This window comes from Adiantum capillus-veneris, chromosome 8, assembly GCF_014529385.1.
Source record: "Adiantum capillus-veneris isolate H3 chromosome 8, ASM1452938v2, whole genome shotgun sequence".
In the NCBI taxonomy this organism is placed as follows: domain Eukaryota; kingdom Viridiplantae; phylum Streptophyta; class Polypodiopsida; order Polypodiales; family Pteridaceae; genus Adiantum; species Adiantum capillus-veneris.
In genome coordinates, this window is record NC_140938.1 from 160,775,007 (window position 1) to 160,847,095 (window position 72,089).

At 40.8% G+C, this 72,089-nt stretch overlaps 1 protein-coding gene across 1 annotated transcript; it reads right to left on the minus strand.

The window, feature by feature from the left end:
• Positions 1–21,751: 21,751 nt before the first annotated feature.
• LOC147453258 (uncharacterized) lies at positions 21,752–24,297 on the minus strand. Its single transcript, XM_086519362.1, has one exon. It carries the CDS (start codon positions 22,280–22,282, stop codon positions 21,752–21,754), a length of 531 nt encoding a protein of 176 aa, XP_086375488.1. The 5' UTR covers positions 22,283–24,297.
• Positions 24,298–72,089: the final 47,792 nt, after the last annotated feature.

Consider the following 72,089-nt stretch of genomic DNA (forward strand, 5'->3'; position numbering starts at 1 on the left):
AATTGCCATAGTAAGCTACCTCACCCTATCAAATCACTCAAACATTTTGGTTATCCCTACCATTTCACTGTACATAGGCGTGTGTGAGTTAGGGACTTTCTCCATATTTTCTTTAAAAACCTCAATTAGCTAGTCACTGGGCTAGTTGAGCCAAAAAAATAAAAAAATATAAGTATATTATGGCCCATTTGTGTGTAAATATTTTATTGTATATAGGGCCTAAATAAAAGGATTTTTCATAATTATTTTGGTATTTATTTAAATATTTATACTTAGGTGTGTGTTATTTATGCTATGTATATTGACTCATCATTACCATATTTTTTCTTACCATTTTTGCTGCATACTCTTTATTCCATATAAAAATAATTTCATGCAAGCTTCTCTTATTTTTGCTGTAACTCCATCCCAACAAAAATCCAAAAAAACTAGTTCTATTTATGTGTATATTTTTTCCCTATTGTGATTTTTTCCTTCCTACATCTATTCTCTTTTACTCTCATAAATTAGAACACCAAAAATATTCATCTTTTTATGGTAGACTTATAATGAGAGAGATTTATTTTTACCCCTTTATATTTTTTCCACCTATATTATTTATATTTGACTTGTACATATGTTTTTAGACCCCTCAATATTTTGATTTTCTTAGTTGTACTATTCACTTATATCATGATCTCAACAATATCTTCAATTATAGACCTACCAAATAAGGTCAAGGGTATGTGGCATGCATGCATGAACCATGGGAGGCTCACTCTTGGAGGTATTCAAAAGAATCATCCAAAGAAGGATCTCACAAGGACTTTGTGTAGTGGAAAAAGCAGTCGTTTTTGCTGAATCTTTAAAGATCGTATGCTCTGTGAGCTATGATTTTATTGGTGGACCCCAGTTTGCCCATGCTATGCAGCCACACTCCGTCTTCCACTTTATCATTTTCCTCTTTTACACACACTTCTCCACTCATCATCCCCACCTCTCTCACCACTCCTCTATGCACCCTACTCACCTTCTTCTCAACCTTGAATAATAAGAGAAACCATGGTGAACTCATGTCTCCTATACACACTTCCATTTCAAAATTGACCACCTAGTCTCATTTTTCCTCTTCCATATTTCTTTGGGCTCTATGGATACGGAATGTTGCTAACCCTAGTGATGGTGCAGAATTTCTAAAGAAGGAGAGATTCATAGCTGGACTCTTTCCTGATCTTAAGGTAAAGGTGGAGGCGCATGCACCTGCCACCTATGATACAGCTGAAATTAGAGCTTCCAAGAAGTATAGAAAACTCAAGTGCCTAAGGGGAGAGGGTCCGATAGAAGGTCTTAGACCCAAAGGTAAGTCACAAGCATCGACATCTAGGGAGCTTCCTGAGGTAACAGCTGAAGTAATCAAGAAGTTAAATGAATCTTTAAGTAGCCTGTCAATTCACCTTGCACAAGCTGTAGGTCCAAAAGGACAAGCAAGGAAGTCTGAAGAGCGAGATCCACGACCTAGGAGAGTCTTACAATGTAGGAATTGCGGAGAGTCTGGACATGGGATGTATAATTGTCCATGGCCCCGTGGGGAGCCAGGGAGATCTAACTTGAATTACCAAGTGATGAATGCAGGTGAAGGAACTAGTCAGCAACCACGGCTTCTACAAAGGCCAAATGGACCAAGACCACCTCCACAAGGAGTGGAAGGAGTTCACCTTTGCCAGACCCAAATGTGCATGTGGTAGAGGTGACAAACTAAAAATAGGTTGACATGGAAGCAAATGGCATTAAGCGTGGCCGAGGGAAAGGTAAGGAGAAAGAAGGAGTTACATCACAAAGTGACCATGGACGAGAAAAGAAGGCAAAGGAGACCAAGGAAGCTAAGAGGACTCGACGTCGTATCAACCTCCAAGACTTTCCTCTTGGACATGGAATGGCTCCATACAACCTGTTGGAAGACATGAGAGGTAAGGGTCTTGATATCTCATGGCCTCAGTGTCTTGCATTATGCCCACAAGCTAGGAGGGACTTAACAAAGGCAGTTAGCACTAGGAGAAAGGTAAAAGAGAGTGTGCCTGTTGTAAAAATTGCACATGCTGAAATGAATGAGGATATTACACCTGTACTAGATTGTTACATCAAAGAAAGATTGGTTAGGAAAGGTCTAGTGGATGGGGGTGCACAAATTTGCATCATGACAGAGGGACTCATGCAAAAACTAGGCATGCACATCCATGAGACACCTGAAATTAAAGTCAAGATGGCAAACAATAGCAAAGCTAGGTGTGTAGGCATTTGTAAAAATGTTTTTGTAGAGGCCTTTGGCATTAAGAAGGCAGTGTATTTCTATGTCATAACTACCAAAGGAAATGGTTACCCATTTATCCTAGGAAGACCCTGGCTAATGAAAATGCGAGCTTTGCAGGATTGGGAGAGTGGAAAGCTAATTTGCAGGAATGACAATCATAAGAAAGTTGTCTTTGACATGAAGGAGCAACGCCAAGAGGAGCTCCATGAAGAATCATCTCAAAGTGAGACGGAGGAAGGCCCGATAGCACTTCAGAAGGAGAAAGTAGCGGCAGCATTACTGAAGAGGAGTGTTCCATTGAAGTCATGGGGGTAAGGTTTAAGCCAAACAACCAAGAGACCTCTTGCCCAGGTTTGGAAGAGGTAGGTTCCCAAGAAAACCAAAAAGTGGAGATGAAAGAATGCTAGAAGGTATGTTATCTACAACACTTACAAAGGATGAAAGAGAGGAGCTCAAAGGTGTGTTAAGGAAATTTCCTAGGATTTTTGCTAAAGACTACACCGATGTGCATGGAGTAGATGTTATTCAACACAAAATTGAGTTGAAGCCAGAGGCCACACCTAAGGCTCAGAAACTACGAAGGCTAGGAGTCATCAAGGAGCAGGCTTTACTCAAGGAGGTAAGAAATCTTATAGTAGCAGGTTTCATTTATCCAGTGGAGAATTCATAGTGGGTCTCTCCCGTTGTTGTCACTCCTAAGAAAAATGGAAAGTGGAGGGTGTGTGTGGATTACCGTCCACTCAATGAGGCAACAAAAAGAGATCACTTTCCCCTCCCATTTCAAGATGAGATACTAAATGAGGTAGTTGGTCATGAGAAGTACACTGTGTGTGATGGCTACTCGGGTCACTTTCAAATAGGTATCGCATTGGAAGATCACTTGAAAACAACCTTCATCACTCCTTGGGGTTGCTATTCTTTTAGAGTCATGCCATTTGGACTGACAAATGCTCCTGCAACTTTCCAACGCTTCATGAACATGGTGTTTCAAGCATTCTTTGGAAAGTCCATTAGGGTTTTTATTGATGATTTTTGTGTTTATAGCTCAAAATCATTGCATCTACAAAGGGTAGAAGAAGGTTTAAAGAAGCTCTACGACATGGGAGGTCAACTCAACCCCGACAAGTGTCACATAGGTGAGGATGAAGTGATCTTGCTTGGTCACAAGGTTTCCTATAAAGGCATTGAGGTGGATCCTTAAAAGGCAAAGGCTCTTATTGAGCTTCCATCACCCAAGAAACTCAAAGAGGTCATCTCATTCATTCAAAAGGTGAAGTATATGTCACGCTTTATTCACTTAGCTTCGGAGTTGCTTCATCCTTTGCAAAATTTGACACAACAAGTAGAATTTGCATGGTCTTATGAGCTTGAAGAGTACTTTTGTAACATTAAAGTCATCCTGTCAAAGCTACCAACACTCATGCCTCCTTGTTGGGAGTACACATTCTTTGTTAGCTCTAGTGTTGGGAAAGAAACAATTGGAGCGGTTTTGCTACAACAAGATCCCCATAGTACCTGGATGCGACCCATCTACTTTGCTAGTAGGGTCATGAATGCTTTAGAGAGAGGCTACAAGGAGGCAGAACTCATGATGCTTTTTCTCATGTTTGTGGTGAGAAAGTTTAGATCCTACTTGCTACCAAAACCTTTTGTAATTCTCACTGCAGAAAATTTGTTTCCTTGGGTGTCATCTCAAATGAATCTTAGCACTAGGATCTCAAAGTGGATTATGGAATTGCAAGAGTTCCAATACTCTTTCAAGGTAGAAGATAGTGTACGTGCACAATTGGCAGGGATCCTTACTTATAGGGTACATGAGAAGGAGATAAAGGTGCCTGAAGTAAAGACCCTACCATTGCCACCACCTAAAAGTATTCCTAATGCTTTCACCTTGTTCTTTGATGGAGCTTTTCGACGAGTCATAGGAAAACCAAGGGGAGGCCTAGTATTGCTCAACCCAAGTGGAGAGGTGGTCATGAAAGAGAAGGTCAATCTACCAGGTTCAACTAGCAACAATGAAGCATAATACGACACACTACTTCATGGTTTAAAGATATGCATTGGCCAAGGTATAGGACGTCTCATGGTAAAAGGGGATGCACTTCTCATTGTGAAGCAAATTTTAGGCATTTGGGCATGCAAGAATGAAAGCTTAAGGACAAAATTTCATGCCATTCGTAGGATGTTTAATCAGTTTGAAGAAGTGCAACTATATCATATTCCTAGGAAACAAAATGAAGATGCCGATTTACTTACACAACAAGCAGTTACATGTGTTGAGAAAGAAGTGCAGGTCATCATGGTGGCAGAAACTATCAAGCAACCGAGATACCAGTGATTGGAGTCATTGACTCCCATTATTAGCTACATTTTGGAGGGTGAGTTTCCACAAGACTTCACAAAGGCTCAGAAGAGGAGACTCATGAAAAAGGCAAGCGCGTATCTCTTTCTAGAAGGATCCCTCTATCAAAGAGGGAAGGATCAAGTGTGCAAAAGAGTACCAACTATCAAGGAAATTCCAGCCAATCTAAAAGGTTTGCATGAAGAGGCATGTGGTGGTTATTTTGCCCAAGAGTTAACTGTGAAGAAGATTTTTCTTACGGGGCATGTTTGGCCAAGTCTGCATGTGGATGTCCAACATTGGTGTAAAAGTTGTCACAATTTTCAGGTAAATGGGAATAGAAGATTGGTTTATGGTCCAAGGCAAATCGTGCTTGCAAATGGACCCTTTGAAAAGTGGGGCATTGATGCTATGGGTCCTCTGTCTAGGACAAAAAATGGTAAACTTTACATTCTAGTGGCTGTAGATTATATGACTAGGTGGGCGGAAGCACAAAGTGTGGCAAAGGTAAATGAGAGGACAGTGAGCAAATTTTTCTACACTCACATTTGTTGTAGATTTGGCACACCTTTGGAGATTGCTTTTGATAATGGTCCAGGGTTTAGAAAGGGCTTGCTCACAGAAGTCTGTGAAGAACTTCACATTCTACATCATCATAGTACACCCTACTATCCCCAATCAAATCGTTTGGTAGAAAAAGCTAATGGTGTCATTGCAGGCATCATTAGAAAGATGGTGAGAAACAAGACAAAGTTGTGGGATGACTTCTTGGATGGTGCCTTGTGGGCGTATCGAACCACATACAGGGAAGCCACGGAGTTTACACCATTTCACTTGGTCTATGGTCAAGAGGCTTTACAACCAATTGAGCTCAACATTCCAACAATGCGACTTCATGGCAAAGCAGCACAAGATGATCAAGAAGCATGGATGGATCGACTTCTTACCTTAACTGAGCTTGAGTGGAAAAGAGAAGCAGCATACAAGTGCTACAAGAGGAAAGCCACACAGACGAAAGAAAAGCTTGACAAGAAACTGAAGGACAAAGGCATCAATGAAGGAGATCTTGTGCTAAGGTATGACAATCAACTCAATAATCGTTTTGATGCCAAGTTTGAAACTAGATGGCAGGGGCCATACATAGTCAAGAAGGCTTTCAATTCAAGTTACTATCAACTTATGGACTTGAATGAAAAAGAGCACTCCAGGAAGGTAAACGGGTATCGCTTGAAGCCTTATTTGAGTCACCTTCTACCAAAGGATCTACCAAAGATCTGTCAAAGGACAGCTATCTCATGTAAGTATTGCTACATGAAGCATAAGTGTAACTCCAGCCAAAATTCTGAGGGGCCAAACAATGAAGATCTCGTCAAGGACTCTGAAGCACTCTCTTTGGAAAAGATGCTCTATGATGATACATGAATATACCATCATCCTGGGGGAGGGCTAATGATAGCCGTTTTTTGGCTTTCCATAATTACCATAGTAAGCTACCTCACCCTATCAAATCACTCAAACATTTTGATTATCCCTACCATTTCACTGTACATAGGCGTGTGTGAGTTAGGGACTTTCTCCATATTTTCTTAAAAAACCTCAATTAGCTAGTCACTGGGCTAGTTGAGCCAAAAAAATAAAAAAATATAAGTATATTATGGCCCATTTGTGTGTAAATATTTTATTGTATATAGGGCCTAAATAAAAGGATTTTCATAATTATTTTGGTATTTATTTAAATATTTTTAATTAGGTGTGTGTTATTTATGCTATGTATATTGACTCATCATTACCATATTTTTTCTTACCATTTTGCATACTCTTTATTCCATATAAAAATAATTTCATGCAAGCTTCTCTTATTTTTGGTGTAACTCCATCCCAACAAAAATCCAAAAAAACTAGTTCTATTTATGTGTATATTTTTTCACTATTGTGATTTTTTCCTTCCTACATCTATCCTCTTTTACTCTCATAAATTAGAACACCAAAAATATTCATCTTTTTATGGTAGACTTATAATGAGAGAGATTTATTTTTACCCCTTTATATTTTTTCCACCTATATTATTTATATTTGACTTGTACATATGTTTTTAGACCCCTCAATATTTTGATTTTCTTAGTTGTACTATTCACTTATATCATGATCTCAACAATATCTTCAATTATAGACCTACCAAATAAGGTCAAGGGTATGTGGCATGCATGCATGCACCATGGGGGCTCGCTCTTGGAGGTATTCAAAAGAATCATCCAAAGAAGGACCTCACAAGGACTTTGTGCAGTGGAAAAAACAGTCGGTTTTGCTGAATTGTTAAAGATCACATGCTCCCTGAATTTGAAAAGGTGATACAAACAAAAGTTGTAGCTTGTGGGTTGAACTTTTACGTCAAATGCTTTCATATTTTTTTGAGCTACGATCTGTGAGCTATGATTTTATTGGTGGACCCCAGTTTGCCCATGCTATGCAGCCACACTCCCTCTTCCGCTTTATCATTTTCTTCTTTCACACACACTTCTCCACTTATCATCCCCACCTCTCTCACCACTCCTCTCTGCACCCTACTCACCTTCTTCTCAACCTTGAAGAATAAGAGAAACCATGGTGAACTCATGTCTCCTACACACACTTCCATTCCAAAATTGACCACCTAGTCTCATTTTTCCTCTTCCATATTACCCATATCTATCGAGAAAACCACAAAATTCAGCCTCTATTCTTGAAAGACAACATCATTGGTGATTGATTACTCATGTTCACTTACCTTGGCTCCCAAATAAGGTCAAGAGTGGAGAAAAAATGTACCGTCAAAGCTAGTGGACCATCAACAAGCGTCAAAATTGACCCTACTCAAGACACTTGGAGCATCAACATTGTAAGAAATCCATATTTTCTTACCTATTAAGAGTTTTTTCTTCCTTATTTGTATCCTACTTGGATACTCCCATTGTAAATATCCAATTCCATTTGTAAATCAATAAAAATACTAACTCTACTAATTTAGTAACACTAACCTACTATGAAAAGTCCTATCACCTCCACTTCTCTCCTCTCTCTCTTCTTCATCTATCCACACCAACTTCTTGATAATTCCCAGCAAAATAAATTAGATAAGTGCTGAAAATCTAACCCAACCATGGTTAGAGGAGTAACCCTAGCCCTCAAAATTGCTATAAAAGGAGGGTGTAGCTAGCACAAAAAGGGGGGAGTGATAACCAAGAGCACTATGCTATAGTGCTCTTACTATGAAAAGTCCTATCACCTCCACTTCTCTCCTCTCTCTCTTCTTCATCTATCCACACCAACTTCTTGATAATTCCCAGCAAAATAAATTAGATAAGTGCTGAAAATCTAACCCAACCATGGTTAGAAGAGTAACCCTAGCCCTCAAAATTGCTATAAAAGGAGGGTGTAGCTAGCACAAAAAGGGGGGAGTGATAACCAAGAGCACTATGCTATAGTTTGAGAAGCCAAGCTCAACCTCTCTAGAAGGATCTCTTGAGTAGAATCTCATTGTCTTATGCATATGCATGTGATGTATTAGGAGTGATTAGCAAGGGAACTCTATGCCATTGTAATAGAGAGTGATCATTCAATTGAGAGATGAAAATCTATCATTTCTCCTACTAGTGTAAGCCCAACATTTGCTGAATAAAGGAAGGTGAATTTGGACTAAGCTTGGATACTTTGTATCTCTTCCAACGTGAAGTAATGGACAACAATGATGTGTAAGTGTCTTGGTGTTTTTTTAAAGTTCTTGATAACTTGTCTCTGGGTGTTGTCATCAATTTAGCCATAAATCCCACATACTATAAGAGGGCGACAGGGTGGAGAGAACTCCCCTGGCCTTAAGACAATGATTGGGGTGACTTTTCTTGTGATGTGTTGTGGTGTAATTTATTCAAGCTATGTTGAACAAATACTAATCTCACTTTGATTGGTCATGAAAGATTTGTAAGAAGGTATTAATGCAACAAGAATCCCCTCCCTCTTCTCTCTCTTTCTCACATATATAATTGTGTTTGCTTGATCACTACCGATACATTTCAAAGCGACCCGAGCACTATCTCTCTCTCTCTCTCTCTCTCTCTCTCTCTCTCTCTCTCTCTCTCTCTCTCTCTCTCTCTCTCTCTCTCTCTCTCTCTCTCTCTCTCTCTCTCTCTCTCTCTCTCTCTCTCTCTACATGTCCTAGTTCGCATCCAAAACTAGGTGGTGCCCCAAATTTGTGTAGGGTTAGGTTGTGGGTTTGTGTGTGTGTTTGTTGTTCTTTCCAACCCCAACCCAATTGAGTAGCTCGGGATCCTAGAAGGGTGCTTAGAGGCCACTCTTCTTGTTGCCCACCCCGGACCGCCTCATTAGGATAAGGATAAGACCCAACTATTGGCATTCTTTGGGTGATTGTTTTCAAGATATACCCAGGGAAGTACACATCGACATCAATGGACAAGCAAGAATCCTGTCATTACGGATGTTTAGGGTGTCATTTTTGTACTACATGTTTTCAGTGCGACACTCAAGTTGATTTTTTAATAATCTTAAACTCACACCAGCTGCTCTCGACCACGGAGTATAGACGCAGCAATCATTTGTGATAGCATGGCTGTCTATAAGAGCTCGGCAGTTCACTTGTGTGGATTTCTTGCTCTCTCTATAGCACTACGGCGTGTCTATGGACATATAGTTTTGGGATAAGACCCGGCGGGTGATTGTTACATCACCCCATAGGCATTAAGGATCACAGTTTAATCTGCATTGAGGATCACAGTTGCTCTCTCCCAGCTATACTTTCAAGGAAATAATTCCGCAATCTACCGGACGGACACACTTTTCATGTTGTTTCCAATCATTCTGCACACGGTCGACTATATTGGTTACCGTTATCTGCTAGTTGAGCAGTTTCTACAAAGAGTCTTCCCAAGGGGTTTGACTACGTAGATTCTAATCCATGGGCTTGTATTGCAAAGGCAACACCCAGAGTTTCCACTGCAATGCTGTTTGTTTTTTCAGGTAGGGGACGTGCTCCTCTCCATTTGAATACGGGTAAGTGAACATTACGTTCAAATCTCCAGGTATGCATCTATTGATTTGGTGTTATGCCATTTTTAGTATGCTTTGCTTGGTTTTTCAAGACGTATAAGTACGCTTGAATGTTACAGAGTGATGCCAAGGGCATGTCGGCACAAAGTATTTTGGACCAAGTATCCAATCTATTTTTCTGCCTTCTGCTGTTACGAACCTACTTGTAGGGTTCAATTTGGCACATGTTGTCACATGGGATACAACATGGTCTAGGAACTCAAGGAGTTCAATTTAGAGAGTGTGGAGCAATGAATGAGGGTCCCTCTCACTCTTGTCGTAAAGTGTTTAGAGCTACCTCCACACACAAGTACATCTTGTACTTGTAGGATGTTCTTTTTCAGACATCCTTAGTTGAGACACATTCCACATGTGGCGAATATGAGTCTCTGGGATTGACACTGGCGCCCCCTATTTCAAATATGTGTCACGACAAAGTCCCTTAGTGCTGGTCACATCTGTTTTCTAGACCATTTTTAGCACGACGTATCAGGAGCAATTTCATGGCCAAAAATTGTCGGATACTTAGAATGACTTGTTAAGGTACAAGTATTGCTAAACAACATTTTAGATGGTTGTTTATACATATCGCAAATGAAAAAGTTTCATTGTTTGTATCTAGAAGTGATCACTGTTTCACCGTCTATTATGTTTAAGAAAAGCTTGCAAAAGATTGCAAATAAAAGTATTTAGTTTCTTTTCACAACTATTTACATTCCTGTTAATGTGTGCTACGCGCATCACATTTTCCAGAATTACGATGGAAATATAGGTTTGGATCTGGTTTTTGCGAAATGCATGCACAGTAGGTGGTATGGGCCCTAGTGTTTAGCAAAGGCTGATTTGGAACGGCATGCATATTCCTCAAGTTGTTGCTTATGAAGCATTTTGCACTTTATGTGCACTATCTCTATGAGATTACCTTTGAGTCTATAAATCACCAATAGAGGTCATGGCTCGGTTTGGGCGTTTGTGGATTTTTTCAAGTTAACCACAATGGTTATTTCGGCGGTACTGTCAGTTATCCAAGGAGATAGGCAGATTACAAAGATTACAAAGAATAATCTTGTGCTAAAGGATCTGCTAAGAGAAAACGTTAACACAATGCATTTCTAAATAGATGAGTTTCTCCCTATTCTAGAATTTGCTTAAGTACGATTTTCGACTTTCAACACCTCTTGTGGTGGGGTTGGAGATTGTGTCAATACTTTCATACGTTAAGGACTTACCAGGTGTGCTGACAGAGCATGTTGGCAAGTAACCTTCATTAGGGATGAACATGTAACGGACTGTTCAAGATACTCAGGCGAGTAGGAAATCTGGCTCACAACTGCATGGAAAGTTACGCCAAGCTTTCCTTGCATTATTCTAGTACCTTCAGAAGATCTCAAAACTGGTTATGCCTTTGGAAAACTCTTAGTTGTAGTTACTCCTTTACAGTACTCAAGTGAGTTATAAATGGAGTTACCATTTAAACCCAAGTGACTCTTACTTGTGGTTACTCCTTTACAGCACTCATGTGAGTTATAAATGGAGTTACCATTTAGACCCAAGTGGTTGCAAACGGACAACAATGTTGAAAATCAAGATATTCATCTTGGTTTCATTGAACCTCCTCAGTGCACCAATTATCGGTCATACAGACAACTGACTCACTTATGGGACGTCAATAAAAGAGAACACCAGTATTCTTAAGAAGATGTTACTACTTGTCTTTTCGAGGACGAAAACTCTTCCTTAAGGGGGAAGTAATGTCAGGACACGGGTCCTGTACCCTAATAACTAGGCTAGGCAACGACTGCGGCCAAGGGCCGGGCTAGGCAATGTGGATAGGGGATCCGTCTAGGGCAAGGGGCTAGGAGCCCACCTATAAAGGGAGGTTGGGAGGAGGATCCAGGAGAGGCTAGTGGCCTAGTTTCTTACAATATGGCAAAGCAATATAAGGTGGAAATTGATCGTCTTTTGGAAGTGGGTTTTATTACCCCTATTGATAATCCGGAGTGGATTTCTCCAATTGTGGTTGTACCAAAGAAAAACAAGAAAATCCGAATTTGTGTGGATTATCGGAAATTGAATGCGGCTACTGTTCCAGATCCTTTTCCTCTTCCATTCTTGGATTCCATTTTGGATGATGTAGCAGGACATGAGATGTATACTTTTCTAGATGGGTTTAGTGGATATAACCAAATACGAATGGCATTGCGGGATCAGCTAAAAACTGCTTTTGGGGGTGTTTGCCTGCACAGGGATGTGGTTCGGATTGCAGAATGCGCCTTCAACTTTTCAAAGGGATATGTTCCAAATTTTTTGGAACCTTATTTCATGGATTTTATGAGAATTTTTCTGGATAATCTCAGTGTTTTTGGAGCGCAATTAGAGCACTTGAAGCAATTACGGTTATGCTTTATGAAATGCAGAAAGGTAAAATTCAGTTTGAATCCTTTAAAGTGTGCATTTGCTGTTCGCAGTGGCAGGCTATTGGGGCATATAATTTCTGAAGATGGTATTTCCATGGATCCGGATAAAATAGCCGCAATTATGAAAGCACCTCCACCGCGGAACCAGAAACAGTCTCAGAGTTTCTTGGGTCAAGGTCATTGGCATGGGAGGCATTTGCGGTTTGCCGTGCATTTAGCAATCCTGATTACTCAGTCAGCACGTGCTATAGATTTTGAATGGACACAGGAATGTGATTTGGCTTTTCGGAGATTAAAACTTTAGCTATGGAAAGCTCCGATCATGCTTCCTCCTAATTGGGGTCAGGATTTTCATGTGTTTATGGATGCTTCGGATCGAGCTATTGGTAGTGTGCTGATGCAGGAACAAAGTCAAGGATGGTTCCGACCTGTCTATTATGCCAACAGTAGCAGACGATTATCCTCCGCAGAAAGAAATTATTCAGTAACTGAAAGGGAATGTTTAGGGATGATTTATTCAGTGAAGAAATTCCGGCACTATGGGCCGATGTTTTTTCTTCCATGTCGACCATTCGGCTCTCTTATACCTGGTATGTCAACATAATTTGATGGGAAGATTGTCCAGATGGGTGCTTTTGCTGTAGGAATTTGACTTTGAGGTCATACATCGTCCAGGGTCTCAGCATGCGGTGGCTGACTACCTATCTAGGTTAGACGGGTGTAGCTGATGAGTTACAGATGCGTCTCTGTTTCTAACAGGTGTAGTTGCAGAGGATACGACAGTTCCGCAACAGGCAAGGGTCATCCCTAGCATCCCATGGACATGGTATGAGGATATATTGTTTCATTTTCTCGATAGTGGAGAAATGCCTTCCTTCTTGTCCAGCCATTAGAGGAAACATATGGCTATCAGAAGAAGGAATTTTGAAATTATTATGGGGAAGCTCTATTATCGTACGGTGGCGGATGTATTACTCAGATGTGTGCTACCACAAGAGCAGGAAGCAGTTTTGGAGGAAGTCCATACCGGTATTGCGAGAGGTCACTTTGCAGCATCAATCACGGCTCGAAAGGTTCTCCAATCCGGATTATGGTGGCCCACATTGTTTCAGGATGTGAGAAATTATGTGCAACAGTGTGATGTGTGTCAGCGGTTGGGGCAACCTACCAAACGGTCCAGAATGCCTTTTTAGCCGGTTTTGCCCTTGGAACCTTTTCAAAAGTGGGGTTTGGATTTTGTTGGTCCTTTTAAACTAGTTGCAGCTCACACGGGTAATAACTATATTTTGACAACCACGGATTATGCTACGAAATGGGTGGAGGCATGGCCCTTTAGGGATAATACTGCAGTTTCTGTAGCTGGATGCTTATATAAGGATATCTTTTCCAGATATGGCTGCCCTATTGAGCTGGTTAGTGACAGGGGAAGTCATTTTTTGAATAAGGTGATGGAGAGAATGCTACGGTTTTATTTTTTATTGCACAGAAAATCTTCTCCATATTATCCTCAGGAGAATGGGAAAAGTTAGTGAATATGCATTGAACACATTGGGATGTGAAACTTCCTTCCGCCTTATGGGCCTATCGAATAGCTTATAAAGTGGCAACATGATTAACTCCTTTTAAGTTGGAATTTCGCATAGAGGCAATCACCCCGGTGGAGCATGTGATTCCGAGTCTGCGGATGCTCATTGTGGATTGGCTTCTTTCGGAAGATTCTGTTATTTATCGCTTGGATGTTTTGTAGGAACTAGACGAAGAGCAGTTGCATAGCTTTGCGGTGTTGCAGGATCTGCAGTCTAGGCGGAAAAAATGGCTGGATCGCCTGAAAGCACGGCAATTTTTTCGGGGACAGCTGATCCTTGTCTTTAATTCCCACCTTGGGAAGATGCGTGGGAAGCTTAAATTACGGTGTTCAAGACCATTCTGGATTTTTCAAGCATGTGGGCCCATCTCTTTTTATTTGGCGGATTTGAGGGGGGAGGTAATTTCTATACCGGTCAATGGTTTCAGACTGCGCCATTATGTTTCACCCACCCCGATTCAGTGCCCCTTTGTTGTGGTACAAGAGCAAGAAGACCCCCTAATAATGATTGGGGATTCTTTTGCATGCAATCTTAGAAAGCGGGAAAGGAGCTATGATGGTTGCGACACCGTGGCTCGCCCTATTTTGGGAACTCATTGTGAGAGGGTTACTGCATGTGGACGATTATTGTTGTGCTTCTCCTATTTTTTGTATCGCGCGTCCGTAGCTCATCATTCTCTGCTCCTGCATCTCATCGTTGCCATGACGGCTTCTCTCCTGCAATGCTTCCCCTTCACTCTAGTACAACAGCAGTTAGCGCTTCGCCGAGTGGATGCCTGGCTGCAAGATTTGCCGCTACGCGTGTTCGCGAACTTGGATTGGCAAGGGATACCTGTTCACCCACAGGCAGCAGGTTTGATTGAGCAACTGGTAGTTGGAGATATGGTGGAGCTGAATAACCAACAAATTCAGCTGACAGCAGAAAGAATTTCTAGGTGTTGTTGTTTGCCCAGCGATGGAGTGGTGCGAGCATCTCATGTGATTCCTGTGCAGATGTCGAGCAGGAGTTTGGATTGAAACTGAAAGGTGAATATAAGCTTTCATGGTTGTCAGATGTAGCAACCAGGGATACGTATAGATGGTTTCTCGAGGCAATTTGGCTACAAGCCAAAACCTATACCATCTCGACCAGAGCGAGGAATGTTTTGCATTCGACAAAATTTGGGCCAGTGGCTTGGGCAGCAGTTGTCAGAGAAAGACTGTTGGAAGAATGACAAAGAGTGATGGCACAGTTGGGGCGAAATACCCCAACCAACACAAAAGTCGGCCAGCTGCTCACACTGATCTTTCCCTTAAGGGAAGTTTTTCCTCTCGCCCTGCGTCTTCTATGCCATTTTGAAGATGACAGATTGGTGGTCCAAGGGACTGTAGCACCTCTATCGCAAACCCAGAGTTTGGCAATTCCTGCTGGGCGGGAAACATAGCAACAGAATGTTGGCAATGAGGATTTTCCGAGTCCATTGACGGCAGTGGTACCCTCTGGAGCACAAGAGATGGCCACTGCAGGACCAGAAACCCGCAAGCACGGTCGGGAGGAACAACAGTTCTCTACACCACCTCCTGCGACTACATCTCCTGTGCCGGAGGATTCTGTGGTGGCGTGCTGGCGCGCCGAATGCAGGAGAGAGTGGAAATTGCTACTCCGCCTAGGACGGGCTCTCCGGCTGCGGACATTCCCTCGCAACCGGAAACTTATGGAACCACCAATGCGGCTGCCTCGACGGGAGGTACTCTTCCCGCAGCGCTACCTTGGGAGGCTACGGCAGCAAACCCTGCTGACCAAATACAGGCGTGCGGCACTTTTTTGAGCAGACTTGCGAAGTCTATTCTTGCGGCCTGGCCAGCCCCCGAAAACAGAGGGTAGAGTTAATGAGCTGGAAACGCAGGTAACGGCTTGCAGGCTCGCATTACCGAGTTGACCAATCAAAATGAATATTTGACTGCAATGGCTCGCTAGCAGAATGCAGAAATACAAATGCTTCAGGGGGTTTGTGACTTCCATTCAAGAAGAACTACTTCAATTGCGAACGCAGCATAGCCTTGCCTCATACTTAACCTTGCACCCTGGTGATGTAATGATCAGTATGAATGATTTGGATGCGTTGGCAGTGGAGATGCAACAGGATCTCCGTATCTTTTTGGAAAATGAACTAGAGAGCTGGAGCACATGCTTATCTGCTGAGGTGAGAGCACAGCCACCAACTCAGCGGGTTGTGATGCAGCAACCTGAATCATCCAACACTGATAGAGGTAAGAGTGTTGTTCCAAAAGGTTTTGATATTGCTAATTGGGCGCAAGCTACAGAGGATTGTGTTGAGGCCCAGGCTCATGTATCTCGTTTGTGGAAAATGATTCATTGATTTCGTAAGGAGCGGCGCAGGGTGTGTTTTTGGGTAGAGACTTTGGCTCATTCTTTCTCCCTCAGTCTACCCCCATGCCCTCTATTTTGGTCTGCTCTCAATAGATACCTTTCTCGCTATTATCCTCTACATACTCCTCTTGCTCCTTTGCCACAGGTGCCGCAATCTATTTCTTTGCCAACGCAATTTATTCCTCAAGCTCCTTGGCCGGAACATACTGAGATAGATCCACATCTTTTGGATGAGGTCTATTGGGCCCATACTGCAGATTTTAGAGGCTTTGTCTACATTGACATTTCCTCTTCACAAGAACAGGTCGAAGATCAGCAACCGGAACCTTCCAACCGGAGGGGCTGAGTGTGGGTTCGCACAATCCACGATGCGTGCCAGTTGTTATGGCATGAGTTGCACATGTGGTCCTGCGGAGGTTTGGACATTGCGGATCAGGAGTCATGCGGTATGCGGCAGCCGTGGCAGCAGTTCTTCATAAGATATCATGGGATAGGAGTGTGTGCACCATTCCCGATCTGCGCTGGAGCAGCGTTTGTATATGGGGGGGCATACCTGTCTTTTGATGTAACCAACAAACCTCTATGTTATTCATTACATCTGTTGTTGCAACTCTGTGTCCGGATTACATATGAATGAAGCAGGAGGTGTTTTGTGCCTGTGTACTGTCTTCTCTCTTATTTCTATGTGCTTGATGTTCACATAATGTAGTTTGCGGGTAATCATTCCCGTAATGCCTATTGCTCTTGTGCGGGCAATAGCCATTACACGACAAGGCGAAAATGGAGATTTGAGTATTTCTTGGGTACATTTTGGTCATACACATAGAATAGATGGATGGGCAACTATGTCAGGCTCTATGTATGATCCTAGGTAAGTTTTTTATATTATCTAGCACTTTCCTTGTCACCAAATGAAAACTTATTGTGGTTAATATTTTTGATTTTTTTCTAGTTTGAGGGGATTGATGGTAGTCTCTATTTGTGACACCAAAGAGGAGGATAGAGACACACAAGTATTATTTGGAGACAAGGATATCTCATTGGGGTAGCCTTCATTGTGAAGTATGACACAATTATGAGCCTCACTTTGACCTTCTCTATATTGTGCTTCAGTGATTTAAAGTTTTTTGTTTCTAGGATGTAGATTTCTATGAGTCCTTGGCAAAAGGCTCAAATTCCTAGTACACATTTTTCTGAGACTGTTCATGCATCTTGGCTTGTTGGCGAAGTTGGTAACAAAAAAATTTATTTTGTATGATGCATGTGCTGGCAAAGATGGTAACAAAAAAATTATAAAGGGATCAAAAACAAAAGCAAAAACTCCTAGCCCATGTGTGTCGACTAGTGCTCTTCGAGGTAGAGTGACGAGTTTTGCATGGAGATAGAGAAATTGAGCAAAGAAAGAATGCTAGAGGGTCTATGGAAAAAATGTCACAGAAGCCTGGCTATGCGATGAAATTCAAGCAGTGAAAAGAGCTCAAACAACCAAAAAACATTTTATCTGAGGTGGGCATGGAGACAGACAGACAAAAACTTGATGTGAATGCACATTCCATGGATGAGGAGCTCCGTGAGAATAATCACTATAGAAACTATGGGTGGATATGGTTTTGATGATTTTGAGGTTTATTTTCCAAGGGGCCACTGTGCAAGAAGACGAATGCCTCAAAATGTATCTTTTAAGTGATTTGGTGTGGTTGAGGGGAGAAGATGAGAGATTGTCATGCAAAGTAGGTCTCCAAGACTTGTGGCCCCATGATTTTGGGGAGATAGAACTTACAAAGATCACAAGTAAAACTAGTGGTTGTGGTTTTGTGGTCATGATGTGCCACACACTAAAATTGAGGCCAAACAAGGTTTGAAACCACCAGAAAGGCCAACATCTTGATTTATATATAGTGGGACAAATGTATCAAAGGAGGAGCATGCCGGTTTGCTTGGGGTAGATTTTGTGATTTTAGTTCCTTGTCCAAAGGTTTTCAAGGAAGGAGAGATAGTAAAAACCTCACGCAAGCATAGAAAAAAATGGAGATCTGGTGTCTATAAGGAGGCATGTAGAATCTTTGACATAGCATCACATATGGATGCTTGTTTCCTGCAAGAGAAAAATTTGACACCTAATTGCTATGCCCAATAGCTTGCACAATCTTCATGTATAATAAAATATTGTGCAAGTGTTTTACATTTTGGTATGTGATGTGTACACTTTGTGAGGGATGTATTTTTTTGCACTTGTGATAGATCTTCAATGATATGCTTGTTACCTTGTCTAATGTGAAAATTTAAAACCTTGATTTTAAAGCTTTTAGTGGATTTCCCTTTGAAACGCTTGTATTGTTTGTAGATTGTGCAAGTGTGTTTTAAGTATTTAACTATGACAGGTGCAAAGAATACATTTTTGTGGAGGCCATATGTATGACTCTGCAAAAGTGACATGCTTGAAATATTAGGTTGTAGTGTACTTTTGTTTTAATACGCTAATGCTGTTGTGGTGAAGGAATTGGAGTATATATATCATGTTTTAGTTATTTCATTATGCAATACTCTACTTTGAGCATGCAACCTAAAAACACCTAAACTACGTGAGAAAGCTATAAATGAAAAGTTTTCAAAAAAATTGCACTCATGATGCGGCTTCAGGGGGTATAGCACTTTACGATCCAGAGGTGAAGCTAGTATGCAAGAGAGGGTTCAAATTGGATGATCATAGTAACAATGACGTTGAATATGCTACTTTGGAAGCCGGATTACACATTTGTTTAAAGCATGGGATTAGAAGGTTGAGTGTAAAAGGTGATGCCTTGTTAGTTGTGAAGCAAGTGTTGGGTGTGTGGAAGAGCAAGAACACCTCATTGAAGGAAATGTGTTTCAGAATTAAAGTCCTGTTAAAAAATTATGAAGCATGGAGCATCAGGAACATTGAACGTGCTCTAAATGGAGAGGCACATGAAGCATCTCAAAGCATGATTGGGGAGCTATTTGTGTTGAGGACCAATTTACCTCTTTATCATGGCCGAGAAAGTTTGGCTCAAGAAGAGGAGTTTTTCCTAACATGAATTATTCCGAAGGACATTCAGAAGTCTAAGAAGGATGGTTTTGTGCGTAGAGAATCCGGGTACAAATTGATTGGTGATGTTTTGTACATGAAAGGGGCTGATCTTGTGTTGAGCCGTGTACCTTGGCGGGAGGAGCTTTATAGAGTGTTGGAAGAGAATCATGAATGCGCATGTGGTGGACATTTTGCTCTAAAAATCACCTTGCATAAGATCTTGCAAGAGGGGTATGTATGGGCTAGTTTTCACAAGTATGTTCACCATTGGTGTAGGTCTTGCAATAGGTGTCAAGCATTTGCGAAGAGAGTGTTGAAGCCAGAACTACGAAAAACCATTATGGTGTTTGATGTGTTTGAAAAGTGGGGGATTGATGCAATAGGCCCATTACCTATCACAAGCAGACTACAGTGGACTATCCCTCTATATCTCGGGGGGTTCACTATGTGTAAAACTATCATATCACGTGCGTTCAAGACATGTTTGTAAAACCCCTTATCGTTGAATTTTGTTAGGAATATAATGTACCCTTTTCTTTTAAAATCTGTAAGTTTTTTTCAAATTTGAAAAAATAATGCCCTTTCGTATATATATTTATGTAAGTTTCAAGAACTTTAAATACCCTTCTATTGAACTCACGCGATAGGTTACATTTTTATTAGGTGACCTCCCTGGGCTCTAGATAGGCAGAGGCTATAGCAGTAAAACAAATCACTGCAAAGGATGTGGCAAAATTTGTGTATGATGAAATATTTTCAAGTTTGGGGTGCCATTGGAGCTACTTTTGGATAAGAGGCCAGGATTTAGAGCTAAAATGCTAGACTTTTTATGCGCTAAGATGAAGATTAGGCACCAGCATACCACTCCTTATTACTCGTAGTGTAATGGCTTAAAGGAAAGATTCAATGGTGAGTTGGTACAAATTCTTTTGAAAGTGATAGAGCACCAAGGAAAGAATTGGTATTTGGAATTGCCTAGTGCATTATGGGCTTACCGTACTTCGAGAAAGACAGGTATAGGGTTTACTCCATTTCATTTGGTATATGGAAAGGAAGCACTATTGCCTCTGGAAGTAGAGTTGCCTGCGGTCAAGATGTTAGGAAAGTTGCTTGGGCAGTCTAGTGATGCATTCAAAGAGAGGCTCTTACAATTACAAGAGGTTCAGCTGGATAGGATCAGCGCATTGGAACATTATGGGCAGATGCAAGATAAGGGTATAAAGAAACATGACTTGGTTTTGTGCTACAACAGTAATCTGGACAAGACATTCCAAAAGAAGTTTCAAATTAAGTGGGAAGGCCCTTCAAGGTAGTGGAGTGTTTTTGAATGGTACATATCAACTGGCTAACCTGGATGGGATTCTACATAAGTCAAGGGTAAATGGATTGCATATTAAATTGTATCGTGCTAGATTGATGATGGTGGAGCATGATGAACTATCTGCAGAACAAGTAATGTATGTGAGGGATGAGGAGACTTGTGACGCAGCGAGTCTCATATCTCTTGTTGTTGTTGCTGATCATGAATGATCTAGCAGGCTAGGGGATGAGCAAATTATGTCAGGAGTTTTTGGAAGAAGTGATTGTGCATATGTACATACACATGCATGGTGAATCGAATAAAGCATTGCCCCCAGTGTGTTTTTTCTATAATAATGAGGAGTTGGTAGCACGTAAAACTTCTCGAGGAAGCTATCCACAGGGCCGGCGACATGAGGTAAGCAGGTGCGTCAAACGGCATCTAGTGGCATCTAGAGGTCCAATGGGGACAATACTTGCACGTGGGTAAGCAAGGACACAACATGGGTGTTTTCTTGTGATGATTATGCAGAAAGGTCATCATGAGGACTATATTTGGGGGCCACTTCACGTGGTTGCGGAATGCATAATTGGAAAAAGTTGAGTGCCAAGTGTGCTGATGGATGTAGAAGGGTGATAAAAATACACTACGTGGCCAGTTTTTGATATGTTCGGGGTCCGTTTGAGGTCAATCGAAAGGTTAAAAGTGCCCAAGGGATAAAGTGAAGTGTGCACACTAAAAAACCTGAGAAAAAGAACATCAAAACGTTGGTGTACCCAAGCCGTGTCCACCCGAGAAAGTGTCAACAACAGCCGGTGCATGGCAGTAGACAGATTGATGATAGCGTACTTGGATAGGTATTAGAGGTAGTTTTAAGCAAGCATCACAGTGGTATGCATGCCAAGTGTGCAAGTCAAGTATTGTTTTTTTTTAGCTTTGCTAGTAGTCAAAAGCAGCTATGGTTTGTATGCCAAAATGGATGGTCAAGATCCGCAGGTGTAAAGCTTGTCATGTGCTAGAGGGAAGTTGTTTATATGTTCATCAATTGGATCTCGAAGGAGAGAGTGTCTCAAAGGTCGTGGGATCATAGTTTTTTTGGCAAGGCTCTCTCTTAAAGGTACCATTATTACACGGCTTATTGTTTTATCGTTGGGGTTGGATTCTTTAGAGCTTGCAGCTGTGAAGCTTTGATGTATGCAACGGCGGGCGAAGCTCAACACGATCGCGTCCCAGCCTTAACGTGGGGGAGCGACCCAAGTTGCAAAAAAGTGAGCCAAAAAAAGAAGGAAAAAAACTTGTACCCTAAAGTTGGTCGCCATGCTAAATTAAGGGAGCAGAGCCGATTGGAGAGGGGAAGAGGTGGCGCTATCAACAAGAGTTGCCTCATGCGCTATCAACAGGTGTTGGGGCCATGCCAAGGGAGTGGCCAAACTGGGAGATGAAGCTAGGGACAGGGCGACATGCCGGAAAAAGGATTGCATGACAGGCGGGCAGCCCGTGACGTGGGGAGGAGGACGGGCCTTCAAGGCCACTGCAGGAGGGCCTCTGGCAAGGGGCATGGGGGGGGCCGTCAGCATTTCAAAGACCAAGGAGCTTGCTACAGTTGATGGTCGCTGGTGATGAGAGGTGTCGTAAGCTGCTGCAGAAGCAAAGGAGGCCGCCATATAAAAAGGGAGTGCCAATTGCTCAAGAGGGGAGGCCGGGAGCCGCATGAGGAGGTCCAAGTAGCACTGCACAAGCAGAGTGGGGTGCGCTATCTGTAAAGAGGGACTGGCTGAGTGCAACAAAGGGGGTTGGCAGCGCTGCATGCAGGGAAAAGATGCCGTGAGCTGCAGATGTTGGGATAGGAGCTCCATTGGGGGCACTACATGCAGAGGGTGCTGCCTTGAGGTGAGCAAGGCCGTGAGAAATCACAAGCAGAGTGTGGTGCGCTATCTGTAAAGAGGCACTGGCTGAGTGCAACAAAGGGGATTGGGAGCGCTGCATGCAGGGAAAAGATGCCGTGCCCTGCAGATGTTGGGATAGGAGCTCCATTGGGGGCACTACATGCAGAGGGTGCAGCCTTGAGGTGAGCAAGGCCGTGAGCAATCACAAGCAGACCAAGGGCGACAGATTAGAGGCCATGGCTCGAGGGCCTTGTGACTTTGGTAACGTAGGGAGAAAGAGCAAGCCCAATACTAGGATTGGTCGTGTGCAGGGCTGAAAAGTGTAGAGGGTGCCGCGTCAAGATGAGCAGAGCAGGGGGAAAGAGTGGGCCTGAGCGAGGGCTCCAATATAGAGGGCAAGAAAAAAAGGAGGCCCGAACTGCAGTAGGCGGAGGGATTAGAAGGTGGAGGTCTCAAGCTCCTGCATGGGCTGAGAAGTGAGCTAGTCAGAGCTCTGGTTGATGGGGTGGTGAAGCAAGGAATTCCAGGGGCATAGAAGCAAGGCCTTTGACTAGGTCGATAGAAGGCTACGGGCAGGTTGGGGCCACGAGGAGAAGGATGACGGGAACTGCGTGAACAGGGAGAGTGGGCAGCCACTCCATGGAGGATAGTGCCGTCAATGTTCTGGAAAGAATGGCGGCCAGGTGGAGAGGAAGTATGGCGGGGCCATATGCAGTAGCTGCTAGCGAAGGCCGTGAGCAAGTTGGCAATGCCGAGTGTACAAAAGAGCGACAAGAGCTAGAAGTGAAGGAGACCGAGAGCTGCATGGGGAGGTGCCATGAGCACTTGAACTAGGCCTATCGAAAGCAATCAGAAGGAAGCTGTCTTGGGGGGCAATAGAGGACAATTCTGGATTCGTCGCAGCTGCATTTGAATTGAGGTGAATCTACAAGCTAGACCAGGTACAGGACAGAAAAAAGGGCACCAAGGCTAAGAAGGGTGGTGAGAGAGCGTGAAGAAATGCTAAGGCAGCGCTGGGAAATCTAAGAGGTTCGAGGGAGAGGGAATTTACAATCAAGGGTTCTCAAGAGCAGGAGGGCCGTGCCTGTGGGGCTGCAGAGGGAATTGCGGTGGTGCAGGTAGACAGTCGGTCATTGTATGCGAAGGACATCATTGCAAAGAAAAAGCAAGATGATAATCAAAGGAGGCTTTGCATCAAGGAGTGTTGAGGAAAATCGATGTTGACAAGCGACGGAGATGGGCAAAGCATCAAATGCAAGTGACTGAGCAGTAGGCCGAGCAATAGAAAGATAAAGGAGGCAGTTTTACTGATTAAATTCCATCATTGTACATCCTATCCTTGAATGGTTTCTTGCCACATTAATTGCTCGATCTACCCCCATTTTTATGAGAAGTTTCTCTTTGCTCTCGTGTCTAGTTGTGTGTTGGCGTATCTATGTGTGTGTATTGGGATGCAAGCCATTTGAATGTGAAGGTGTAAGAAAAAACTCATGTCTGTCACTGATGTTGGAGTATCCGGGAGTATTAACAGCTTTAAGGTTGCTTAGCTGTGGGTGTAATACATGCTAGAGTTTTGGGAAGGGTGGCCTATGTGTCAGTAAAGTCTGAGGTGCATCTATGTGGATGAAGGTACTCCCAAAGGGTTGGGGATTGGAGCTATGATTGTGTGCTTAGTGCCGGGATTGGCCTAGTCACAACTGGTGGGGTATGGATTCGAACAATAGTCGTTGCTCGATTGCAAGTCTAAGTGTGTTTGTTAGGGGATAGGGGTGCTATGAAATCACTCGGCTATAGAGAGGCATTCACTGAGTGTGCTGGTGGTTTTCCGACTTCCCCCTTTCCAACGTGGAGAGAAGATGAGGAACAACTGCAACTGAGGTTTTGCTCTTTTTGGAGCCTGTTTTGGACATAAACTGCTCATCTGAAGCTGGACTTGAGCGCTTTGATATTGTAGATTGGGGATTTTGGCCGCTCTGGATGCAATGGTGCTGTCCATTTTTCCAAATTACTCACGTTTACCTTCTGTTTTAGTTGTGTAAGTTTCTCTTGTGAGCGAAGCCTCTGTTCAAATTTGTGATTATATATGGCATATTTCAACCATATTGTGTGAGCTATTTGCCCCATTGGTGTTGGCCCAAGCTCAATTGTATCTAAACATCATAAATTCTCCTCTTTGAGCTAAGTATTTTAGGGGGGGGGGGGGGGGGGGGGGGGTCCTCTCTGTGTTGAGTGGGCAAATGGATAGTCTCGCTCCTCTCACTCCATCGGGTTGTGTAAGCCGAGTGGTGCCCCATAGTGTGTGTGTATCATCCCAAGAGTGTGTGTCGGGTGATCATAGAGGCGTTGTGTGTGTTTCCATCCCATTCACACTGGACTACTCACTTCTAAGCTTAAATGGTGCATCATTTTTTCACTCATGACTCATATTTGTGCACAACCATCAACGTAGATATTGGAAATGTGTTGCCCGTTGTTATGAGCATCCATCACCGGTAGTATATCCTCTAGGTTCCTTCCAAAGATAGCCCCACCTTTCTTTGGCTTTGGTCATCTTGTGCTAACCAACTTTGTCCATTGTCTCCTCACCCTAGGTGCAAGGTGAAGTAGTTGACGCCAAGTGATTTTTGGGCCCTGTATAGAGACATCTTGAGCCAAATCATACGGTTTAGAACGTTCACCCAAACAGAAATCTACAATGTCAATTCTACGTCATGACTTGGATGATTTTTGCTAGATTCCCCCTTGGCTTCCATCTTTTTTTCCTTTTGGAAAGATTCATCATACCTAACACGTTTTACCCCCATAGCATTTACCCCTTCTGCCTTGGTCTTACCCCTTTAACCACTCCTTGGTTGTGTTCTTCCACTTTCACCTTTCTTTTACCTTCAAGGTTGACAACACTCAGCGCCTGGTTGTCGGCTGGTTGTGAAGGTAAGGGTGGAATGAGAGGTTGTTGTGGTGGTGCGTGTGGTTGAGTTGGTGGTTGTAGAATTTGCATTGGTAGTTGGGGTGGTGGTGGTCTTGCTCTTGGTGATGAAACTTGGTTTTGCCTTGCTCCTCTATTGAAATTTTTCCTCCTTGGAAGTGGGAAATAATACATACCACGGCCGTCTTCTCCATAATTGTAGCAATGGTATTCTTGGTTTTTTCTTCGTTGTTGTCTCCCTTGATCTTGGTTGTGATTGTGTAAATTCCCTTGTTGCACACGATGGATTAAGAGATTCTCAAGGTGGTTGGTGATTTGGTTGAGCAGGTCTTGTTGATTTTCAATTGGTTCTTGTGGTTGACTCCTATGGGCGGCTATTGTAGGTGGTGCTAGAGGTGGTCGGGTTGTAATGGCTTCCTCTTCATTAGCATTCCTAGCTTGTAGGTGCAACTTCTTGTATTTAAGATGGGCGACTTCAACTGCTAGCTCATGCATAGCAGGAAACATTCCCTTTGCCTTCTCTTTAAGATTTTTTCATAACCCAACCACAAAACGATCCTTCTTTAGGAAATTAGGTTCTCCCTCATCCTCTCTTAGCGATGCAACCCATCACTCCCATAGTTCTAGAAACTTTGATTCGTATGATGCATACTCTAGCATGCTACCTTGCTTCAACTCCATCCACAATTTCCATAGCTTCTCTGATGTTGTGCCCTCTCCAAAACGCTTGACAAAGGTTGCTCTTAATAAGTCCCACCATTCCTTGGTTGCTTGTTCCAAGGCATTGTACCATGACCTTGCCTCCACCTTCATTAGAAGTGGGAAGATGTGCAAGCGCGAAGCATCATCATCTCTCCTAGAGATGACAAGGGCTATTTCTATGTTGTCTAGAAAATCTGCAGCATCCTCATCCACCTTACCAATAAAGGTTGGAAATGCTACACTTACCATTGTGAGAGTGAGAAAATTACTAGTCTTAGAAATCTTTTTTTTTATAGATTCAATACGTGGGTGCTTGGTAGATGGAAAACGTACTATACAAGGATGAAAATACCTAATCAAAATATACTTCATGGTTAATATCATAGGAAGGATAAAAGGTAGAGAAGAGGTGTTTATCTCTTGCAGTTGTTCTCTACCAAACATGGTTGTAAAGAGATGTCGATAAAACATATTGCGGTCCAAGATTACTTTGATTGATTAAATTTGTTGTGGTGCATAAGTTTGGTCCCTTACAAAAGGTTGATACCCTAGATCCATCACATGACAATGCGAAAATGCTCCCCCCTCTGTGGTGCCCGGGGAGGTCACCGAATAAAAATGTAACCTATCACGTGAGTTCAACAGAAGGGTATTTAAAGTTCTTGAAACTTACAGAAATATATATACAGAAGGGAATTATTTTTTCAAATTTAAAAAAGACTTACAGATTTTAAAAAAAAAGGATATAGTATATTCCTTAAAAAATTCACAAATAAGGGGTTTTACAAACATGTTTTGAATGCACGTGATATGGTAGTTTTACACATAGTGAACCCCCCGAGCTGTGGTGGAAGGTTATATAGTTGGAGATGTAGAGCTCTTTGTAGTCGAGGTCAAATTTGTAGTACCAAAGGACAAGGTTGTCTCTGTCTTCTAGCTCTAGGACTGCCCCTCTAGCAATCTCTTGGAAAATCTTGAACTCTCTCCTCTCAGAGAATCTTCACTTTCCTGCAAGATAGAGTGTCATCTAGTGCATACACGGGTGTGATGAGATAGGTGGTGGGTCTTACCAACAAAACTATCAATTTAGAGGGATGAGCTACCAGGCTAGGGCATCAAAACACTCACAGGATTAGTGAGCTAATCGTGGCAACACAAATGGTTAACTCTATGAGGTGAGCTTCTCGGCCTATGGAGGAGCAAAGCCGCAATAAAGGGAAATCTCCATGTCCACTTCTCTTCACCTCTAAACAACCCAATCACACACACTACGATTGCAAGACACACATAACACTAATCCTATCATGCAACACACTAATTGCAAGCACACATACATAGATCTATCGAGCACCACACTCCAATCAAACCTACATGCACACACAAGAAAAAGAGGGAAATCACACAAGATTAGAGAGGGATTAACCACTAATTAGTTAAGATCTACTTAATCTAAGCATCATAGGTCATCATAAGAAGTAAGAGAGAGGCATAGTGAGAGAGAATGAATCATTGATTAGTGTTAATCAAGTCTCATGAGCAAGGAGAAGCTCAAGGACTCCATAGACACACACCTCAAGAGCTCTCACCAAAGAGTGCTCTCAACAAATGACTTGAGAACTTAATTTCTTTTACACACTGTCTTATATACCTAGGCTAAAAATATGTAATTTTTGGACTCCTAAGGCCTTTAGGGCTCACCACTTACTAAATTTGCACCTAGGCACAATAAGTGACCTATTCTTTACAACTTGGAACTCCCATTGAACTTGTAACACATTAAAATATTACAATGGCTTGAAATAAATTGGGAATTTAAATACGTGACCGTTTTGAGAGAACGTGGAAAATGTGTAACTCCAATCTTTACTGCTTCTTTTCGTTCATCCTTGATGTGCATCCGTACGTCTTCGTTCTTTAACAACTTCTGTTAACTGATGTTGACTTAGTTAACATTCCCCCCTTCCTATTTTAGTGCCCGTCCCCGAGCACTGTCGAAAAGTGTCCGTTGAGGTTAGGGAAGGTTTTGATTGGTTGTTGATGGGCTGATTGTCTTCATTTGTCCTTGAACTTTTTGATGAGGTTCACTTTGCTGCAACATTTTCATTGGTCCGAATATGTCTGATGTGAGAGATGATGTTGCATTTGTCTGTTGTAATAGCATAATGATGAGGCTTCTATTTATTTATGAAAAGTATGTACAAGAGAAGTAGAATGATGAGGTTCTAAATTAGGGTCTATAACCTGGATGAACAAAGGGAAAAAACCCATTGGAAAAAAATTTCCTTTGGGATAAGCGCATTATTGGAGTACTTATTAGCATGGGAATTATAAATAAAGTACTCAAGGGATTATTTGCTGATAGATATTGAATTAAAAAGGGAGAAAATATGAGAGGGTAGTATGATGGAACATTGGTTTGCCTGTTGTAGTCCACTCAGGGTGCATAGGTGGAATAAAAAAAAGAGTGTCTAATGCATATGTCCAATGATGGGACATCCTATTTATGCATACACAAAAATGCATGGTAAACAATATGCTATGCAAGAATGATTTTGAGGGGTTATTCAAAAAGATGGTGTAGCTATAAAAGCATTTGACATGTCTTTGCAAGCTGGCACCCCTTTAAGAATGGTTTTCGTTGACAAGGATATGTACTCTCATCTTACTGTGCACTGTGCGTGAGTGTTGGACTCGACGACACGCCACCGTTTGTAAGTTAATAGACTTTGACTCTTATGCTCATCTCATCCAGCATGAGCAACATGACTTTAGATATGTTCAACTCTTCCAGCTTGAGTGTAAGCCTAATAACTACGACTCTTAGCACATAGTTTAATATGACTTAAAGCTTTGGGACTAATGCTTTGCTCAGTTTATGGCTCGGCAGCCCGACTCTGACTATGCCAAAGAGTTTTTTTTACACCCTGGTGACTTGACTTTTACATTCTTGAGCTTACTACAAACATTTCTTCAGGTAAAAGTAAGCTTGAGTCCTCAAAATGAGGATTACCGAGGGACCAAGTTGGCATTGAAGGGTTTTTTTGTCATACCTGTTTTATCATCTTCGAATCTGCATTCACATTGATTGGGTCATCCTTCTTTGACTTTGAAGACTCCATTATCCGTTTAATTCTCCAATTGGGCATGTTGATAGGATTCTTTGATGTTGTTGTAGGCCTTTGTTCACTGTCGGGCGCATCTGGCTTTTGACTCGGAGCATTCAAAGACTTAGGAATCCAAATCTCTTGATGACCTTTGTATCTCCATTGTTGACTTTTCTTCGCTCTAGGTCTTGTTGAGCTCTTAAGATCTTTATGTAGGTCTGGTATAGCTACAGTTGGCTTGCGATTGACTGGTAGCCAAATCTTTGTATATCCTATGTAAAATCCTTGTCCAAGAGGTACATTCTTTGAGATTCATCTTTGTTCTGTATCCTCTTGATAGTTATGGTTGACTTTAACATCTTTCGATGTTCTGTTGTATACCTCCTTCTTAGGTATCCTTGGATATTGTCGACGTTGATACCTTGTGGGCCTTGTTTCTTGGGAGGGACTTGACTTCACTTCATATGCTCTAACCTACAATTTTGGTACCCATATCTGTCTGTTACCTCCACAGTACTCTTGTTCCTTTAAGCTCTATTGTGATGCTATCCATCCCATGTGTTTGTTTTTTTGTGTTGATTTCTTGTCTTTAATCCAAACCAGATCATTGACTTTGACTAAACTTCTTGGAACAAACACTTGCTTGACCTTCCTTTGCTTTCTTGAGTACTTTGGCTGATATACCTTTGCTTTCTTGGGTGTCTCCTTAGAGGTTTTCGTTGGGTCATCAATTGACTTGAAGTTTTGAAAAACTGACTTTCTTGAAGAAGTTGATCCATTGATGTCGAGGCATATGTTGTCAAACCTTCTTTGATAATCAGTGGAAGTTTCACTTGGCCTTACCTTTGTCTACAAGATTTGTCTTTGTTCCTTCTGGCATTGGTGGCATTCGCTCCTCAATAGCTATCGCGGTTGCTCTTTGATCTGTTTGATTATCACTTGCTATTGCCCAATTTTCTTTAAGCTCTTCTGTAGTTTTATTCAATGGAGATGAATAATATTCAATAAGCTTTGCTCTGGCATCAGTCTCCAATTGAATTGTGCTTGAGGACCTTGTGCTTCCATCCACTGGTGACCAGTCTTGGTCTTTATTATTTGATGTCTGTGATGACTCTGTCATGTTTGCATTTTGTATCTCTGACATCATCTGAGCCATTGGCATTCCCATTATGATATCATCTGTCATCCTTTGCAACAATTACGTGGAATTGAGCTATAATGATTTGTGAACTTACTTCAATGGTGGTGGAGATAATTTCCCAGCATTCTGCTCGTTTGTTTCATGATATGCTCACAAATTCAGGACAATCTTCCAGCTCTCGTTGGCCACAGTTTTTCCAAGTGCAAAAAGACATGAGGTTCTTGTCTAACTGAAAAATCTAGCTTTACTTCTCTTGACAGCTTTTCTTCATTTTCACCAACAATGTTGCATTTGATCATCTCAGTATTTGTGTCTAAATTGAGTGCTTTTTTTGGGGCAGTGTCCTTTGGTTTAGCTTTGTCTGCATTTTCCTTGCTTTGACCACCTGCTTCACTTGATGTTGACTCAAATGACTGTGATACTGCACTTTTTTGCAATTGTTGAGCATTATCCTCCTGCATCTAGGTAGCTCTTGATTTTAATAGATCCACTGTAATTTCTGGTAGAATCTGTCTCTTCAGAGGAGATTTTTGTGGTGACCTTTGTATAGATTTCTTCATTTTAGCTTCTATAGACTTTGACTTTTGTGCCACCTGTTTTGGCAGCTTGAGGCTCTGCACCATCTTTAGATAGTCTTTGACTTCAGTCGGGCCATCCGTAGGGGTTTGTACAAGGTTTTAATCTTGTTGGTATTCATCACCATGTGCATCTTGATATGCATATGTGAGCTTGATCACATGTAACTGTTTGAACACTATTGGACTTGTTGGCTTTTGACTCTGACTTCTGGAGATCAGCTGAAACTTTTGTCCCTGATGATCTTCATATAATCATTTGTCTGCATATTCTGACGGAACTTGGGTCAATTGGAAACTACCAACAACCATATGATCTTTCAATGGTTTTTGTCTTGAAGGGGCCTATTGGCTAGAAGCTCTAGGGCTTCTAACTACTGTAGCATTTCCTGGTATTAGAGCTGAACTTGATGGATTTGCAGCTCCCCCCTTCCTAGGGTGATAAATATAGCCTGCTTTATTGTAAGAGTTCAAAATTGTTTGGCTCTGGTTTAGTCTCACCTTTTGGGACTGTGAAGGCACACTTTGGCTAGAACTATTGACATTTGGTATCTGTAAACCTTCTACATAGTTTTCTATGTATTTCCTTGAAACATGACAAATTATTCCCCAAGTCAAGCTATAGATGACATCATCTTTGCCTTGATATTGTCTATCCCATGGGTCTCCTATGATTTGAGCTTGTGTGGTTTCAGGACCCAAGGCATCATAGATGCTAGACTCTCGTCTATATCTACGACTGTTTTGGTCATAGTATATGTTCCTTTGATCACAACATCAAAGCTTGATTTCTGATGGAGGAGAGTTTGGCTCTGAACATATTTCTGGGTTCACTTGGGTAATATCCTTCAGCTCTAGAGAGGATGGGCTATAATAGATTCTTTCCTCTAAAATGAACCATCCTTTCTGATCTATCACTGGACGCACTTCTATGAGCTCGTATGTGCGTCTCTCAAACACTGGTTGATCCTTTTTGTATAGTTTCCCTTTTTGGTCTACATAATGTGCATACGAATTATGTGTACCACACAAAGCTAACATCATTCTATTTGATGTGTCCCTTAGACTCATGAATGATTGCACACTTGTGGTAGTGGATGCAGAATCATTTGAAAACCTAACAATTTTTTCAACCTTTGGTGATATCTTGACACCTTTACTAAATTCATGCAAGAATTTGTTGATCAAAAAATAAATTTTAAGCTTTTCAGGTGCCTTTGCATCCTTATCCTGATTTTGAACTTGCAATGCTTTCATTGGTGCTTCTAATGTTAATGCAGAATCATCTGATTGCATTAAAAGTGACAAGTCAGATGCACTTACATCGAGATTCACATTTCCAATTTTCTTTGTACCTTGCTTGGTAGTTGATGTATCCCTATTGTCAAGATTTCTTGGACAATCTTCGACAAACTGTCCACCTTTTTGTCCACAATCTGAGCAATACACCATGACTGGTGGTATTTCAGTTGGCTCTGTCATGTCAAGCTCTTGCTGAGAATTTTTTGCTTCTATGCTCGCCCAATTGTCAGCATCTTCTTTTAAAACACTGAGCATCAAGCTGTAGACTGCTCCATCTAGACCTTTCTATCGTCTTTGACTCGGTTCTCCAATTAGAATTGCTTATATTGGTTGATCTATTGGATCTTCCATCTCTGGCTCTCGACTATAGATCTGACCACTGTAATCCATGTACAATGACCCTGATTGCATATGCACTAAATGTATGTTTTGCGGACTTGTGCAGATTTCTGGATAACCATTTGGGTTGATTCTTTGCACTTCATCTTTAAGCTTGCAATACTTGGCTCCACTGAAGTCTGTGAACATTTTGAAGTTCTCTGAATCTGGCTTTACTCTGATCAATAGGATCTTGGCTCCTATGCTACTTTTATTGCTCATAAGATACCTATGACCTTCTGTATCTGTGTACGAAACCTTATATCCCCATTGTAGCCATATAGCTGCAAAATTTGCTCTGTTGTAGTTGCACTTGTGTTGCCACTGCTACTAGTTTGATGTGTTGTACTTGAACTCACAGCTCGAGATGAGTCCATGTTGGCTCAATCTACAAAAACTGTCAATTGACAGATTTTGACGTTGCTTAGCAGAATTTCTGCTGCTCGTACTAGCCTAATCTATAATCTCACGTGCATTGTGTCTCTGTTTGTGTAAGCTCAATTGCAATGCAATTGCTTGCACTAGTCAATTTCTAGCATGCAGAATTTTTAAAATTTCACTGCCGCTCAATCGGCTGTGAGTTGGTCGATTTCTCGCTTTTCTTCTGCTATTTGATTTGCTTTGGTACCGTTTACTTCTCTTTTTGCGGTGTGCTTCTCTAGCTTTGCTTTTCGGCTTTTGATTTACTCGTTTTGGTGTTGTTTGCTCAGTGTTCATTTTTTTTGCTTTTCTGGCACTTCTTGGCTTTTTTGTCTTTTTCTGGCACTTTTGACGACTTTTTTTATTTTTCCTAATTATTTGTGAAATTTTGGATTTTTTAAATTTTTTGATATTTTTATAAATTTTTTCAATTTTTGGGAAAGTTTTGATTTTTAGGGAATTTCCTTTGGATTTTCTAAAATTTTTGTGATTTATTTGTGAGTTTTTGAACTTTTTATGATTTTTCTATGTGTTTTTTATTTTTTGTGAATTATTCTAAATTTTTTCGTCAATTTTAGGATTTTTAATGGATTTTTTTGAGGTTTTTTACTTGTTTTGTGGTTTTTATGTAAATTTTTTATTTTTTTAGAATTTTCTGTATTATTGGGATTTTTTCTGATCCATTTTTGAATTTTTAACTCTTTTTGTGATTTTTTCGTGGAGTTTTTGGATTTTTTATGATTTTCTATGTGTTATGTATTTTTTTGTGAATTTTTTTTAATGTTTTTCTCTTTGTCTATGATTTTTTATTTATTTGTCAGCTTCTTATGTTTTTTTGAATTTTTTTGGTAATTTTCTATCCCTTTTATTGATTTTTGTTCTTTTTTTATAATTTTTGTGATTTTTTATTCTCTTTTTTTATTTTCTTTTTTTTTAATTCCTTTTTATGAGTTTTTTATTCATTTTGTGATTTTTTGTTTTATTTTTGGATTTTTTGAATTTTTAATTTCTTTTTTTGATTTGTTGGATTAATTGTTTTATTTTTGAATTTTTTTAATGTCTCTTTTTATTTTTTTAATTGATTTATTGAAAACAAAAAAATCTAATTTTTATTTGGTTTTTTTTGTGCAAAATAAAATAAAAAAATAACAAAACTTTACCTTATGTCTGCCGCGTTGACTTCGAGGTCCAGTTGCAGTGCGCAGCGAGATTTGGAGGCGGCGGGCGCCGATTGCGATGCTCGTCAGGGTGGGACAGCGGAAACAGAGTGCACGTGGCAGCGTGCTGGACAGAGTGAAGGCGGGGGTGGACAGCCATTGAACGACAAGGCGAGAGAAAGAGAGAGAAAAAGAGGGAGGAGAGAGAGAGAGAGAGAGAGAGAGAGAGAGAGAGAGAAGGACAAAAGAGAGAGAAGGACAAAGAGAGTTAAAGAGGGGGAGACAAAGAGGGTTAGTGAGAGAAAAAGGGAGAGAGTGGAGAGAGAGAATAAGAGTGTGTGCGTGTGAGATGCCATTCACGCGCCAACCAAAGCAAACTCGACAAAATTGGAAGCTTTTGCCGGTAATTACACTAAAACTCGTGAAAATTTCTTGGTTTTCTTGAAGGCAAGCTCAAAATCTAACCGGGATTTTATGAGGTCGGCCAGTTAAAATACATTGTACCTCGGAAAGAGAGAATAAGGGAGAGAGAGAGAGAGTGAGTGGAGGTGAGTTCACGCAGAGCGAGACGAGAGCAGACGGTAGAGTAAAAAGGAGAAGATTTTTTATTTTATTTTTTAACGTCGAAGAAAACTGTCCCAAAAGACCATAAAGATCTACCCAATGACAATTTTCATGCGTTACAAGGCAAACCATTGATGCCAAAAATCGTCTGTTATTTTTTATTTTCATTTTTAAAATTTCTTAATTTCCAAAAGTCAAAAAAATGCCAAAAATAGACCGAAAATTAGCCGAAATTCCATGAAATCACCAAGAAATCCCCCACAAGTTCTAAGAATCTTAGAAAATCACAGATATTGACAATCGAACATTTTTGATACGCAAAAGCCACCGAAAACAGCAGATTTTACCAAAAACGCGATTTATGCACAAACATCAACCCGGCACCCGGAAATAGCAAAACGCTCAAAATTCAATCACAAAGGGCACAAATGCGAACAAAATGATGCCGTAAATACGCACACCCAAAATAGCTCGTAAAGGTCGCAAAATCAATTTTTTATGGAATTATCCAAAAATTAGCAAAAATTGCCAAAAAAAGTACAAAATTTATCCGAAAAATACCCAAAAAATTTCTACAAACTCTCCACACATTGAGGAATAGTGTAGCCAAATTAAATCACATAAATCACATCAATTCAATTGCCAACAATTTTATCAATAAAATCAAGAAAGTGTGTAAATCTCTGTTTTGAGCACAAAAACGTAACATTTAATCATTACACACATCAATTATGGAATCAAAACATTGAATTAACCATGAAAATTTAAACACTTTTTAGACACACACACACACTAAAAAAATTGGCAGTTTTTACCAATCTTTAGGTGCGCACACAAAAGGGTTAAATTTGTTGGATTTGCAATGTGACTTCACAAATCAATAGTTAGTCACGAGCACAACATCAATCAATCATCATAATTCAAAAATCATAACGCACACATTGATTTCTAGGTGCTCAAACATGGGCAAAATAGTGCACACACACCTAAAATTAGCATACACACATTCAATTAGAATGCACACACACTTGATTTTACTACACACACACACACACACACACACACACACTTGAAATTGACCATACAAAGATGCAATTAGGCATCCAAATAGCAACACACATTCATCAATTAGCAATTGAAACTTATCAAATTCATGCGCCACCAAATCTTAAAAATTTCGGCATTACGACGGCGTGAAAATGAAAAATTGCAAAATTTTCAATCCCTAACATCAACATAGCATAGGATTACATTGCATCTTGGTGGGATATCTATAAAATTCTACACATCTCTAGATTCTAGGGAGGTTGAAAATACCACCTTAATTACCTTTCCGTTGAAGATCAATTGAATGGTCCAATGCTCCAATCCTTCATAGCACATTAGTAAGTTAGCAAAAATTAGTCAAATTAGCAAGGGATTAATGAGAAATTAGAGTGTGTAAACACACAATTGGCAAGATATGCTCACACATTAGGGAATTATGAACACAATGCTTCATGCACACACATTCAAAATCCACAAAAACATAAACACACAAGTGAAATTAGTGAGGGAACGCATTAGTTTATGACACAATTACACTAGCGTAGGCCATCGTCCCCGGAAATGGCGCCAAATGTTGTGGTTCCCATTGTTGCAATAGCTCCAATGATCAACAAAATTATCAATCCGGAGGGATGAGCTACCCGGATAGGACATGGAAACACTCACACGGTTAGTGAGTTAATCATGGCAACATAAATGATTAACTCTATGAGGTGAGCTTCTCGGCCTATGGAGGAGCGAAGCTGCAATAAAGGAAAATCTCCATATCCACTTCTCTTCACCTCTAATCAACCCAATCACACACACTACGGTTGCAAGACACACACAACACTAATCCTATCATGCAACACACTAATCGTAAGCACACACACATAGATCTATTGAGCACCACACTCCAATCAAACTTACATGCACACACAAGCAAAAGAGGGCAATCACACAAGATTAGAGAGGGATTAACCACTAATTAGTTAAGATCTAGTTAATCTAAGCATCATAGGCAATCATAAGAAGTAAGAGAGAGGCATAGTGAGAGAGAATGAATCATTGATTAGTGTTAATCAAGTATCATGAGCAAGGAGAAGTTCAAGGACTCCAGAGCCACACACCTCAAGAGCTCTCACCAAAGAGTGCTCTCAACAAATGACTTGAGAACCCTAATTTCTTTCACACATTGCCTTATATACCTAAGTTAAAAATATGCAATGTCCGGGCTCCCAAGGCCTTTAGGGCTCACCACTTACTAAATCTTTAACCTAGGCATAGTAAGTGACCTATTCTTTACAACTTGGAACTCCCATTGAACTCGTAACACATTAAAATATTACAATCGCTTGAAATAAATAAGGAATTTACAATATGTGATCGTTTTGGGAGAACTTGGAAAATGTGTAACTCCAATCTTTACTGCTTCTTTGCATTCATCCTTGATGTGCATCTGTACGTCTTCCGTCTTTAGCAGCTTCTGCTAGCTGAAGTTAACTCAGTTAACAATAGCAAGCTCTAAAGTCATCATCATAGCCTTGATCGACAAGTAACACTCCTTGAAGGTGGAGGGTCTTGTCTTTTCGCCAAGCAAACCCCGTGTTAAAGACCTTGTCGATGAAAAGCCGCACCACTTCACTTGGTAGACCTGATGGACTCAACACTAAGGCTAACGCATGACGGCCTCATCATGAAGGCAAATAATAGGGGCACTAACTAGCTTGGAATCCGGCTAGGATGCAATGACAATAATATAAAGCACACCATGCACCATGTCATGCAGCTGAACATGTTATGAATTGTGGTATGAGGTGGCAATGAAACAAGTGGAGATAGATAGTGAAGGTTGTGAATGTAGGTGCGTGGACTACTATTCATACGAGAGATGGAGAACCGCACGCCGATACATGCAAATCAAAAGAACAAAACAACCATAAGGTGGTGAACCCGCATACCTCTATATACAAAGAAAAAGAAATAACAACTACGTGACATTCTCACAAATCCAGCACAATAGAAAGAATGACATAACGAAAAGAGTAGATTATTTGTGAGGGAGAGATATAATGGATCGAGAGAGGCAAGAGAGTAATGAGAAGACCATGGGTGCCTCGTTGATGGATGAAGATGATGTAGCGTGAGGATAACCTTACTCTTGTTAAATGCCAAATCCTCCACTTCAAATTGCATCAAGGCTGGCGGTTGATGATAATGGACATGGGATGTGTATTGATAAGTAGGTTGTGTGTGCATAACCTCCTTACCCTTGCACGGTGTGATGGTGTCTTCTAATGCCCTTTTACATGGACTAACACTTCTAGTTATATTAGAAGTGTGGAGCCATGGTGCCTACGCCTCAGAATGCTCATAACCTCTAATAACTTAGAGCTTATGCTTTGTGAGAGTGTTGTGTGTTTTGATGATAGAGACCCCTCCTTATATAGGAAAAGAGGGTGGAAATTTCCTATATTTTTACTGGGACGCGACCTACACCATGTGATTGTGGGTCGTCCATACATGATGCAATGATGCTTGTGATAGAGGTCCATAGAGAGAAAATAGTAGGGGACGAGAGAGATGGAGGGGAAAGAAGGATAGAGAAATGGGATTTTTACAAGGCATGCTAGTCAAAGATAGTTTATTTGAGAGACGAGAGAGGGTTTTTTACAAGAGGTTTCCGAAGGTGTTTTGTCCTTGGAGAAGATAAATCTGCCACTTATAGCGGTAGTGGCTCTTACTTTGGCCATGACTTCTTTTAATGTGGCTTTTTTTCTCTCACTCATGCCCTAGATTTCAAATCTAGAGTAAAAAATCTTGTGTTAACACACAAAAGAGAGATTATGAGGGGTGTAGGTGGAGTAACAGATGATTACGAGGTTGATGTTGCTGTTCAAAACTGATGAACATAGGCATAGCCCACCTCCTTGGTGCTTCCATAACTTGATGATCTGCTCAGACAAGCTTCCCTTGCATTGTGTCGTTTGTAGTGCTTGTAGTTGACTGCCTTTTTGGTTGTCATGGTGGTCGTCACCTCATTAAAGTTGTTGGCATAAAACGCATATATATACGATAGCATGTGGATGTGTCTTAATGATGGTGGCTGTAATTTGAGTATTTTGAGCTTATTGGCTGATTTGTGAGTGTTTTTTGTGGTGATTATGAGAGTGGGATGTGTGTGCATAGGTGTATGTGAGAGAGAACGTGTGTGTGTCCAAAAAAACAACAATTTTTAGCTATCGAGAGCTTGGGAAAGACATCAGAGTGAGAGAGAAGTGTGTGTGTGTGTGTGTGTGTGTGCGTGTGCATGCGCACTCTATGTGTACTGAAAATTGGTTGTTTTTGGCTTTGTGTGTGGGTATGTGGAGGGAGATAAAGGTTTTCTTTTTGTTGGTCAAAGAGAGAGAGAAAGAGAGAGAGAGAGAGAGAGAGAGAGAGAAGGGACAAAAAGTGAAAATTTTAGTCATGAGAGACAGTGAGAGGGAGAGAGAATACAAGGAGAGGGAGGGCTCCATGGATAGAAAAGGACAAGGTGGAGAGAGGGAGGGCTCCATGGATAGAAAAGGACAAGATGGAGAGGTGATAATCTGAAGGAGGTCCCCCTTATTTTCTTTTGTAATAAGGTGGTGGCCATGGTTATACAAACCATTGAGCACGCTTTTATTTTACTAAAAGAGTTATCAATAATTTTGAAAGTGGATCCCTTTGAGGAGAAAATGAAGGAGGGAGAAAAATGATTACTAGTGGCTCCACTGGTACTCTGGGACAAAGGCTCCTTACCATGCAAGGTTTTTTTCTTTGGTGAAAGATTTTACTGGAGACTTTGTTTATCTTGATTGTCAAGTGGTGGCTCACACACCCCGCACTTGAGAATTTTGGAGAAGGGGGCTTTTCCATACAGAGTGATGGGTTGAGTTCAAAGGGCGGCCCTCATTAGCCCTCCAATTTAGGCTAGAGACATTTATGCCTCTAGCTCCATGCTTGATTCTTCTTCATTTGAAGTGGAGGAGTATCCCTCCTCAGGAATATCCATCATAGATGCTTGATCAAACCTTAAAAAGTACTTCTTCAGCCTCCATCCATTAACACGTGTTTTGTACAGTCTACCATCTGCATCTATCAGTCAATAACTATCGTTGTTGTAGCACTTTCTAATTACAAATGAACCATCCTATCTGGGTGAAAACTGCTTATTCTTCCTTGTCTTAAACCTATTATCATGTCTTAGAACCAACATACCATTCTTCAGACCTTTCTCCTTGAGCCCTTTATTGAAGGTGAGGCGTCGTTGCTCTTCTTGAGTTGCATAGTAGTTGATAGCCTCTTCTCTGTCTAGTTGGAGCCTATCTAGATCCAGAATGTGGTTGTGGAGATGAGTATAAGGGCGTTCCATCTGCCTAGCTAGCACTCTGAGACTAGCCAATTGAACTTCAATGGGTAAAATGGCCTCCTTACCATACACCAAGTAATATGGTGTGAACCCAAGGGATGTATCAAAATGAAGTGTGATAAGCCCAAAGTGTAGCCAAAAGGTGATTACCCCAATCACTTTTTTGATTTTTTACATGTTAGTGATGATCTTGCAGATCATACCGATACCTTTTCCACCAAACCGTTGCATTGTGGGTAGTAGTGAGTTGAGTGGCATCGTGAAATTCCCAGCTTTTCCATTATCTCTCCTACTAGGTCTCCTCTAAAACCTAGTTCCCTATCAGAAATTATCTCAAGAGGAGTTTCAAAATGGCAGCAAATATATTTTCAAATACAAACTACTTTCTTAGTTGTAATCCGGGTGGTAGCTACTACTGCTTCAGCCCACCTAGTCATGTAGTCTACACCCATGATGATATACAATTTACCTGATTGTGACCTTGGCAAAGGCCCAATAGCATCAATTGCCCATTTCTCAAATGGTCCATAAGAGATTATAGGAGTCTGTGGCTCATAAGTGAGTGATTTCAGACATCTTTGCATGTTTTACACCAATGGTTCACATCCCTCTGTAGATTAGGCCATACAAACCTGGCTTGTAGAATCTTTCTACTAGTGACTTGAAGTGCAAAGTTTACTCCACAAACACCATCATGGCAACTTGAAATGATTTTGGTGATCTCTATAGAGAGAGGTACACGCCTAAGAATTTGATCCTTACCCTTGCAGTAGAGGCTATAAAGCGGTGCCATTGTTTTTGGACCTTGGTAAGATCCCTAGGACACTCTCCTATGTTTAGAAAACTCACGATGTCAGGCATAGTGTCTCTACCTTGGAGGAGAGGCAGCTTCAACTTGATCGCACCCGCTAGAACATCTTGTAGTTTTTCTCTAGCTAGAGCATCTGCTTCCTGATTTTTTGCTTGGGGCACATGATGTAATTGAACAACTTGAAACTTCCCAAAAAATTTCTTAACTTTGGGCAAATGGCCTAGTAAGCTATGATTTTTACAAGCCCAAGTTCCTTTTATTTGTTCTATTTTTAGCATGCATCACCAAAAACATTTAATTGTTGAATACCTCATGTCACACACCACATTAACCCGAGTTAAGGGTGCATATTCTGACTCATTGTTGGAGTGAGAATCCAAGAGATGCCCAACGGAGAAAACCTCATCCCCTTGCTCGTTGAAGATGAAATGCCAGCTATAGCTTTTTCCATCGTCCTCTTTTAAGCTCCACAAAATGAAGAGAGTGAGTCCCCTTTTACCTTAGGGACCTCCAACACAAGTGTAATCTCTTGATCATTTGGCTTTATCTCTAGCTTCTTTTTGTAGTGGCGATGAGTGAGAATGCCTCCTAGACCGGCCCTTGTGGAGGGACAGAGTCAGGTTTTGAACATATCGTAGCAGGTTTTGTGTGTGTACAAAGTGGTGATTTGGTGATGCAATTTTTAGTTCAATAAGCTTATAAGACCATATTAGGTATTTTGGTAAAAATCTCACATTATGGGAATCTCCAAATCGACTAAATTCATGTAATTTGGGAATTTTCCACTTAAAGTGGGAAAAATTGAGGTGTGTGGTTAGTAAATAAAGTGAAAATCTCATAGGATTGTGGTGTTGATAAACACCAAAAGTCAAGAGGATGTACAACACATGGATTTGAATAATAACTATAAATTACATAAAACAAAGGAAGATACAAAAAAGATTTTGTTTACAAACTGACTAGTATAGTCACAATAGAAGCTCCACATAATTCTACTCCACATTTGATACCATATCTGAACTTTGATCCAAGTGTGGTTGATGTGCACGAGTGAGGCCTTCTTTGGCTTTTAGAGCATGCCTTTCTGGAATCTTTATTCTAGAAAATGGTCCTTCTTTGTTGGGTCTCCAGGACCAAACAATTGCATCTGTCATCCCACTTTTTCTCGCGCAAGGTGCCCAATATTGAATCAAGAGTTTTCTGTAGTTTGGTGATGTAGGCTCATTATCAATGTCAGATAAAGCCATTGCAAGCCACACTGGATAGATTTCTGTGTCACTCGGAACAAGCATAAGAAAGTCACCTTGGTGCACATCAGACATAGGGTCAAACTCTTCCCTTGGCCTATCTCGTTGAGGCCCACAAAAATGATCGTTCAACTCTTCAAGGCCTAGGAATCTTTCTGCTCCTTGTTGCAAATTCATTGTAGTGCTTTGTAGGTGAGAATATTCTTGAGTTTTTGGCCAAAACATTTCATACAAGACTCCCTCTGATATGATTTCTTTTTCAATCTCTTCAATTACCTTACTCCAATAATCTATCACGGGTCTATAATATCGCGGAATACTTGAACCATTCCCTAAATTTTTCCAAAATTTTATATAGTTCTTTAGCCCCAAAATGACTTCTTCGTGGGCCTTGACATACTCCGCCATTTGTACTAGAGGTGGATCTCCATGTGGTAACATTGGCTTGCCTTCTGTGTCTGTTTTCCAAAGGCGAATACTTCCACTCCAACTTGATACACCTACATGTGCCTTATATTGCATCATTGGTGTCTCATCCTGCATAAAGAACCTGAACTGAAGCGGTTTGGAATGTCCAACAAGTATGTCTTGTCCATCACAAAGATAGCCATCACAATATTGCTTGAAATCGGGGATCTTTGTGAGAAAAAATGGAGCTGGAGATGAAGATGAGCTGTTTCATAATGTATCCATCAAATGTGGCAAAGTATAGGTTTGTGTAACTCTCAGCTTCTTTGAAAACCTACTAAACATGGCGTCTATGTCCTCATGTGTATGCCCAACCATTAAAAATCCTAGCTGGATGGTTTTGAAAACACCCCTTGCAACAAGCATTGACAAATAGGCAAATAAGTATCTATTTTTGTTTTCCCCTGCACAATTATCCAATTGTAGCAACAAGTTCTCTGGAAATCTGCGAAATGTTGACCCCAATTCCTCTTCTGCAATTTCTGACGACTGCACAATGGGCTCTTTTCCATCACTCAAGTTATGGTAGTCCAAAGCATCCCTTGAGTTCAAAGCATGTAGTAGTGAAATATTGCTCCTTGGAAGTCCATTTGTTACTAGATCACCAAGAGGATGCTTATCTATCCTCTCTAGGTTATGTAAACAATTAGCAATTGAGCCAATTGTAAGATTTGGATCAGCTGGCACAAACCATTCAAGACAAAGTGTCCGTAATGACCTTCTCCATGTCCATGAGTGATCATGCCAATCAATGCCACCTGCAGATTATATCCTGAATCCACACCCTTGGGAACAATGCGTAATCTAGGGATGGCAGTTTTCTTTTGATCCATCTTATCATGGATTATGCATACATATTTTTGTGGTTGAGTTTCTGAATACGTGCGCCATGAATAATATAGGATTCTGCAACTCTTTTGTTGTGCCATGTGAACTTCTCTCTCCCTCAAGAGAAGAGCTCTCTCTTCAAGAGAAGGTTTAGCTTCTAACCTTGCCTTGATTGAGCTACAAATATTGCACTTAGAGAACTCACTCGTCTTTGTTAAAGTGACATGTGGGTACTCTTTGTTCCAAATTCTACCAAAAGAAGATTGGGATAGCTTCTTCTCATAGCCCATTTGGTCAAGTGTCGTGTTGATTTCACATAAAATATCCACTTGTTTGTATGTTGATGGAATCACCAATTGAGTCTCTCTTGAGCCATCTAGCAGTGTTCTACTTCTATGTGGCATCTTCTCAGAGTTGTTTTCCACAAACTCATTTAGTAGTGCTCTTGCTAAACTAGTATGTTGAAGTCCCCTTCTCAATGTACATGTGTTCCCATGTACATATTGGCGCACACCATTTTCAAAGTTCTCCTTGTATCGATAAAATGATGTCTTTGGTATTCCATGTAGCTCATACCGTGCTCTACAACAAAAAATAGAGCCATTTAGCCTGAATTGGTATCGTGACTTCTCATCTTTCTGATAACATATAGAAAGAACATCATAAACATAATTAGTGCGTGATTTTTGAGACTCTCCCCAAAACTGTTGTCGTAACCTTGTCACCATATCACGATCTGCAAGCTGGGAACATTTTTGTGCACAACAATCAATGCATGATACCCTTTGAATTGATTTGTTTGAAAGGTAAAAAGTTGAAGCTGGTGCTGCTTTTGATTTTTGAGTCCTGTTCATGAAAGTGTATCGTCTCTTCCTTGACAATTGGACAACATTACTCTCATCAAGTTTTTTTCCAACATTGTCATCGTTGGATCCATCCTCATATGTAGCATGCATGCCATCAACAGGAACAAATCGTTGTAATGGGTTCCCATTCAACATTGTTGTCTGCTTGATAGGCCACTTTAGCAAAGTGATGCTACCCACTTCAACCACATCATCAATGCTTGAATTTTCTCTTTCAATACCCACACCCACACAATCAGGACCAAGTTCCTGAAAGTTGACATAATCATGTGGAAATACATATAAGATGGTCCCTTCATTCATGGTTTGCATCATTGTGTCATCTTTTAAAAGGACCCTCTGATTTCTCCAAGACTCTCGAATCATTGCTTCAAATTCTGGGCTTGTCATAGGTATTGCATCTGTAACTAGAGGATTGTAATGATCATGTTCTTCATCACCATTGTAGCTTTCCTGTGGATCAATTAAGTTCCCATTTAATACAAAAGATTGCAAAAGAAGCTTTGACCATCGAACAACACTCCATAATGAGCCTTGGAGAGATGAAGTATCCATTGTAGGAAAAGGTAGGACCACATCCTTCAAGCATTCCTCCACTAGTATGGAGACATTTCCGTGCCCTATCTTTGTACCACCACAAGTGGAATCTGGATCTGCTCTACACACACAGCCAATACCAACAATTTCATTGTCAAGTATCATATGTACTTTCTCCCCAGATTCAAAGTCCATCCTGTAAGTGAAAAAGATTACATTGTTAAATCCATAGTTATAGAAAAATACTCTTCAAACAAAAAATCATGCTACAACATGGAAAAGGTTTGCTTAGGTTGGACAAGTGGTGAACCTTGATACCAAATCCTCCTTGCTATATTAATGGAAGCAAGGTTGGAAATTATGGTGGATCTTGAAACCAAAGCATCCTTGCTATATTAGAGCATAGGTTGGACAAGTGGTGGACCTAGTTGTAATACCCACTGCCACCTATCAACTACTATAGGACTATGCTTTCCAATGTCCAAGTATCCCTTGAGGCTTTCAAGGTTGAACACGTGGTGGACCTTGAAACGAAAATCCCCTTTCTATATCAGAGCATAGCTTGGACAAGTGGTGGACCTAGTTATAATGCCCAATATCCAAGGTGAAATACCTTAGGACCTTGCTACCTTGCTTGCCAATGTTTACGTAGCCCCTCATTTATTTAATGGAAGTAAGGTTGGACAAGTGGTGGACCTTGAAACCAAAGCCTCTTTGCTATATGAGAGCATAGGTTGGACCTAGTTGTAATACCCACTGCCACCTATCAACTACTATAGGACTATGATTTCCAATGTCCAAGTATCCCTTGAGTCTTTCAAGGTTGAACACGTGGTGGACCTTGAAACGAAAATCCCCTTTCTATATCAGACCATAGCTTGGACAAGTGGTGGACCTAGTTATAATGCCCAATATCCAAGGTGAAACACCTTAGGACCTTGCTACCTTGCTTGCCAATGTTAACATAGCCCCTTATTTCTTTAATGGAAGCAAGGTTGGACAAGTGGTGGACCTTGAAACTAAAGCCTCTTTGCTATATGAGAGCATAGGTTGGACCTAGTTGTAATACCCACTGCCACTGACGAAGGAAATTTGGAATGGCGGCCTCTACACCAAAACAAACTCCATTGCGCCACAAGGGAAATGAGATAAGGGCACCACCTAGTCTTGGAAGCGTGGGCTAGGACCGCTACACAAAGAGAGAGAGAGAGAGAGAGAGAGAGAGAGAGAGAGAGAGAGATCACTATGAATGAAGCATTAACCTTAGTGTGTGTACAAGGAATGGATGACTTCAAACACTCCCAACACAAATAGTCATGTAGATTACAAAACAACCACTCAAGGATTAGCCAAGATCACATCAAGCACTCTCACACACATATAAAAGATTTCTCTTAATTAACATAAGTAAGAGGAGGAGAGGTTACTAGCATGAAACAATTTGCACTCTAGAATGTGCAAGAATAGAGTGAATGAATGAGCTTATGGGCTCATGGTGAGTGATACAAAGACTCAATGGGGCTGAGGGAGGCTTGAAATTACAAAGGGGAAGGCCTCTTTATATAGGAAAGAGAGTGATTAGGAGTGAGGTTAAGATCCAAGTGTAATTTGTACAAATGAAGCTTGATTAGGGACATTCAACCAATGAAGAAGCTCCTTCCAAGTGATTTGTTGACCAATTAGCTCCATCATCACTTGTGTTGTCTTCACTCCTTCCTCCATAGCTTGAGTCCAAGAGCTTCCTTATTTTAAAATGTAAAGAATCTACATAAAATCAATACATATCTAGTAATAATAAAAAGGGGTTGAATGAGAACTTATGAATTACAACAAGATTAAGCATGACTTGAGAGGTGATTAGAAGAGGAATTTTGATGGGTTTTTGAGCTTGAGAGAGAGGAGGAAGGAGAGGAGGGTGAGAAGACTAATGGCTGATTTTTAGAGAAGGTCTCAATGTGGAAAAGGAAGGGTGTGTGTGTGTAAAGGTAGAGGGGGTGGTCTCCACCACAATTGAAAAACCTGGCGTTCGCCATTTTGGCCATATCTCCTAGATCGTAGATGCAAAAATTATAAAAAAAATATGGCCAGATTTGCCAGCTCATCAGCTACAACTTTGATGAAGAAAATTTTTCTTGGATCGGAGTGGAAGTATTTTTAAAAAATTCAGGAAAATCATGTGTCTGGTTCCTTCCTTTACCAAGTCTTCCACTTGGGTCCCATTTGTTTGAATCATCATATGGCTCCAAAGCCATGATGATATGAGCCACTCATGACCCTTGAATCATGGGTACATGGCTCCACAACCACATCATATCTTTTCTTTTCACATTTATATATTTTCCCTTCCCTTTACCACTAGGTTCTCCCTCTACCTTTCACCTCTGGTGAACTAGTCAAGAAAAAATTCCTATCAAATCATTTTTTTTTAATTTTTCCAAGAGGTTGTTCTCACTCTTTCTTTTATTGTAAACCTCTAGAAGCAAAGAAAACCAACAAAATATGATAAACAAAAATTTGTGATAGGCTCGGATCATAGCCCCCCCAAACCTGGCTAGGGGTATTTATGCCTCTAGCCTACTTTCTTTGATCTAGAGCTGACCTTATCCTGATGTGATAAGACTTTAGACGCCATCCATTTGTCCTGGTCTTGTGCACTTTACCATCAATGTCTTGAAGTCTGTAAGAGCCATTTTTGAACTTTTTGGTGACCAAGAACGGGCCTTCCCATCGGAAAAGAAACTTTCCATCCTTACGAGTGTCGAAGCGATTGTCATATCGAAGCACCAGAGATCCCTTTTTGATGTCTTTGGATGCTAGCTTTTTGTTGAACTTTTCTCTGCGCTTCTCTGCTTCTTGAGAATAGTGGTTGATGGCTTCTTCACGATCCAATTGCAGCCTCTCTAGATCCATGATCCTTTGATGTACTTTCTCCTTTTGAGAGCCTACCTGGCTACCCAATATTCGAAGACTTGTTAACTTCACTTCAATGGGCAAAAGCGCCTCCTTTCCATAAACCAAATGAAAGGGTGTGTACCCTAATGTGGTTTTGAAGGAGGTTCTATAGGCCCATAGAGCTCCATTCAGGTGTTTGTCCCAATCTTGGCGCCTAGCATGTACCTGTTTGGGGAGAATTTTGCAAATGATTCCATTTACCTTTTCCACCAAACCATTGCACTGAGGGTAGTAAGGAGTAGAGTGTTGATGCTGAATATTTAGCTTCTTCATGAGTTCTCCTACCAAGTTTGCTCTAAACCCTGGTCCTCTATCAGATAGTATTTCAAGAGGGGTGCCAAACCGGCAACAGATGTGGTCAAAGATGAACTGACTCACATCCTTAGCAATAATTCTATTGGTCGGCATAGCCTCAGCCCATCTAGTCATGTAGTCTACTCCCATGATGATGTACTCTTTACCTGAGTGAGTGCGTGGTAGAGGCCCTATGGCATCAATTCCCCACTTCTCAAAGGGCCCATATACCTTTATTGGGTTCTAAGGTTCAGCTATGAGCCATCGTGGTCCTGCTTTCTGACATTCATCACATGTTTGACACCAGTATTTGACATCACAATGAAGACTTGGCCAAGTAAACCCAGCTTGTAGAACCTTTCTACTAGTGACGTCGTGTGCAAAGTGTCCTCCGCACATATCATCGTGACAAGATTTTAAAATCTCTTCAATTTAACTCTTCAAAGGCACTCTCCTAAGCACACCATCCTTACCAAGACAATACAAGTCATCATTTACTATGCGATACCTGGTAGCCTTCCTAGCTAACCATCGCCTTTCCCCTGCATTCAAGTGTTTAGGAGCCTCTCCTTGCTCCAGAATGTGCATAATATCTTCCAAGTCCTCCTTGCCTTGCTGAAGTGGAAGTTTGATGGCCACTGATCCCACTATTGACTCATTTAACTTTGATGATGCTAGGTGGTCTGCATCCTTGTTCTGGTCTCTTGGCACATGATGTACTTGTGCCTCCCTAAATCTCCTCATAAGAACTTTTGCTTCTCTCATTTTAGTAGAGAGACGCGCATTTTTGCAAGCCCATGTACCTTGCATTTGCCTTACCAAAAGCATGGAGTCACCAAAAGCGTTTAATCTCTTAATTGAATTATCGAGGCACCAACAAAGGCCATGAATTAGAGCATGATATTCTGCTTCATTGTTGGAGTGGACATCTTCTAGAGTGATCCCTTCACCATGGATCCTCTCTCCCAATGGAGATAAGACCACGATGCCTGCAGCTGCCTTATCCTTGGTTCTCTTGTATGCTCCATCAAAGTAGAGGCTATAAGCATCGACCAAAGCCTCTGGAGCTGGAGGTGGTGGAAGTTCCTTTCTCTTCAAATGGAAAACTTTTTCATAGCACTTGTTTGTTAAAATGTCGGCTAAGCATGCTCGAGTTGTTCTTTCAACCTGTATTGTATAATCAAACTCTTGAAGTCGCACCACCCACTTTGCTATTTTGTCAGAGATTTCCATATGTTGTAGTGCATAGGGAAACATATCCTCCACAGTGATAATTACAAACCTCTTCGGCAGCAAGTATGGCCGAAATTTGGTTACCGCAAACATGAGAGCTAACACTAGCTGTTCCATCAGGGTGTAGGCCTTCTCTGTGTTTTCCATGAGGCGGCTAGCAAAATACACAGGCCTCATAAAGGATGTTTTTGGATCTTTTTGTAGGAGGGCAGCACCAATGGCCTCTTCTCCCACACTAGGGTTTACAAAGAATGTTTCTTCCCAACAAGGTTGGAGGATTACATGGAGTGACCCTAACATTTTTTTAATCTCTCTAAAATGCCCATCACTTTCTTCACTCCAAACAAGCGTCTCTTGACGAGTCAGCTGTTGTAGAGGAAATATCACTTGGGAGAGTAAGTGTATGAATCTACTCAAATATCTTAGCTTTTGTAAGAAAGAGATTAATTGTTTGATGGAAGTTGGGGAAGGTAGATTTAGCAATGTTTCTATCTTTTCAGGATCTACCTCGATTCCATCAATGGACACTACATGCCCTAATAGTGTAACCTTGCTTTCCCCAATGTGACATTTGTCCTTGTTTAGTTGTCCACCCAGCTTAGCTAAACGAGTAAATCCTTCATCAATCTTGCCGAGATGCATACTTTTGGAGCTGTAAATACAAAAGTCATCTATGAAAACCCTTATGGACTTACCAAAGTAAGGTTGGAAGACCATGTTCATGAATCGTTGAAAGGTGGCTGGAGTGTTGGTGAGACCAAAAGGCATGACTCGAAATGCAAAACATCCCCATGGTGTGATGAAAGTAGTCTTTTTCTGGTCCTCCTCTGCAATGAGTATTTGAAAGTAGCTAGAGTAGCCATCACACACTGTGTATCTCTCATGGCCTGCTACTTCATTTAGAATCTCATCTTGAAATGGGAGAGGGAAGTGGTCCCTCTTTGTTGCAGCATTTAGTGGCTTGTAATCCACGCACACTCACCATTTACCATTCTTCTTTGGCCTCACCACTACTGGGGAGACCCATTCTGAATCTTCTACTGGGTATATGAATCCTGCTTCTAAGAGTCTCTTCACCTCAGACAACAGTGCATTTTTTTGCACAACTCCTAATCTTCTTAGTTTTTGTACTACTGGCTTGCTCCCTTCTTTTAGATGGATATGATGCTTCACTGCAGTGACACCTGTAATGTGAGTGTAATCAGAAATAAACAATGATGCATGCTTCTTGAGAACATTTACATAACCCTCCTTTTCTTCTTCCTTTATATCCTTGGATAACATCTCCTCTGGGCTGGCATCCCACACATTCTCCATTTGGATCCTTGGGTTTTCTTCTGATGAGGTAGTTTCCTTTATGGTGACGCCCATGACTTCGAGAGTGCTATCACTCTCTTCACTTGAACTCTCTTCCTCGTCCATGGATGAGGAGCATCCACTTGAGCTCCACTCATCAGCTGACGTTTCTAGTTCAAGGTTCTCTTGTCACCCATTCTTTAGGTTATAAACCACCTTCTGACTATGGCCACCCATGCGAGGCCTCAACTCCAAGTCTCCTGTTGCCCAATCTTGCCTAGCTCCTATACCCATGAGCCAAGGTCGTCCTAAAATAAGGGGGTATCCTTCTCCCTTTACTGGCATCACATAAGCATCAACCTCTGTAGTGATTCCAAAAACAGAAACTCTCAAAGCTTTCACTACACCCACACAAGTGACAGAGACATTATTGGCCATTTTTACCCTAAAGTTTGATGATTCCATTACCTCTAAACCCAATTGATGCATTAGTTTCTCTGTCATGACACAAACCTATGCTCCACTGTCAATGTAATTTTTTGGAATCCGTTGTCCCTTGATTTGAGCCTCCACCAAAGGCACTATATCCTTGAGACCATATGCTTTGATTACACTTACTTCGCTTTGCCCTCGTGCTCACCATTTTTGACCATTGTCGTCGAAGCTTTGGGGAGATATGAAGTAGTTGTGGCCAAGTAATCTTTGGTCCTTGAGAACTCACATCAGCTGTCAAGTCATAAGGTTGTGTCCGAGATCCCATAGGGAAATCAGAGATGTCAATTTGAGACCTAGTATGGGTCTTTGTCTTCTTGGCTTAATCTTTAGTTGCCCGAGATGTACTTGCTTCATTGCTTGCATCCTTGCTTGTTTCTTTACCTACTTCATCTTGGATACGCACACGTTTGATAGGCATTGTAGCCACTTCATCTATCTTCATCTTCCCTTTAGCTATTTCTTCCTAGTTGCTTCTGCCCTTGAGGACCTCCTCCATCCTTATGATGCTCACATTTGGTTGAGTAGCAGGGGCTTGAGCTTGAGCACGAGGTGGCTGCAAAATTTGAGGTTGCGGTTGCTCTTGTGCTTGAGCTCTAGCACGGGGAGGACTTACTTGTTGTCGAGGACCTCTGACAGAGTAGTCATATCTTCTGGGATGAGGGAAATTATACATGCCGTGGCCATTTTCCCCACAATTGTAACACAATATTTCCCTTGCTTGACGTCGCATTGGTGGCCGATTCCCACCATTTCCCTCAATAGGCCTTCTTGCACCCTGCACAAGATTTACTCTCAACCCCTCTAGCTGGTTTGTGAGATTGTTTATTTGTTGGAGCATATCTTCTTGTTGACCTCTATTGAGGTCTGGTACATTAGGCACATTTGGAGGTATGTGAGAAGCTTCCATAGTTGTGATATTGCCTCCCAAATCTAGCTGGCCAGCTTGGGCTTGATAGAGAATCTTTCTATTCTTTTCCCTAGCAATTCTTAAGGCATCTTCAAAAGCATTTGGAAATTTTCTCTTTACCTTCTCCCTTAGAAAGGGGTACAAACCTGAGATAAATCAATCCTTTTGGAGGCAATTGGGAGCTCGCTCACCAGGGTTTAGTGAGTCTGACCATTGCCCCCAAAGTTTCAGAAAACCTTCCTCATAGGTTGCATAACCATGAGGGTCAACTTGATGAAGGGCCAGAAGCCGTTGCCATAGTTCTTCTGCCGAATTGGCTCATTGAAATCTTCGTAGGAAAGCCGCCTTCAATCCCTTCCAATCAATTCTTTGGGTTGGATCTAGAGCCTGGAACCATACCCTAGTTTCTTCTTTGAGCACCAAAGGAAAAGCTCTCAATTTCAATGCTTCGTCATCCCTCCCAGAGACAAGGAAAGCCATCTCCAAGTTATCTAAAAAATCCCCAACATTTTTCCCACTACGCCCAAAAAAATTTGGGAAAGCCATCATAAAAGTGGGTTGCCTTCCTCTCAATACAGCACAAAGATGAAAACGTCTAGGCCCAAATCATATCTTATTAAGGGTAGAATAAATGGATTGATAGATGCATTAATCTCAGCTAGACGACGAGGGCCTAGTAAGTTCCTTATGATGTTTTGGAACCTAAGCTTTGTGCTAGCTATTATATGCACAGTTTGTCTAGCAAGAGGTTGGAAAGGTCCATATAAATCCCTATGATTCATGGAGTATGCTTAAAGCAAGATGAAGATGTGAACATCAAAAGATACATTATACTCCAAAATAGGAAATATTATAGGGTCAGGGGACAACAATATCTCTCTCAACCTCTCAGCTCCAAAATAGAAGACCAATCTTTGTTGGAAAAAAATCTTTCTATCAATGTGCACATTCACCCTAATATTCTGAACTGATTGAAAGTTGTAGAAAATGGGATTATTCATTGGTGCATTAAATACAAACTTCCATGAAGCACTTCATTGAAGTTGAACTCTCTTGGATCCCACCATTTGAGAGATGCGAAGAATTTGCTCACCAGTGATTAGCCTAGCTTTGGTGTGACCATCTTCAGCTTTGTAGAGTTCATAGGGTTCGATGGCTACCCTCTCAACCACCTTGAGCCTTCTTGCTAGTAGTAGTTGGAGTGCATCACCATATGTAGCCTCTTGCCAATACCGCACCCCATTGATGTGTAGCTCCCCCTCCAAAAACTTGTTAATACCCGAGTTTGAGAGTGCTTTCACCACCTGAAGTCGAGGCTTCAAAGGAAGTGTCTTCACACTAGCCACAAAGCACTCAACACAATTTTTTGACCTAGGGACTTGATGACTACAAGATTTTCCTTGAAGCAAAGAAGGGTGTGTGTAGTTAACTCTCTTTACCCGCATACGTGCCGTTTGTCGATAAAGACGCTTTTTTTCTCGAGCTTCTTGGGGAGACCATAGTGGAAGTCTCGGAGAATTTGATGGATCTTCCCTCATAGGATTGACAGAGCACTGCTTGAGAACTCCTCCGTGGGGGCACCAATTTATGACGAAGGAAATTTGGAATGGCAGCCTCTACACCAAAACAAACTCCATTGCGCCACAAGGGAAATGAGATAAGGGCACCACCTAGTCTTGGAAGCGTGGTCTAGGACCGCTTCACAAAGAGAGAGAGAGAGAGAGAGAGAGAGAGAGAGAGAGAGAGAGAGAGAGAGAGAGAGAGAGAGATCACTATGAATGAAGCATTAACCTTAGTGTGTGTACAAGGAATGGATGACTTCAAACACTCCCAACACAAATAGTCATGTAGATTATCAAACAACCACTCAAGGATTAGCCAAGATCACATCAAGCACTCTCACACACATATAAAAGATTTCTCTTAATTAACATAAGTAAGAGGAGGAGAGGTTACTAGCATGAAACAATTTGCACTCTAGAATGTGCAAGAATAGAGTGAATGAATGAGCTTATGGGCTCATGGTGAGTGATACAAAGACTCAATGGGACTGAGGGAGGCTTGAAATTACAAAGGGGAAGGCCTCTTTATATAGGAAAGAGAGTGATTAGGAGTGAGTTTAAGATCCAAGTGTAATTTGTACAAATGAAGCTTGATTAGGGACATTCAACCAATGAAGAAGCTCCTTCCAAGTGATTTGTTGACCAATTAGCTCCATCATCACTTGTGTTGTTTTCACTCCTTCCTCCATAGCTTGAGTCCAAGAGCTTCCTTATTTTAAAATGTAAAGAATCTACATAAAATCAATACATATCTAGTAATAATAGAAAGGGGTTGAATGAGAACTTATGAATTACAACAAGATTAAGCATGACTTGAGAGGTGATTAGAAGAGGAATTTTGATGGGTTTTTGAGCTTGAGAGAGAGGAGGAAGGAGAAGAGGGTGAGAAGACTAATGGCTGATTTTTAGAGAAGGTCTCAATGTGGAAAAGGAAGGGTGTGTGTGTGTAAAGGTAGAGGGGGTGGTCTCCACCACAGTTGAAAACTCTAGCGTCCGCCATTTTGGCCATATCTCCTAGACCGTAGATGCAAAAAGTATAAAACAAATATGGCCAGAATCTCCAGCTCATCAGCTACAACTTTGATGAAGACAACGTTTCTTGGATCAGAGTGGAAGTATTTTTTAAAAATTCAGGAAAATCATGTGTCTGGTTCCTTCCTTTACCAAGTCTTCCACTTGGGTCCCATTTGTTTGAATCATCATATGGCTCCAAAGCCATGATGATATGAGCCACTCATGACCCTTGAATCATGGGTACATGGCTCCACAACCACATCATATCTTTTCTTTTCACATTTAAATATTTTCCCTTCCCTTTACCACTAGGTTCTCCCTCTACCTTTCACCCCCGGTGAACTAGTCAAGAAAAAATTCCTATCAAATCATTTTTTCTTAATTTTTCCAAGAGGTTGTTCTCACTCTTTCTTTTATTGTAAACCTCTAGAAGCAAGGAAAACCAACAAAATATGATAAACAAAAATTTGTGATAGGCTCGGATCACCACCTATCAACTACTATAGGACTATGCTTTCCAATGTCCAAGTATCCCTTGAGTCTTGCAAGGTTGAACACGTGGTGGACCTTGAAACGAAAATCCCCTTTCTATATCAAAGCATAGTTTGGACAAGTGGTGGACCTAGTTATAATGCCCAATATCCAAGGTGAAATACCTTAGGACCTTTCTACCTTGCTTGCCAATGTTTACGTAGCCCCTCATTTCTTTAATGGAAGCAAGGTTGCACAAGTGGTGGACCTTGAAACCAAAGCCTCTTTGCTATATGAGAGCATAGGTTGGACCTAGTTGTTATACCCACTGCCACCTATCAACTACTATAGGACTATGCTTTCCAATGTCCAAGTATCCCTTGAGTCTTGCAAGGTTGAACACGTGGTGGATTATTGAAACCAAAATCCCCTTTCTATATCAGAGCATATCTTGGACAATTGGTGGACCTAGTTATAATTCCCCTCCTTTCTTTAATGGAAGAAAGCTTGGACAAGTGGTGGGCTTAGTTGTAGTATCCAATGTTCAAGGTCCAAGGTGAACTATGTAAAGACCTTACTTCCAAAAACAAAGTCGTACAAGTGGTTCTCCTTCAAACCAAAACGTCCTTAGTGTATTAGAACATAGCTTGGAGAAGTCGTGGACTTAGTTGTAATGGTGAATGTCCAAAGCAAACTATTATAGGACCTTGCTTCCCAAATCAAGTTTGGACAAGTGGTGGATCTTGAAACCAAAACCCCCTTACTGTATTAGAGCATAGCCTAGATAAGTGGTGGACCTAGCTGCCATGGAAAATGTTCAATGTGAACTACTACAGGACCTTGCTATTATATGTCTAAGTAGAGCTAGCTTCTTTAATGGAATCAAGGTTGGGAAAGTGGTGCATCTTGAAACCAAAAGCCCTTTATTGTATTAGAGCATAGCTTGGACAAGTGAGGGACCTAGTTTTAATGTGTGATGTCCAAAGAAAAGTATTACAAGACCTTGCTTTCCAATATTTGAATTGGTCAAGTGGTTAAAACTAAGTATAAAACTTTGACCATTTTCTTCTCGAATTGCCAAAAAGCTAGTTTTAGACACCCCTAAATGAAAATGGTTTAGGGTGGCCTTAAGCAACGTTTTTTCAAAGACTTGAACAAAAGGGTTGCCGAAGAGTAATGAAAATTTATTATGGCTTGAAGTGCCTGAGTATGTGAAAACAAGCCTAGGTTTTCCACGAGGCAAAAGGTGACATAATAAGAACATTGGAAACTTAGGATTGACCATGTGGCCTAAACTTTGGCAAGTGAAGTGGTGGCCAAGTTTTGTGGCACAGTGTGCACTTGGTCCTATATGTGTTGACCACTTGGCTAAATCTAGGACCATAAGGCCAAACCTTTGGCACCTTAAATATAGTATGGGACATAATCTAGAACTGCTATAGTAAATTAGTAGTATAGTTAATATATTAATATTTGTATTATATTTAAGTATATGCTAAATATAATTTATGTTCAAAATTTCACTAATGAAGAATGTTCCCATTTAGCACTCTAGATGCGGGGTCTTAGGGCAATGCCACAATGGGGTGACAAGGCAGCGCTTCCATGTGAGGTTTGGGGGTAGCGCTCTTGATGGGGATGTGGAATATAGCGCTCTCGATGGAGGGGCTTGGGAGGCTGATTTTGGGATATTGTTCCGGGCGGGGTCCGGGGCAGCGTACGTGGCATTCTAATAAACCCTATCAAGATTAGGCACAGAGAGAGCGCACGAGCAACGCACACAGAGAAAGCAGGCGAGCAGCAAACACACAGAAAGCGCACACGGATCGCACACAGTTGGAGTATATGCGCACGTAGAGGAGCAAGCCCGGCATCGTACACAACACACAGGTGGAGAGCACAGGATTGAAAGCTCGCGCACAAGATAAAGAAACAGCAGCGTACGCAACGCTTTCCAGAAGGGCAGGATCAGGCATAGCTTCTTCTCAGGAGACATTGCACACCTCACGAATAGAGAAAAAACAGGTATTTCTCTCTCTCTCACTCTCTGTCTTTCTCCATATAGAGAAGATGGTTCTCTGTAACTCTTCTTGCACACACACTCTCTCGTCAGAAGACAGAGATACGTAGTTTAAAAATATCCCCGCACACACACACATATTCCTACACATCGTCTTCCTCTCTTCCACATACATAACCACAGTGAAATCTGTTATCTTGTTGTCTCTCTCTTGAAAATACATGCACATATTCCCACACATCGTCTTCCTCACTTCCACATACATAACCACAATGAAATCTGTTATCTTGTTGTCTCTCTCTTGAAAATACGTGCACATATTTCCATACATCGTCTTCCTCTCTTCCACATACATAAACACAATGAAATCTGTTATCTTTCTCTCTCTCCTCTCTCTAGAAAACAGGTATTTCTCTCTCTCTCTCTCTCTCTCTCTCTCTCTCTCTCTCTATCTATCTATCTATCTATCTATCTCTGTATCTTGCTATCTCTCTCTTGAAAATACATGCTCATGTATGTGTGCGTCTGTGTTATCTATGTGTATGTATGTATATTTGTGTTATTTCATTGTAATACTCATACATAATGCAGATACACAATTACACTTAATTACGATATGCACACATAGTATATATACATACATAAATATCACAAATAACTAACACATTGTAATACTAGTAAACTTGAATGGAAGACTTACTTGCGTGATCTGTTAAAGTCGATTCTTGTAGCGACTTCTGGATGTATGCTGAGCTGATTTTCCTCTAATCCATTTGTAGATATGATTGTAACTTCTGTTTCTCAAAAATAGTAGTGTTGTTTAGTGATACACCTAATGGACATAAATGGTTGAAACTAGGACATGTAGACCAAAAATACGTGTATTTCTTTGGATGAATATATACACTTTTTGGTGACCCTTACCACAAGTGGTGGACCTTGAGACCAGTGGACTATAAGGACCTCCAAACAATACCTTGTACACTCAATCCTTCTTGGTATCTAGGTTGGACAAGTGGTGGACCTTGTTCAAATTCTCTAACCACTCTCTCTAACATGGTGACATAATTTAGGTGTGATAAATTCATATCTATGCAAACTAATATCAGTTTAGGCTTGTTAATTTGAATTTGTTTGAATTTATGTACAATATAATGATTTGAGGTTTGCATATTTGAATTTAGGTGGTATAATGATATCTTTTTGTGCTAAACTTGAATTTAAAATCAATTTCGTGTGGAATATTTTAAATTTAAGTGGTAAAATTTAAATTTTTATAAAAATTTAAATTTTTATAAAAAAGTTTGAATTTCAAAATTTGGGCGGGATATTTTAAAATTTAGGCGGGATATTTAAAATTTGGGAGGGATATTTTAAATTTAGGCAATCAGATTTTGAATTTTAAATTTAGGCGGGAAGGTTTTGAATTTATAGCGAGATCTCTCTTACATAAGAGAGTATAGGTTGGACAAGTGGTGGACCTTAAAGCTACAGCATCCATGCTACTAGACATGATAGGTAGGGAATCTAGTTGAATATTGTATGTATAATATATATGTAATAGATCTAGCTTGGACAAGTGGTGGACCTTGGAGCAAAACCCCATGTAAAACATATCATGCACATTCCAAGTGGTGAGAAGAAATATCATTTAAGATATAGCCTTATAGGTTGGACAAGTGGTGGACCTTAACACCGAGATATTCTTAATGTAATGAAATAGAGTGGAAAACTGGTGAATCTTGAGACCAAACCATGCTACTAGCGATAATAGCTTGGACAAGTGGTGGGCCTTGAAAGTAATCCCCCCATCTACGAAATATCGTGGGTTTAAGGTATTTTGATGGAGCCTAGCATCTTGGAGACATGGTGCAGATTGCTTCTCTTCATGTTTCAATGGAGCCTATCTTGGACAAATGGTGGAGCATCCTTCTCTCCATGTTTCAATGGAGCCTAGCTTGGACAAGTGGTGGACCTTTGCTTCTCTCTATGATTCAAGTGGTGGACCTTGCAACAAAACCCCCATGTAAAACCTATCATGGTCACTCCAAGTGGTGAGAAAGAATAACCTTTAAGATATAGCCTTATAGGTTGGACAAGTGGTGGACCTTAACACCCAAATATTCTTAATATAATGACATAGAGTGAAAAAGTGGTGAATCTTGAGACAAAAACACTCATGCTACTAGCGATAATAGCTTGGACAAGTGGTGGACCTTGAACGTAAACCCCCCATGTTTCAATAGACTTAGCTTCGACAAATGGTGGAGCATCATTCTCTCCATGTTTCAATGGAGCCTAGCTTGGACAAGCGGTGGACGTTTGTTTCTCTCTATGTTTCAATAGAGTTAGCTTGGACAAGTGGTGGACCTTGAAACCAAACCCCCATGTAAAACCTATCATGGTCACTCCAAGTGGTAAGAAAGAATAACCTTTAAGATGTAGCCTTATAGGTTGGACAAGTGGTGGACCTTAAAACCCACATATTCTTAATATAATGACATAGAGTGGAAAAGTGGTGAATCTTGAGACTAAACCACTCAGGCTACTACCAATAATAGCTTGGACAATTGTTGGACCTTGAATGTAAACCCCTCATCTACGACATATCGTGAGTTTAATGTTTTTCGATGGAGCCTAGCATCTTGGAGACATGGTGCAGCTTGCTTCTCGTCATGTTTCAATGGAGCCTATCTTGGACAAATGGTGGAGCATCCTTCTCTCCATGTTTCAATGGAGCTTAGCTTGGACAAGTGGTGGACCTTTGCTTCTCTCTCTGTTTCAATAGAGTTAGCTTGGACAAGTGGTGGAGCTTGGAACCAAACCCCCATGTAAAACCTATCATGGTTACTCCAAGTGGTAAGAAAGAATAACCTTTAAGATATAGACTTATAGGTTGGACAAGTGGTGGACCTTAACACCCACATATTCTTAATATAATGACATAGAGTGGAAAAGTGGTGAATCTTGAGACAAAGCCACTCATGCTACTAGCGATAATAGCTTGGACAAGTATCGGCCCTTGAATGTAAACCCCCCATGTTCAAAATATCCTGGGTTTAAGGTATTTCGATGAAGCCTAGCATCTTGGAGACATGGTGCAGCTTGCTTCTCTTCATTTTTTGATGGAGCCTATCTTGGACAAATGGTGGAGCATCCTTCTCTCCATGTTTCAATGGACCCTAGCTTGGACAAGTGGTAGACCTTTCCTTCTCTCTATGATTCAATAGAGTTTGCTTGGACAAGTGGTGGACCTTGGAACTCAAACCCCCATGTAAAACCTATCATGGTCACTCCAAGTGTTTAGAAAGAATAACCTTTAAAATATAGCCTTATAGGTTGGACAAGTGGTGGACCTTAACACCCAAATATTATTAATATAATGACATAGAGTGGAAAAGTGGTGAATCTTGAGACAAGAATCTTGAGACAAAACCACTCATGCTACTAGCGATAATAGCTTGGAAAAGATGTGGAACTTGAACGTAAACCCCCCATGTTTCAATAGACTTAGCTTCGACAAATGGTGCAGCATCGTTCTCTCCATCTTTCAATGGAGCCTAGCTTGGACAAGTAGTGGACCTTTGTTTGTCTCTAGGTTTCAATACAGTTAGCTTGGACAAGTGGTGGACCTTGGAACCAAACCCCCATGTAAAACCAATCATGCTCACTCCAAGTGGTGAGAAAGAATAACCTTAATGATATATCCTTATAGGTTGGACAAGTGGTGGACGTTAACACCCAGATATTCTTAATATAATGGCATAGAGTTGAAAAGTGGTGAATCTTGAGAGCAAACTACTCATGCTACTAGCGATAATAGGTTGGACAAGTGGTGGACCTTGAATGTAAACCCCCCATCTACGAAATATCGTGGGTTTAAGGTATTTAGATGGAGCCTAGCATCTTGGAGACATGGTGCACCTTGATTCTCTTCATGTTTCAATGGAACCTATCTTGGACAAATGTTGGAGCATCCTTCTCTCCATGTTTCAATGGACCCTAGCTTGCACAAGTGGTGGACCTTTGCTTCTCTCTATGTTTCAATAGAGTTAGCTTGGACAAGTGGTGGACCTTGGAACCAAACCCCAATGTAAAACCTATCATGGTCACTCCAAGTCATGAGAAAGAATTAACGTTAAGATATAGCCTTATAGGTTGGACAAGTGGTGGACCTTAACACCCAGATATCCTTAATATAATGACATAGAGTGATAAAGTGGTGAATCTTGAGACAAAACCACTCATGCTACTAGCAGTAATAGCTTGGAAAAGTGGTGGACCTTGAACGTAAACCCCCCATGTTTCAATAGAGTTAGCTTCGAGAAACGATGGAGCATCCTTCTCTCCATGTTTCAATGGAGCCTAGCTTAGACAAGTGGTAGACCTTTGCTTCTCTCTATAATTCAATAGAGTTAGCTTGGACAAGTGGTGGAACTTGAAAACAAACCCCCATGTGAAACCTATCATGGTCACTCCAAGTGGTAAGAAAGAATAACCTTTAAGATGTAGCCTTATAGGTTGTACAAGTGCTGGACCTTAACACCCACATATTCTTAATATAATGACATAGAGTGGAAAAGTGGTGAATCTTGAGACCAAACCACTCAGGCTGCTACCAATAATATCTTGGACAAGTGTTGGACCTTGAATGTAAACCCCTCATCTACGACATATCATGGGTTTAATGTTTTTCGATGGAGCCTAGCATCTTGGAGACATGGTGCAGCTTGCTTCTCGTCATGTTTCAATGGAGCCTATCTTGGCCAATTGGTGGAGCATCCTTCTCTCCATGTTTCAATGGAGCCTAGTTTGGACAAGTGGTGGACCTTTGCTTCTCTCTTTGTTTCAATAGAGTTAGCTTGGACAAGTGGTGGAGCTTGGAACCAAACACCCATATAAAACCTATCATGGTCACTCCAAGTGGTAAGAAAGAATAACCTTTAAGATATAGACTTATGGGTTGGACAAGTGGTGGACCTTGAATGTAAACCCCGCATCTACGAAATATGGTGGGTTTAAGGTATTTAGATGGAGCCTAGCATCTTGGAGACATGGTGCACCTTGCTTCTCTTCATGTTTCAATGGAGCCTATCTTGGACAAATGGTGGAGCATCCTTCTCTCCATGTTTCAATGGACCCTAGCTTGGACAAGTGGTGGACCTTTGCTTCTCTCTATGTTTCAATAGAGTTAGCTTGGACAAGTGATGGACCTTGGAACTAAACCCCAATGTAAAACCTATCATGGTCACTCTAAGTCGTGAGAAAGAATAACCTTTCAGATATAGTCTTATAGGTTGGACAAGTGGTGGACCTTAACACCCAAATATTCTTAACATAATGACATAGAGTGAAAAAGTGGTGAATCTTGAGACAAAACCACTCATTCTAGTAGCGGTAATAGCTTTGAAAAGGGGTGGACCTTGAACGTAAACCCCCCATGTTTCAATAGAGTTAGCTTCGACAAATGATGGAGCATCCTTCTCTCCATGTTTCAATGGAGCCTAGCTTGGAAAAGTGGTGGACCTTTGCTTCTCTCTATGATTCAGTACAGTTAGCGTGGACAAGTGGTGGACCTTGGAACCAAACCCCCATGTAAAACCTATCATGGTCACTCCAAGTGGTACGAAAGAATAACCTTTAAGATGTAGCCTTATAGGTTGGACAAGTGGTGGACCTTAACACCCACATATTGTTAATATAATGACATAGAGTGGAAAAGTGGTGAATCCTGAGACCAAACCACTCAGGCTACTACTATTAATAGCTTGCACAAGTGTTGCACCTTGAATGTAAACCCCTCATCTATGACATATCGTGGGTTTAATGTTTTTCGTTGGAGCCTAGCATCTTGGAGACATGGTGCAGCTTGCTTCTCGTCATGTTTCAATGGATCCTATCTTGGACAAATGGTGGAGCATCCTTCTCTCCATGTTTCAATGGAGCCTAGCTTGGACAAGTGGTGGACCTTTGCTCCTCTCTTTGTTTCAAAAGAGTTAGCTTGGACAAGTGGTGGAGCTTGGAACCAAACCCCCGTATAAAACCTATCATGGTCACTCAAAGTGGTAAGAAAGAATAACCTTTAAGATATAGACTTATAGGTTGGACAAGTGGTGGACCTTAACACCCACATATTCTGAATATAATGACATAGAGTGGAAAAGTGGTGAATCTTGAGACAAAACCACTCATTCTACTAGGGATAATAGCTTGGACAAGTGGTGGCGCTTGAATGTAAACCCCCCATGTACAAAATATCCTCGGTTTAAGGTATTTCGATGAAGCCTAGAATCTTGGACACATGGTGCAGCTTGCTTCTCTTCATGTTTCGATGGAGCCTATCTTCCACCAATGGGGGATCATCCTTCTTTAAATGTCTCAATGGAGCCTAGCTTGGACAAGTGGTGGACCTTTGCTTCTCTCTATGTTTCCATAGAGTTAGCTTGGACAAGTGGTGGACCTTGGAACCAAACCCCCATGAAAAACATATCATGCACATTCCAAGTGGTGAGAAATAATACCCTTTAAGATCTAGCCTTATAGGTTGGACAAGAGGTCGACCTTAAAACCTAGATCTTCTTAATATAACGACATAGAGTGGAAAAGTGGTGAATCTTGAGACCAAACCACTCATGCTACTAAGGATAATAGGTTGGACAAGTGGTGGACCTTGAATGTATACCCCCCATGTACGAAATATCATGGGTTTAAGGTATTTCAATGGAGCCTAGCATCTTGGAGACATGGTGCAGCTTGCTTCTCTTCATGTTTCAATGGAGCCTATCTTTGACAAATGGTGGAGCATCCTTCTCTCCATGTTTCAATGGAGCCTAGCTTGGACAAGTGGTGGACCTTTGCTTCTCTCTACGTTTCAATATATTTAGCTTGGACAAGTGCTGGGCCTTGTAACCAAACTCCCATGTAAAACCTATCATGCTAACTCCAAGTGGTGAGAAGGAATAAAGTTTAAGATATAGCCTTATAGGTTGGACAAATGGTGGACCTTAGCACCCAGATATTCTTAATATAATGACATAGAGTGGAAAAGTGGTGAATCTTGAGACCAAACCACTCATGCTACTAGAGATAATAGGCTGGACAAGTGGTGGACCTTGAATGTAAACCCCCCATGTACGAAATATCATGGGTTTAAGGTATTTCAATGGAGATTAGCATCTTGGATACATGGTGCAGCTTACTTCTCTTCATATTTCAATGGAGCCTATCTTGGACAAATGGTGGAGCATCCTTCTCTCCATGTTTCAATGGACCCTAGCTTGTAAAAGTGGTGGACCTTTGCTTCTCTCTATGTTTCTATAGAGTTATCTTGGACAAGTGGTGGACCTTGGAACCAAACCCCCATGTAAAACCTATCATGGTTACTCCAAGTGGGGAGAAAGAATAACCCTTAAGATATAGCCTTATAGGTTAGACAAGTGGTGGACCTTAACACCCAGATATTCTTAATATAATGACATAGAGTGAAAAAGTGGTGAATCTTGAGACCAAACCACTCATGATACTAGCGTTAATAGGTTGGACAAGTGGTTGAACTTGAATGTAAACCCCCCATGTTTCAATAGAGTTAGCTTCGGCAAATGATAGAGCATCCTTCTCTCCATGTTTCAATGGAGCCGAGCTTGGACAAGTGGTGGACCTTTGTTTCTCTCTATGTTTCAATAGAGTTAGCTTGGACTAGTGGTGGACCTTGGAACCAAACCCCCATGTAAAACATATCATGGACATTTCAAGTGGTGAGAAATAATACCCTTTAAGATATACCCTTATAGGTTGAACAAGTGGTGGACCTTAACACACGGATCTTCTTAACGTAATGACATAGAGTGGAAAAGTGGTGAATCTTGAGACCAAACCACTCATGCTACTAGAGATAATAGGTTGGACAAGTGGTGGACCTTGAATGTAAACTCCCCATGTACAAAATATCGTGGGTGTAAGGTATTTCAATGGATCTTAGCATCTTGGAGACATGGTGCAGCTTGCTTCTCTTCATGTTTCAATGGAGCCTATCTTGGATAAATGGTGGAGCATCCGTCTCTCCATGTTTCAATGGACCCTAGCTTGGACAAGTGGTGGACCTTTGCTTCTCTCTATGTTTCAATAGAGTTATCTTGGACAAGTGGTGGACCTTGGAACCAAACCCCCATGTAAAACCTATCATGGTCATTCCAAGTGGTCAAAAAGAATACCCTTTAAGATATAGCCTTATAGGTTGGACAAGTAGTGGACCTTAACACCTAGATCTTCTTAATATAATGACATAGAGTGGAAAAGTGGTGAATCTTGAGACCAAACCACTCATGCTACTAGTGATAATAGGTTGGACAAGTGGTGGACCTTGAATGTAAACCCCCCATGTACGAAATATCATGGGTTTAAGATATTTCAATGGAGCCTAGCATTTTGGAGACATGGTGCAGCTTGCTTCTCTTCATGTTTCAATCGAACTTGGCTTGGACAAATGGTGGAGCATCCTTCTCTCCATGTTTCAAAGGAGCCTAGCTTGGACAAGTGGTGGACCTTTGATTCTCTCTATGTTTCAATAGAGTTAGCTTGGACAAGTGGTGGACCTTGGAACCAGACCCCTATGTAAAACCTATCATGTGCATTCCAAGTGGTGGTAAATAATACCATTTTAGATATAGCCTTATAGGTTGGACAAGTGGTGGACCTTGACACCCAGATCTTCTTAATATAATGACATAGAGTGGAAAAGTGGGGAATCTTGAGACCAAACCACTCATGCTACTAGGGAGAATAGGTTGGACAAGTGGTGGACCTTGAATTTAAACCCCACATATACAAAATATCATGGGTTTAAGGTATTTCAATGGAGCCTAGCATCTCGAAGACATGGTGCATATTGCTTCTCTTCATGTTTCAATGGAGTCTATTTTGGACAAATGGTGGAGCATCCTTCTCTCCATGTTTCAATGGACCCTAGATTGGATAAGCGGTGGACCTTTGCTTCTCTCTATGTTTCAATATAGTTAGCCTATATTAGACAATTAGTAGACCTCAAATCTCTCCATGTTGTCTAGAGATGAGCTTGGACAAGTGGTGGACCTTACTTCTCCCTTCCCTTAGTTTACTAGCTTAAAAGATTACTATGTATACTTGCTTAGATCTAACTTGAACAAGTGGTGGACCTTGTATTCACACAAACTTAATTCATTACAAAAAAGTATATGCTAAAATAACATTTGGTTTTTTTTGTTTCAGGAAAGATGGCTCCAAAAAAACAGGTTGCAAGGGTTGCTGTCTCAGTTGACTATACTTGCAATGATGTTAGGAAATGGTATTTGGACATACATGGTATAGAGGGTGCACAATTTCATAAGGTGCATCTATTTATTGCCAAAAAGAAGAATGACAGCTTGTTTGAAGATGTTCGACAAGTTGTGGAAGCATCTGTCTCTGTAGTTGATAGTCATCCGGAGGTGGAATGCATTGACATTCTAGTTCCAATGAATCTAGAATTTCAACTATCTCCAGGAGCATATGCATTGGAGCGCATGTCTAGAAACAAAGAAGAGACAATGTTTTCTCGAGGATGGAAGTTTGCAGAATCAAATCCAAACATCACAACAGATCAACTTCAAAGCTCCATCATTGCCACACTACAACGAAAAAAGGTTAAAGCTTCACGACCACCATCCACAAAGAAGCAAGCAAAAGTGCAAAAAGTAGCAGCTAAGTGAACTAGTTCCATTTTGGATGTAGACAAGGCATCTTTGGCATGCTTATCAACAAAGGGTTCAATGTCAAAGATGAGAATTGTGGATCCACATGTTTTAGAAGCTGAGGCCATGAAAGGACAAGAAAAAGATACAGGTGGAATGAATAAGTACATAAATTATTTTCCTTTCCAATATAGGGAATTTGATATCCCTATTCAAAATTGTTGGCTTGCTCCTGATCACTATAATGCACGTATTATGGATAAAAAACACGCTGAAAGTGTGTTATTTGTATTTTCACGATTTACGACCAAGCCTGCAGCATGTGCATATTTGATGCCTGTTCGAAATGCAAAATCAAAGAAGGGGACTCCTTTGGCAGTAAAAGAGGTAGAGGAGCAAAAAATTAAAGATTATCATTATTGGATTCTTGATGGGCAGCATTCAATCTATGCTGCAAAAGTTTTGCTTCACAATGAACAAAACAACAAAGAGGTATTTGAAAGACTGATTAGTGTGTATAAATTTAGAAAGGCTCGCATTGTTGTGAATGCTCCTCCATTTGTTGCAACTGCTATATCTGCCATTGCAAATGAGGAGGCTCAGGCATTGTATGTCAAGCAACCTTACAGCCAAATATTGAGACATTTACGGAGTCAATGGATCTTCTCAGGACGACCACCAAAGGCAGCAAGTGGAATTGCAGAGGGACATGCATCTCGTGCCGGATGGGATGTAAGTTATTTTCTTTGTCTTTTTGATAGTGTTTAATTAAAAAATCTTGCTCAATAGTTTAATTATTTCTCTATTTCTTTTTAGGCTTTTCTTCGATTGGCAAGAATGAGTGCAACAGCAAGTTGGATTGCTAAACAGGCACACATGGTCACGTACTCTGATTTAGTTTATGATTGCTGGATAGAAATCATTGAAAAGCTAGAAGAGGAGGATAAGAAACCCCCAAAAACTGTATTTAGATACCTTTGTGGCCTTGAGGAATCAGAGGTAAAGACTATTCAAGAAGAGATTAGAGATGAGAAGATTTTACTGTCAAAGAGTGCAAAGGATGGTGATGCAACTGACATGTATGATCGAATCAAGCAGTTGAAGCAAGACAAATTGATTCAAGATGCACTTCTTGAAGGCTTCAACAATTTGAATGAGTCTTCACCATGTAAAGACTGGGAGGAGGTGGTCAAAATGTATAACATCAATGATGTTGTTTATAAAACAATTTTAATGCTATGCGAGGAATGGATCAAATCTAGTTTGACGCGTGGAACAAAGAAAATGGCTTTTCCAGATGGAGCAATAAAATACATGCAATGGGCAATTCACCTTCAAAAGGAGAAAACTGAGCCTAGAGATTTGCCATGGTCAATCTATGTGGTGAGCCTACAAATGGAAGGCAATCTCTACTTGATGCGCCACTTCAATAATAAAGTGCCTATTGGCTTATGTGTTTTAGATATGACAAAAAACGTTGGAGGCAATTTGAAGTGGAGTGAGGAGACATTTAACAATGCTTTGGATGGGATCTTGGCTATTGCTGGAGGGTCAACAGATCCTGGATTTGTCTTTCTTGCATTTGTGGATTTCAATAACTTCACAAAATTGCAATGTGCCTTTCACGCCATGGGAGATAATCTGAGCTACCATTGTTGTGGTGCATTGCATCACTTTCCATCAGCTCCTTGCAAAGGAGCAATTCAATTCCTAATAGTCATTGCCTTCTTGGGACAAGGCAATGCATTTGAAGACCTGAGAAGAAGATCAGAGGAACATCCCATGCCAATTGATTGTTCTCTTCTTCAAGTAGCAGATAACGATATGTCAGATTTGCAATATTTGGAGGCCAAAAAAAGAGCTTTGGTCAAGCACTACATTCGTACATATTGTTTTGAAGACCGCAAGCTTGTTGATGTTTTTGGTGATGGCTCCTTGGTTGCACAAGAAGGAATACAACAGAAAAAAGAAGTTATATGCTTAATTGATAGTGTGGAGGAGGCAAAAAACGTGGAGACCATGCTGCTAGACTTTGCTAAGTCTCATGAAGATATAGAAAAATGGGCTAGAATTCAACAATCCACTTCACAATCAGATGACATTGTGCCTGTTACAGAGGAGTGCTCTCCACAAAGAGAAGAACAACAACAACAACAACATCCTCTGTCAATGGAGGGCTTTTTGGAAATGGAGACACGTATGTTTTGAGTTTCTTGTGCATGTTAGTGTTTCTTGTTACTGATTTGATACTCTTAATGTTAGATTTTGCTTTATATAGTATTGATTGAGTTTGTATTTTTTATCTCAAGCATTCAAGGTTTGAATGTAAATAATAAATTACTTGAGTTTTTGAATGGTGGATCTTTAGACTAAAACTACAACATTTAATACTCACAAAGACTTAATTACTTAAGAGCTTGAACTCAATAAGTTTTGGACCTTTTATCAATACCCCCTTGATATGATACATTAGATCGTAGCATGGTTAAACGGTGATGCTTCATAAATTGAACCTAGCTTAGACAGGTGTTGGAGCCTAAATTTAAACTAACCTTGCTAGAAGGGAGCTTATGTTTGGACTTTGAGAACTAGCATAAGTAATCAATTAGAGCATAGATTAGACATGTGGTGATGGACTTAGAGACCAAAATCTTAATGAGCTTGGAAAGGTATTTAAGTACTGCAATTTACTTAGTTTTAGTACTCACTAAAGGCATACCTTGACAAAAGGTGGATCTTACATGGATCCTAATTTCAAGAGGTGTGTTAGACCTTCAAACCAAGATCATATAGCTTGGACATGTGGTGGACCTTGCATGGAGACTAGTTTAGACAAGTGTGGTACACCTTGTAACCAACACCCATTTGTTATATTAGCTTGGACAAGTGGTGGACCTTGCTTTTATGTTTCAATGGAGCATATTTTGGACAGGTGGTAGACCTTGTTTCTCTCCATGCTTCAATGGAGAGAAACATTAGCTTGGACAAGTGGTGGACCTTGCTTTTATGTTTTAAAGGAGCATATTTCGGACAAGTGGTAGACATTGTTTCTCTCCATGGTTCAATGGAACCCACCTTAGACAAGTGAACCTTGAAACCAAACCCCCATAATACAACCTACTAAATAGGTTGGAAAATTGGTGGTATATGAAACCATCCATGATAGAGCATAGTATAGGTGAAAACGTAGTGGTCCTTATATCAATTACCCATGCATAGCTTGGACAAGTGGTGGACCTTGATTCTCTCTATGTTTCAATGGATCCTATCTTGGACTATAGATATATCTTACTTATTTCCATGCTTCAATGGATTGTAGCTTGGATAAGGAGTGGACCTTCAAACAAAACTCCACAGCATAGCATATATTAACAATTCATGGGTTTTATAGAGATTTTCTTGCCTATTTTGGAGAGTTGGTACACCTTTATTCTCCATTCTTCAAAGGATCTGAGGTTGGACAAGCGGAGCTGGAGAAGTGGTCAACCTTAAAATGAAACCTCCCATGCTACAACCCATCATAGATCGTATATGTAGTGGACCTTGAAACTATTTTATGTCCCTAGCTTAGAGAAGCATTGCACTCTTTATTATCTCCATACATGAAGGCAAGGTTGGACAAGTGGTGGACCTTCAAACCAGAATCTCTATGCAATAATAGGCAAGTGGTGGAGCTTGTTTTCTCCATGTTCCAATGGAGCCTAGCTTAGACAAACAATGGAGCTTGCTTCTCTCCATGTTTCAATGGATCCTAGCTTAGAAAAGTGGTGGAGCTTTGATTCTCTCCATGTTCCAATGGACCATAGCTTAGACAAGTGGTAGACCGTGAAAAAACCCCCGGTATACAACATATTATGGGGTTTTCATGTTTCAATGGCACCTAGCTTGGAAAAATGGTAGAGCTTGCTTCTCTTTATGTTTCAATGGATCCAATCTTATCCAAGTGGTGGACCTTGAAACAAGAATCCCCCCCCCCCCCCCCCATGTACAACGTATTATGAGTTTTGAAAGCACTGGGAGAAAATAATAGCTTTGATAAGTGGTGGACCTTGCTTCTCTCCATGCTTCAATGGAGCCAAGGTTGGACACATGTTGGAGAGAAGATGGTTGCCCATGAAATAGGACCATGCATGCTATCATCAATCATATGTTGTACACATGGTGGACCTTGCAATTGTTTTATATGCCTAACTTGGACAAGTGGAGGACCCTTGATTACCTCCAGATATCAACAACAAGCCAAGTTTGGACAAGTGTAGTACCACCAAACCAGAATCTCTATGCTACAATAGAGTATAGGTAGGACACTCAGTGAACCTTGATATCAAACCATCCATTCTACTAGAGATGATAGGTTTCACATGTGGTGGAACCTTGTATCAATGTTCTATGTGTAGTTTTTGACTAGTGATAGACCTTGAAACTAATCCCTCTAGGCTACAAGAAAAAAGAGATGGATGAGGAGGCTAAACTACTTTTGTTGCATCAATGCATCCCATGTTACCACATACACTATAGGGTTCTTGGATAAGTGTTGGATCTTGTGTCAATGCTCCATGTCTAGCTTGGACAAGTGGTGGACCTTGGTTCTCTCTATGCTTCAAATGGGCAATAGATTGGAGACACAGTGGCCTTTTTTTTCCAATGATTTTATTTTTTGGAAACCTTGGAGGCACCATGTAAGAGGCACTCTAAGTCTTCCATACAATAGACCTATTGGACTATAAAATAATGATATCTTTCTTTGATATTGTCATTATTTTATGCATAATATTTTCTTCTCTTTGCAGACACAAAGGAGTTAAGTGATATAAAAACTAGATGTATTTCACACTATGATTGGCATGAAGATCCTTTTGGGACACCAACTTTTCCTATTCCCAAAGATGTAATTTTCCATATTAACGGTGTGAATTTTGAAGTGCAACTTTCATGTATTGAAGGAGCTGGTTATGGGCTATTTGTGCATACTACCCTGGAAAGTGGTTTGACTATTCTAAACTATGGAGGGCATAAGTATAGATTTCAAGACTGGAAAAAGATATGCAAAATTTTTCCAAGAGCTTATAAATATTCTCTTCTAGAGGATCCAAACATAGAAGAAGAGGAAGATCAATCATACATTATTGGTTGTGTAGAAGAAGGAAACGTGTCGGGCTATATAAATAGTTCTCACAGTACAAATTTCTGTCCCAACGTACGCTATACATTTGATCCAAATTTTCCACCTCGGCATAAATGCACCTCTTCACACATGAAGTCAAAAGAATATGGCCATGTATGCATTGAGACTATTTGTCAAGTTGAAGCAGGAGAAGAGTTGTTTGCTGACTATAACTTTACTTGACATTGTAAAGTATTGTACATGGATGGAAATCTCAAGT

Excerpts from the sequence above, each read along its gene's own strand:
- LOC147453258 (XM_086519362.1), bottom strand. The coding sequence starts at position 22,282 with ATGGAGCTCCTATCCCAACATCTGCAGCTCACGGCATCTTTTCCCTGC.